The following is a 72,089-nucleotide window of genomic DNA, read 5'->3' as shown; positions in this document are numbered from 1 at the left end:
CATTATTATTAAGATTATTATTATTATTTATATAATTATTACTATCACTTGTATTATTATTATTAATATACTTATTTGTTTATTAACACTATATAAAATAAATGCAGATATGTATATATAGCAAGTATTCTGTTGCATATCACAATCAAAACTGTAGTTGATTCTTGTTTTATGTCTTTAAACTCGTACGAGTCACAGAGTTAATCAGAGATATAATCCAAATTCAGTTTCATGTAGCTATAGTAATTTCTGTCTCCAAATTGATTACATGCCTAAATCAAATCAACAATATAAACAAAATTTGTAGATATCAAAATCAAATATGGTACGAAATCTGTTAGCTTTCACTATATGTTTTGTTTTTTACTTCTTGATATCTTCTGCTAGGAATATTACATCGACACCTTCTTCAATATAAAACAATCAATTGTCCATTAATTCCTACGATAATTCATTTAGAAAACTAACATCATCATCGAACCCTCATCAACAAATGCTATTAGTTAATTATATTTGAAAACCAACACAACAACACAAACACGAACCTGCGACTTGTGACATCACCTATTGTTAATTACTTCTGTTAATCAGTTTCCACAAACCGCTTATAACTTTATATGTTTCATTCTTTTTGATCGAATCCCATCACCATAACATACTGTTTTCTTTTTCTATTTCTGATTCCTACAACTGTTCGCGAATTATATATATATTTTTTTCTTCTTCTTGCTGTTTTGATCCCTTCGTGCACCTCACAAAACCACCATAAACCCCATCAAACTATATCATCCATTGTTATTTCCTGCTCGATAAAACTCTTAAATGTTTCAGTTGACATTCGACGATATTGCTTCCTTTCTTTTTCCTTCTATTTCGAACATCACTGGTGGTCGTTACAGCTGATTCTCTCATATTATTTTCCTGTACAAACCCAATAAATCACCACAAAGATATATGATAAAGATGATAGATAAATCGTTAGGTTCGTAAGAGTACTGAGATGTACGTGATTAAGTATTTGAAGGGTCAAAGGATTTATATTGGAAAAAGTAGAAGTGAAAGTGGTATCAAGATTCATCACCCCAAAATACTATTAAAGCTCGGTTATATATTTTTTTTAATTTCCGAACAGCTAGTAAGGCACGAGAGAACAAAAATCAAACGCATATGAAGAGGTTATGCAAGTGGAGAGGTAATAAAATATTATGATCGACTTTTCTTTTCAATGATGTTGTATCCCACTTAAGCACTAGTGGGGGGAGATAATGATACACAAAGAAGAACGTGGGGTCATGTTTGGTACTATGAGTCCATGAAGGCTGTACGTGGAGTGGTGGATGGAAAATATAGGGACACAACTTGACTTCTCTTTTACTTTTGGATTGCAACATTTGGTTGGATTAAATTATTTTGGATCGTGTTGTTATCCATATTCTGGAACGAGACCCATTTCGTTTGGAATGTTAATGATGATGAAAAGATGATAAAGATAATGATGATATTAGGATTATGCATGAAGATGAAGTTATGTTAATGATGTTGATATAAAAAGAATAATGGTTATGATGATAATGATACATAATATGGTAGGTTAACCGAATGATGATGATAGTAGGAATGACATGGAAAATGATGGATTGTTATGGTTTTAATGTTGATGATACTGTGATGATATAAAATGACGAGATGATATGTGATTAATCATGATACACGATGATGATGATGATGATGGAGGAGGATAAACGGCGAAGTTTGTTGATGATGATAATGATCATGATGGGGGCTGTTAAATAGGATTGAGATGGAGATGTATGATGTATGATGATAAAGATGTTGAAGAGGAGGGACTGTTATAATAATGATAATGATGAACTGAAGTTAGATGAAGAAAGTGTCGATTAGTTTATAAGAAGAAGAATACAGAAATACGAGTTTTATAAATTTAGGCTTAGGATAAATCAGAAAAGACTGGTTGGAGGGATGGTTTGATGGGTGGTGTGTTGAGCGAGAGGTCCTGGGTTCGATTCTTGCTTGAGACATTTTTTTTTTCAGAAAGGATTTTATATGGGTATACTCTTTTATTTAATTTTTATTATTATTACTATTATTATTATTATTATTATTATTATTATTATTATTATTATTATTATTATTATTATTATTATTATTATTATTGTTGTTGTTAGTATTGTTAGTATTGTTAGATTATTTATTATTAACTAAATTATATCATAATTATTAGCATCATCATTAAAGTTATTAGTATTATCATTACAAACAATTTTTTTTATTAGTAATATCTTTATCATTAATATTAAAATTTTCATTATTATTATTATTATTGGAATTATCATAATTTTTACCATAATTAGTATTATTTTTATCAATATTATTCTTAGTACTATTAATATATCAAATGAAGACTTTCTATATAAAAATATATTTTTGACATAAAATCTAACCATATTAATACTTTTGTAATAAATGTTAATTATCTATATAAAGATAAATATATCTAATTAAGTTATAAATAAAATACATGATATAAAATAACAAATAAAATCACTAATAATATATATATTTGTTCGATTTCCATTACATGTATTAATATACATGATTGAATAATAGGTTCGTGAATCCGAGGCCAACCCTGCATTGTTCAGTTCTGTCGTATGAATATTTTTTACTACAAAATATAATAGGTATGAAAGAAACCTTCCGCTGTGCATTTACTCATTTTAAGGACATTACTTGGAGTCGATCATCGCTCTGGGATTAAAGGTTGATGACTTCGTCCGGATGGATTAGGACGGGTCTTCACAGTTGGTATCAGAGCGGTGGTCTTAGCGAACCAGGTCTTGCATTAGTGTGTCTAACTGATAGTTGTTAGGATGCATTAGTAAGTCTGGACTTCGACCGTGTCTGCATGTCAAAAGTTTTGCTTATCATTTCGTGTTGAAAATTTTCTGCTTATCATTCTTAGGGATTCACTTGCTTATCATTCTTAATCTAGACATATCTTACTGCCTGGATTGCATGAATAGTATATAGACAAAATTCATATCTTAGCGTATCTGCTAATTCATATCCTAGCATATCAATTACTGTAAACTTTCCTGACAGCTTTCGAAGATTCCTCAGTGACTTATGGGATTTTGGTATCGTATATACATATGTAAGTTATGTATTGAAGCATACCAAACTAAATCCTATAATCTATTTTCTATCGAAAATACTTTATCTGACCGTATAAGATGAAACTCGCAACTAGTTCAAATTCCTCGGATTCCGACAGCTATTCCGATATGGAAACACACTTGAGCTTCAAAAGCAATATAACTGGAATGGATCAACAAATCAGTCATCACCAATTCTGGATGGATTGGGAATGGTTCGTAGTTGACTTAATCAATGGAGACACAAAGAAGGCGATCCCTTCCACCAACCGAATTCACCTCTTGGTAAAGAACCTGAAGCACTTACCGGCGAACCTATCCGAAACACCATATTCACTCTCATTGCCAGGATATCTCACAACGATTCTATGATGTCCCAAATTCTGAACCTTATTCATCTGCTTGTTTCAACCGCCAATCATCTCGGAGTAATAGCAGAAGTCAACGAGTTTCGTGCCCGAGTTGTAGCCTTGGAAAATATGGTGCAAAACGTACCAGCTTCAGCAACATCACCAGCATCAACAGTACCACCAACATCCCAAGTTTCAACATCACATGCCTCAACATCACAACCTAGACCTCGAACCTAATCATCGTTCTACCTATCGTTCTACGTCATTTATCTTCGTTCTACCTGGCGATTATGTAATTTCTAATAGCTTGTAAATTATGTACTCTAGTTCTAAACGTAAATAAGATTAGTTTAATATCATATTAACTCATTTAATCCACGATTACATCTGAAGAAGATATATATATATAAGTATATTTTCATTAAGATTGTAATAAAAAAAATATTCTTTTGTACAAACTGTTAATGGTGAAAATATTTTAACAGCTAGGTAATACCCGAGGAATATTTAGATTTCACATTAGTGTGTTACACTGTACATTCTTCAAATCCAATTCAACAATCATTTACTATCCTACTTACAACCACAGATATACGTATCCGTTCACCAAAGAATAACCATTTTCATTCAAATTTAATCTCACATTCAGATTTTGACCGATCAAAATCAAAGTCAAGATTTAACATAAGACATCACTTTTTAAATTCCTACATCTTTCAAAGCCATACTTTGAATTCAAAACTGTTCTAGATCCAATGGCGTGTTATTACCGAAAATAACTTTACAATACCTTTCCAAAATTAGCCAATTTTGTCACAGCTCCAGGAGGTCAACTTCGACCTTTCGTTCAAAACAAACATATTATAACCTTGATATATATGCGTACTCTTTTATTGTTACCGGGGAACCTTTTATATTCCACCATACTACCATCAGCGTTTAATCATCTAAAAACACAATTCTCCTAGAAACACCTCGGATTGATAACCGACGATTCAAATATGGCCGCATTGAATGCAGATGAAACAGTAAAATTGTAGATGGCTAAATGTCCAAGAGTTTGATGAATAAGAATGGAGTGTTGGGAACGCTCGATAGAAAATTTGGTACTGAAAATGGATTGAGCTAACCATCAAGGAGACCAAGGGCAAATACAAGGATCAAACCCTATATTCAAAGAATACAGGTAATTCTGGATCCGATGAAATCCTTAAAGAATATCTTGTTCCGAAGTCATGTTAAAATCTTGCGAAAAATCTTTCTTCATCAACCTACGAACTTAGAAATTCCAAAATATCATCATAAATATCTTCGATATTTCTGAGAATATTTTCATAAATATTCTTGTCCGAAATTATCTACCTCTTCGTGTTTTCTGTATTCCATTATATTGGAAACTTCTGTAAAATCTAAGTATAAATTATGAATGAATTGTGGAGAAGTGTTGGGAATTGAAGCATGGATTAGTATAATATAATGACGCCCGGCCAACGTGATTATATTACAGTAAGTCATGCTGAATTTCTAATGGAACGTGATGATGGTTCACAGATTTCACCATCATCATGTGCCATGTTACATAACTCTTTCATTCTACTAAACCTCCAAACATAAATATATATATATATATATATATATATATATATATATATATATATATATATATATATATATATATATATATATATATATATATATATATATATTCTTGATAGTTCTATCTTCTGTAGTTCTGGTAATTTAACCAATCAAATCATGCTAATACATTTCTTTCTGCTTAGAATACTATAATCATTCGAAACTCCATACTTACGAATTCTGAACCATTACTCGCTTTACCAGAGATTGAGAAGAGGATAAAAAGGCAAAGAGATCCGAAACATAAAAGAAGATATAAAACTCAACAACAACACAGAAATCACAAACCGTGTACATTAATACAAATAGCAATATAATGGCACGGGAGTATGATAAACACAATAACCCCAAGAGCGAAGTAGAAGTAAACAGATTCCTCCAGTGGGAGTTGGAATAGAAGAATGATTGTTGCGATAGTCAGAATGAGGTTAAGAACTAGAGTTGGATTAAGCATTTTCACAATCATTGAAAGTATGGATCGAGGAAGAAAGTATTGGAGTGGTGAAAATAATAGAACGGAGGAGATAAATTTATAGTGGAAATATCAGGCAGAGCTATCAATCCAGATCATCGCATTTAATTAGAGAGATCCTAATTTCCTCATTTACCGAAGAATCATATCTTTTAGATTTCCAAGATTTTCTTTGAAATCCCTTGAATTCCGAAATTCAACAAAGACAACGTCAACAGTTTAGACGAAACTTTATTCATTCATTTCACTATTTGGTGATAGCTTCCTCCGTGCTTTTCGAATAATCAAATTGTTTTATCTATATTACTCAATAAGGATACAACTCTATTTATCAACTTATATTCGTCATGAAAACATTTTTATTGTTAGCCATGACCACCTCACTCAAATTTCGGGACGAAATTTCTTTAACGGGTAGGTACTGTGACGACCCGAAAATTTCCGACCAAATTTAAACTTGATCTTTATACAATTTCGACACGATAAGCCAAGTCTGTAATATTAAGTCTCAAAAATTTTGAATTGTTTTCTTGCATTCATATAACTTCGACCATATCCGACGATTAACGAACTATTAATTGTAAATAGATATATGCGTATATATATATGGTAATTAAATATATAATTTAAAATATTATATGATTTAATAAAATTTGATACATTTAATTACTAATGTTATTGTTATCATTATTAATATCATTATTATTATATATAGTAGTAAAAATGATGATTTTAGTTATTATTAAGATTATTATTATTATTATTATTATTATTATTTTTAATTTTAATATATACCATTATCATTATAATTATTATTAAGAAAATAAACATTATTATAAATAACACCATTTATCATTATTTAGTGATAAATTATTATTCTCATTATTATTAAGATTATTATTATTATTTATATAATTATTACTATCACTTGTATTATTATTATTAATATACTTATTTGTTTATTAACACTATATAAAATAAATGCAGATATGTATATATAGCAAGTATTCTGTTGCATATCACAATCAAAACTGTAGTTGATTCTTGTTTTATGTCTTTAAACTCGTACGAGTCACAGAGTTAATCAGAGATATAATCCAAATTCAGTTTCATGTAGCTATAGTAATTTCTGTCTCCAAATTGATTACATGCCTAAATCAAATCAACAATATAAACAAAATTTGTAGATATCAAAATCAAATATGGTACGAAATCTGTTAGCTTTCACTATATGTTTTGTTTTTTCCTTCTTGATATCTTCTGCTAGGAATATTACGTCGACACCTTCTTCAATATAAAACAATCAATTGTCCATTAATTCCTACGATAATTCATTTAGAAAACTAACATCATCATCGAACCCTCATCAACAAATGCTATTAGTTAATTATATTTGAAAACCAACACAACAACACAAACACGAACCTGCGACTTGTGACATCACCTATTGTTAATTACTTCTGTTAATCAGTTTCCACAAACCGCTTATAACTTTATATGTTTCATTCTTTTTGATCGAATCCCATCACCATAACATACTGTTTTCTTTTTCTATTTCTGATTCCTACAACTGTTCGCGAATTATATATATATTTTTTTCTTCTTCTTGCTGTTTTGATCCCTTCGTGCACCTCACAAAACCACCATAAACCCCATCAAACTATATCATCCATTATTATTTCCTGCTCGATAAAACTCTTGAACGTTTTAGTTGACATTCGACGATATTGCTTCCTTTCTTTTTCCTTCTATTTCGAACATCACTGGTGGTCGTTACATCTGATTCTCTCATATTATTTTCCTGTACAAACCCAATAAATCACCACAAAGATATATGATAAAGATGATAGATAAATCGTTAGGTTCGTAATAGTACTGAGATGTACGTGATTAAGTATTTGAAGGGTCAAAGGATTTATATTGGAAAAAGTAGAAGTGAAAGTGGTATCAAGATTCATCACCCCAAAATACTATTAAAGCTCGGTTATATATTTTTTTTAATTTCCGAACAGCTAGTAAGGCACGAGAGAACAAAAATCAAACACATATGAAGAGGTTATGCAAGTGGAGAGGTAATAAAATATTATGATCGACTTTTCTTTTCAATGATGTTGTATCCCACTTAAGCACTAGTGGGGGGAGATAATGATACACAAAGAAGAACGTGGGGTCATGTTTGGTACTATGAGTCCATGAAGGCTGTACGTGGAGTGGTGGATGGAAAATATAGGGACACAACTTGACTTCTCTTTTACTTTTGGATTGCAACATTTGGTTGGATTAAATTATTTTGGATCGTGTTGTTATCCATATTCTGGAACGAGACCCATTTCGTTTGGAATGTTAATGATGATGAAAAGATGATAAAGATAATGATGATATTAGGATTATGCATGAAGATGAAGTTATGTTAATGATGTTGATATAAAAAGAATAACGGTTATGATGATAATGATACATAATATGGTAGGTTAACCGAATGATGATGATAGTAGGAATGACATGGAAAATGATGGATTGTTATGGTTTTAATGTTGATGATACTGTGATGATATAAAATGACGAGATGATATGTGATTAATCATGATACACGATGATGATGATGGAGGAGGATAAACGGCGAAGTTTGTTGATGATGATAATGATCATGATGGGGGCTGTTAAATAGGATTGAGATGGAGATGTATGATGTATGATGATAAAGATGTTGAAGAGGAGGGACTGTTATAATAATGATAATGATGAACTGAAGTTAGATGAAGAAAGTGTCGATTAGTTTATAAGAAGAAGAATACAGAAATACGAGTTTTATAAATTTAGGATTAGGATAAATCAGAAAAGACTGGTTGGAGGGATGGTTTGATGGGTGGTGTGTTGAGCGAGAGGTCCTGGGTTCGATTCTTGCTTGAGACATTTTTTTTTCAGAAAGGCTTTTATATGGGTATACTCTTTTATTTAATTATTATTATTATTATTATTATTATTATTATTATTATTATTATTATTATTATTATTATTATTGTTAGTATTGTTAGTATTGTTAGATTATTTATTATTAACTAAATTATATCATAATTATTAGCATCATCATTAAAGTTATTAGTATTATCATTACAAACAATTTTTATTATTAGTAATATCTTTATCATTAATATTAAAATTTTCATTATTATTATTATTGGAATTATCATAATTTTTTACCATAATTAGTATTATTTTTATCAATATTATTCTTAGTACTATTAATATATCAAATGAAGACTTTCTATATAAAAATATATTTTTGACATAAAATCTAACCATATTAATACTTTTGTAATAAATGTTAATTATCTATATAAAGATAAATATATCTAATTAAGTTATAAATAAAATACATGATATAAAATAACAAATAAAATCACTAATAATATATATATTTGTTCGATTTCCAATACATGTATTAATATACATGATTGAATAATAGGTTCGTGAATCCGAGGCCAACCCTGCATTGTTCAGTTCTGTCGTATGAATATTTTTTACTACAAAATACAATAGGTATGAAAGAAACCTTCCGCTGTGCATTTACTCATTTTAAGGACATTACTTGGAGTCGATCATCGCTCTGGGATTAAAGGTTAATGACTTCGTCCGGATGGATTAGGACGGGTCTTCACAACATTGACTGGGTTACATCAGAACTCACCAACATGGCATTCACCATATCTTTCAAGGTTCTATTTATTTTCGTTCAGCAGTGCCATTTGATTGGGGTGAGTAAGTTGTAGTGAATTCATGTCTAATGCCATTTTGCGCAGCAAAAGTTGCTAAATATTCACCACCTCTATCACTGCGGACGACCTTGATTTTTTCGTTCAAGTTGTTTTCAACTACATTTTTTATAAGCAATAAACGTGTCTATTGCTTCATCTTTACTCTTCAACAAGTAATATAACAATACTTCATCTATCATCGATAAACGTAACAAAGTATTTGTTTTCCATTCCTCGTTGGAATGAATTTCATGTCACACAAATCCGTGTAGATCATATCAAGGAGTTCAGTTATTCTTTTAACTAATTTCAATCGGTTATTCTTTCAACCGATTTAAAGAATAGTCTCGTTTATTTCCTTTCAACCCACAATTCCTAGAATGTTGGTATGTGGTTCAGGGTCATCAAACCGCGAATTGAATTTTAAGTTAACAATGAGCATGTCTTTCATGCCACACATTTGAAGACACAATTACGTAATCATAATTAGAAACAACCTAATTCATGTCATTGTTAACAACCATTACACTTACTTTGAACATATCATTATGTTCTTGGTCAACATGACTGTATCAGATTCTATTCTGACACCAAATATGGTTAAGTTCTTGGTCAACATGACTGTATCAGATTCTATTCTGACACCAAATATGGTTAAGAACCATCTGGACACCAGATTCCTACGAATCTCATGAACATATAACACATTGTTCAATGTAAGCTCTTATTCGGAGTTTATTTAAGGATTACAATCACATCGCCATTGATATCATCAAAGGCAGAGTTCTCCATGAAGAGCTTTTCTCCATTTTACACATAAATGAAGAATAACCCCGGTATAAATCAGCCTTTTCTTGGTATTAGAACCAACCAAGTTAGCTTCAGAGATCATCTGAAATTTGAACTAAACTGTTTAACAAAACAGAAGGTTTTGATGGCTCAATTGTTGTTAACAAAAACAACAAGTATCACGGGAATTGAATTAATTTGGGTTTTCAACCCAAATAAAAGTTTCATTTTACCGTGAACAAACTGAGTTAAACCAAATATGTTTCAACTCAACTAGGTTAAACCAATCAGGTTTCAACCAAATAGGTAAACCGAGCAGGTTCATGTTAAACAAGTAAACCAAATAGGTTTGAACTCAAACGGGTAACCTAACAGGTATCACCTTAAAATTGTTTTAGTTCAACGGGTAACCAAACATGTATCATCTTAAACCGTTTCAACTCAAACGGGTAAACCAAACAAGTTTCAACCCTACAGTTAAACCAAGCAGGTTTAAACACAAACATGTAAACCAAACATGTTAAAACCAAAAGGTTTATACTAAACGATTAAACTAAACCGTTTCAACAAAACTGATTAAACCAAACATGTTTAAGCCCAATTGTTAAACAAACAAGTTTAAATCCGGTTTAATAACAGTCTAACACCGTCAGATATTGTCACGAAGACAGTCTATAACCAATGTCGAATACTGTCTGGAAACAGATAGAAAAACAGTTTGAAATATGTCTGAAGACTGTTTGAATACACGTTATAGAATGATCGACTTGCACACAAGTAATCTGAATGATTCCAAACCTGAACCGCGCTCACAATTTGAGCATCATGTTCCCCTTCAGCAACTTGGGAGCGGTTTCAGTTAAGAACCTCACAACTTATTGCCAATGTATAAGTTCACACATGTGAACTTCTTAGTAAAAGTATATCTTTACTTAACGATCGCAAGAGTATCATTAGCTCCAAAATGATTGCAACAACTATAACAAATAGCCCTTATATCATGCTAGTCCATCAATACAAGGTAGCAAATCAATAAAAAAAATTAATGGTGAGTGAAAACGGTTATGCTTACATTAATTTCAAATGACTCGCTATCTATTCTCATTTATATGGATCTTTGAAACTACAATGGTGCAAATTATAACAATAGTCTTGATCAAATTATTTTAAATAATATGTTTTACCACAATCAGTCTTCTATGTGAAACAATTCAACACATACCACAAAATACAGTCCTCGAATAATATAATAGTTTACAATAAAATAATATAGCAACCCGTTAATACAAAATAGTAGGTTTGTATACTCATATGCTATATAGACAAATTGTAAAAGCAATCTAATATTTTGATCAATCAGATCATCATAAAAATTGATATAATATTTCAGAATATGTCCACTATGCTTGTCCATATAAACAAAGTGGGTGTATTATTAATCAAATTAGATGTAAAAGTGACATGTATTATTGATGAAGTGTCGGCTATCATAATCTATATCCATAAAATAATCATAATCATCATCACTATAGAAATATTATATTATAATCATATATATGATAACCACAAACTGGTCAAGAGCCACTATTCTTCTCCAAATATTTTAGTGGTGCGCCACATAGTGGACATATATATTATTATACTATTTTAATAGTTATAAAACTATAAATCATAAAATTGTATGAACAATATATGCTTTATGGTGGGCAACAAGAGTTTACATACAAACAATATACATATAAGAATATATATATATATATATATATATATATATATATATATATATATATATATATATATATATATATATATATATATCATTACATCAGTCATGTACACGTTCTGGGTTTAGCATAAATAACAATTTAGTCATTACATATATATATATATATATATATATATATATATATATATATATATATATAAATCTGAAATATAACTCGATCTTATAAATTATATATATATTTTATTTATATAAAAATCCGTCGGCAAGAAAGGAGCCATAATGGAGTGAACTGGAATTTCAAACTCCGCGACTCGCGGAGTTTGAAGAGCAAAAATGCCGCGAGTTGCGGAGCAGTCAAATTCGAAAATTCCTATAAAACCCAACGAATTCTGATCATTTTTATAATCCATTAATCCATCCTCTCTATATCTATACGTAAATATTTATATTTATATTTTAATTTTAATTTTAATTTTAATTTTAATCCTAATAATAAGGGTATGTTAGCGAATGTTGTAAGGGTGTAAGTCGAAATTCTGTCCGTGTAACGCTACGCTATTTTTAATCATTGTAAGTTATGTTCAACCTTTTTAATTTAATGTCTCGTAGCTAAGTTATCATTATGCTTATTTAAAACGAAGTAATCATGATGTTGGGCTAATTACTAAAATTGGGTAATTGGGCTTTGTACCATAATTGGGGTTTGGACAAAAGAACGACACTTGTGGAAATTAGACTATGGGCTATTAATGGGCTTTATATTTGTTTAACTAAATGATAATTTGTTAATTTTAATATAAAGATTTACAATTGGACGTCCCTATAAATAACCATATACACTCAATCGGACACGATGGGCGGGGTATTTATATGTACGAATAATCGTTCATTTAACCGGACACGGGAATGGATTAATAGCCACTAGAATTATTAAAACAGGGGTGAAATTATGTACAAGGACACTTGGCATAATTGTTAACAAAGTATTAAAACCTTGGGTTACACTCAGTCGACATCCTGGTGTAATTATTAAACAAAGTATTAAAATCTTGTTACAGTTTAAGTCCCCAATTAGTTGGAATATTTGACTTCGGGTATAAGGATAATTTGACGAGGACACTCGCACTTTATATTTATGACTGATGGACTGTTATGGACAAAAACCAGACGGACATATTAAATAATCCAGGACAAAGGACAATTAACCCATGGGCATAAAACTAAAATCAACACGTCAAACATCATGATTACGGAAGTTTAAATAAGCATAATTCTTTTATTTCATATTTAATTTCCTTTATTTTATATTTAATTGCACTTCTAATTATCGCATTTTTATTTATTGTTATTGTATTTAATTGCACTTTTAATTATCGTACTTTTTAATTATCGCAAGTTTATTTTATCGCACTTTTATTATTCGCAATTTTATTATCGTTATTTACTTTACGCTTTAAATTAAGTCTTTTATTTATTTAATATTTTACATTTGGTTTTAACTGCGACTAAAGTTTTTAAAATCGACAAAACCGGTCATTAAACGGTAAAAACCCCCCTTTATAATAATAATATTACTTATATATATATTTGTATTTTTATAAATTTAAACTAATATAGCATTAACCTTTGTGAAAAAGATTCCATGTGGAATGAACCGGACTTACTTAAAACTACACTACTGTACGATTAGGTACACTGCCTATAAGTGTTGTAGCAAGGTTTAAGTATATCCATTCTATAAATAAATAATTATCTTGTGTAAAATTGTATCATATTTAATAGTATTTTATACCCCTTTGCTTTGACATCAAGTAATTTTGGCGCCGCTGCCGGGGAACTTAAACGCCGAAAGCACAACGCTAAATATTAAAAAAAAAAATTATTTTTAGTTTACTTTTATAAAAAGACGCTTTTGTAAAAATACATTTTAAATATTCGAAAACATAAAAAGAAAAAAAAAATATAATATTTTTAAGAGTTTGTTAAATATTTAAGTTTTATAAAGTTTTTTTATTTTTATTTTATAAAAATATAAGTTTTATTTAAATATTTTGTTTTTATTTAAAACATAAAATCAAAAACCGAAAAAATATTTATATATAAATCTAGTTTTAAGATTTTTATTTATAAAATTGTAACATATTTTTATTTCTATTCTAGTTTTTAAAATATAAGTTTTATTTAAATTATATAAATATTTTAATTAAATTAAAAACAAAAAAATAAAAAAATATATATAAATAAAATCACGTTGAACCTGTCAAACGAAGCAACCTGATCTGAAATTTAAAACCCCGCGACTCGCGGAGTTTTCCAGCCTCGGGCACCGCAAGTCGCGGAGCAGCCCTGACACGGGTACACAGGAACCCTAACAGCATTAATTACGGGATAATTATTATTATTATTAATTCTAAACCCTAATTAGGGTATTTTTATTATAATATTTAGTTTTAATTAGTTTATTTTGTTTTATTTAATTTTATTTAGTTTAATTAAATTATAAAATTAATAATTTTATAAAATAAATAATATAAAAATAATATTTCTATAAAAATTGTACTTTTTACAACTTTTAGTTTTTTTTTATATTTTGTCCCTTTTTAATTATTTTAGCGTAATATTTGTGTTTTTCGCTAGTTTTTAGTTTTAAACTTAATTTTTGCCATAGTTATTTTTATTTATAGATTTTTAGGCTTTGTCGTAAAATCCCTTAAGTGCTTTTTCTTTAGACTAAGATCTAGGTGCTTTAGAATTTTGCGACGCCTTTTTAAAATTTTAGTGTTTTTTTTTTTAAGTTATTGCCATTTGGGATATAGTTTTACTTGTAAGCTTTAATATTTTTAGACACCTTTTACCTATGTATCAATTATCATTCCAATTAGTAATCTCAATTTGCGATTATAATTTTAAGTTAGTGATAGTAATAAAGTTGGGTTAGTCGAGTGTTTTTAAGTTCTATAAGTCATTTCTTTTTATTTCTTATTTTCCGACGCCTTTTATTTTTCAACCCTTTTCTTTTTCTTTTTCGACGCACTCTTTTTCTTTCTTATTTCTCGCTATTCTAGTTTTTAGGACATAGATTTTTATTCTACTTCTTATCTAAATTTCTTAAAATTACGAAAATTTATTTTAAGTGGTTAAATTGATAGACATCAAAATTTTCTAGTTCGTAGTAATAGTTGGATTTGTACGTGGACCGGGTTATTGGAGCCAAACAGTCCTCAATTATATTGAGACCAAACGAATCCTGCCCCTCTGCTGCATCTTTTGGCTATTCGAAACGTGGGCAAAATCAGAAAAGTCTATTGATTGGATAACTTATATAATTTTTCTTTCCTTTTTAAAAACTAATAGGATATTCAGTGAATGCACCGAGCAAGACGTTCACCACCTTTTGTACGTTCACCACCTGTAACTAGATCAAGACATCTAGCTAATATTGTCACCGTTGATAATCCATTTTTTGAACCCGACCTCACAATTGAGAATCCGGAGAATATTCAGGGACAATTCATAGATCCTGAACCATTAAATTTTCCTCCGGAACCACCAATCATTCAAACAGAGATTGTTGAGGAACGAACCATTAAATCAGAATCCTCTAGTGATTCCGATTCAACAAATTCAATTATGGAGAATCTAGAACCTTTAAGTATGGAAGACCGAATGAGAGCTAAACGCACTGGCCAAGGTCACGCAATTACTCATCCAGACATTAATGCGCCAGATTATTAAATCAAAGGACAAATTCTACACATGGTGACTAATCAATGCCAATTTAGTGGTGCGCCGAAGGAAGATCCAAATGAACATCTTTGTACCTTTAATAGGATCTGCACTCTATTTAAAATAAGAGAAGTTGAGGATGAACAGATATATCTCATGTTATTTCCCTGGAGTTTAAAGGGAGAAGCCAAAGATTGGTTGGAATCGTTACCTGAAGGGGCGATTGATACATGGGACGTTTTAGTTGAAAAATTTCTTAAACAATTCTTTCCGGCATCTAAAGCCGTAAGACTTCAAGGAGAAATTGTTACGTTCACACAGAAACCGAATGAAACTCTATATGAGGCGTGGACAAGATTTGGAAAGTTATTAAGAGGATGTCCGCAACATGGTTTAGACACCTGTCAAATAGTACAAATATTCTACCAAGGATGCGACATCACTACAAGAAAAGACATCGATATAGCAGCTGGTGGTTCCATTATAAAGAAAACCGAAACTGATGCTTATAAAATTATTGATAACACTGCTTCCCACTCACATGAGTGGCACCAAGAAAAAGATATCGTTAGATCATCTAAAGCAGCTAGAGCCGATTCTAGTCATGACTTAGATTCCATTTCCGCAAAGATAGATGCTGTCGAGAGACGAATGGAAAAGATGACTAAAGATATCCACTCAATAAGAATTAGTTGTGAGCAGTGTGGAGGACCACATTTGACAAAAGATTGTCTCAGTATTGAATTAACAATGGAACAAAGAGAGAATATTTCATACATAAACCAAAGGCCTGGAAATAATTATCAGAATAATTATCAACCGCCAAGACCGATTTACAATCAAAATCAGAATTATAACCGAAATATTCCATACAACAACCAACAAGGTCCTAGCAATCAACAAGTATCTAACAATACTTACAACCAGCAAAGACCTAATTTTCAAAACAAACCACCTCAAATCGATGATAAAAAGCCGAATTTAGAAGATATGATGACGAAGCTAGTTGAAACTCAAACGCAGTTTTTCACATCTCAGAAACAAACTAATGAACAAAATGCTCAAGCATTTAGAAATCAACAAGCTTCTATTCAAAATCTGGAACAAGAAGTAAGTAACCTAGCAAGGTTAATAGGTGAAAGAAAACCGGGAAGTTTACCTAGTGATACAAATGCAAACTCCCGGAATGAAACAGCTAAAGCCATTACCACAAGAAGTGGTACAACACTTAAACCACCTGAAATACTTGTAACTTCTGATGAAGCTATTCCTACTCTACAAGAACCACAATCTGAACAAGATAAGGAAAAAGAACCGGTAGTTGAAAAGGTTAATGAAGATAACACAGTTAAGGCTAAACCTTATGTTAAACCATACCAACCACCACTTCCTTACCCGAGTAAAATGAAAAAAGAAAGACTTGAAGCCGAGCAATCCAAATTCTTGGATATGTTTAAACAGATAAATGTAAATCTTCCTTTCATTGATGTGATTTCAGGAATGCCTAGATATGCTAAATTCTTGAAAGATCTAATCACAAATAGAAAGAAAATGGAAGAACTCTTGGCCGTTACTATGAATGCTAATTGTTCAGCAGTGCTGTTGTATAAGATACCAGAAAAATTATCTGATCCAAGAAGTTTCACAATTCCATGTTTTCTGGGTAGTCTTAGTTCAATAGAAGCATTGGCAGACTTAGGTGCTAGTATAAATTTAATGCCGTATTCACTATACGCTAAACTAGACCTTGGAGAATTGAAACCAACAAGAATAAGCATACAACTAGCCGATCGATCAATAAAATATCCTAGAGGGATAATGGAGAACATGCTAGTTAAAGTTGGTACTTTAGTATTTCCAGTAGATTTTGTTGTTCTGGACATGGAAGAAGATTCTCAAGTTCCTCTCATATTAGGAAGACCATTCTTAAACACGGCTAAAGCAATGATAGACGTGTTTGGTAAGAAACTGACCCTAAGTATAGAGGATGAGAGTGTTACCTTTTCAGTTGATAGAGCAATGCAACAACCGCAATCTGCAGATGATACATGTTATTATATTCAAACTATAGATTCACATGCAGAATTGTTAGAAGAATTTCCAGAATTACAAGGAACAGGAGAATGTTCTTTAGGAGAAGGTAATGAACCAATTGATGAAGCTGAAATATTAGCTACACTAATGGCTAATGGATATGAACCAACAACAGAAGAAATTCAAATGCTAAAAGAAGAAGACAGATATCGATATAAATCATCGATAGAAGAACCACCGACATTAGAGTTAAAGCCACTTCCAAACCATTTGGAATACGCTTATTTACATGGTGAATCTGAATTACCTGTAATAATATCGTCTTCTCTTACTGAAAATGAGAAATCACAACTCATTTCTGTGTTGAAAGCTCATAAACCAGCTATTGCATGGAAGATTCATGATATAAAAGGAATAAGTCCTTCGTATTGCACACATAAAATCCTTATGGAAGAAGGTCATAAAACGTATGTGCAACGCCAACGAAGACTAAATCCGAATATGCAAGATGTAGTTAAAAAAGAAATTATTAAACTGCTAGATGCAGGTTTAATTTATCCAATTTCTGATAGCCCATGGGTAAGCCCAGTTCAATGCGTGCCTAAGAAGGGTGGCATGACTGTCATTACAGATGAAAAAAATGAGCTTATTCCTACTAGGACTGTAACAGGATGGCGTGTATGTATTGATTATAGAAAATTAAATGACGCCACCAGAAAAGATCACTTTCCCTTACCTTTTATTGATCAAATGTTGGAAAGATTAGCTGGAAATAGTTACTATTGTTTTCTTGATGGTTTTTCCGGATATTTTCAAATTCCAATAGCACCCGAAGATCAAGAGAAAACCACATTCACGTGCCCTTATGGTACTTTTGCTTACAAACGCATGCCATTTGGACTTTGCAACGCCCCTGCAACCTTTCAAAGGTGTATGATGGCGATTTTTCACGACATGATAGAAGAATGCATGGAAGTTTTCATGGATGACTTTTCAGTCTTCGGTGATACATTTGAATCATGTCTAGCTAATCTTGAACGAATGCTTATTAGATGCGAACAATCAAATCTATTACTTAATTGGGAGAAATGCCATTTCATGGTTAAAGAAGGCATCGTTCTTGGACATAAAATTTCAAAAGAAGGAATTGAAGTGGATAGAGCTAAAGTAGATGTAATTGCTAAACTTCCACATCCCACCAATGTTAGAGGAGTTAGGAGTTTTCTAGGGCATGCCGGTTTTTACCGACGTTTCATAAAAGATTTTTCTAAAATTGCCACTCCTATGAATAAACTCCTAGAAAAGGATGCTCCATTCATCTTTTCAGATGAATGTATCAAATCTTTTAATATTCTTAAAGAGAAACTTACTAATGCGCCGATCATGATAACACCAAATTGGAATCTACCGTTTGAATTAATGTGCGATGCAAGTGATTTTGCAATGGGAGCCGTTTTAGGACAAAAGATTGAAAAATGATTTCAACCTATATATTATGCTAGTAAGACGTTACAAGGAGCACAAACAAACTATACAACTACTGAAAAAGAACTCCTTGCTATTGTCTTTGCTTTTGACAAATTTCGTTCATATCTCGTTCTAGCAAAAACGGTGGTCTATACCGACCATTCTGCTCTTAGATACCTATTTTCGAAACAAGATGCCAAACCAAGATTAATCCGTTGGATATTACTCTTACAAGAATTCGATATTGAAATCCGAGATAAAAGAGGAGCAGAAAATCTCGCCGCTGATCATCTTTCTCGTCTTGAAAATCCCGAATTAGAAGTTCTAAATGAATCGGCTATACAAGATAACTTTCCTGATGAATATCTATTGAAGATAGATTATAATGAAATACCATGGTTTGCAGACTATGCAAACTACTTAGTATGTGGATTCCTTGAAAAAGGATTATCGTACCAAAAATGAAAGAAATTCTTCAGTGATATAAAACACTATTTTTGGGAAGATCCACATCTGTTTAAAAGTTGTCCCGATGGAATAATACGCCGATGTGTATTCGGAGATGAAGCTAGTAAAATTTTAAACCATTGTCACACAGGACCAACAGGAGGGCACTATGGACCTCAACTAACAGCAAGAAAAGTTTATGATGTTGGATTCTATTAGCCTACAATTTACAAAGACGCACACCTTCTTTGCAAATCCTGTGATGCTTGTCAAAGGGCCGGAAAAATAAGTCAACGTGATGAAATGCCACAAAATGTCATCCAAGTATGTGAAGTATTTGACATTTGGGGTATTGACTTTATGAGTCCATTTCCAAAATCTCATAATAATCTCTATATTCTCGTAGCCATTGATTATGTATCTAAATGGGCGGAAGCACAAGCTCTCCCAACTAACGATGCACGAGTTGTAGTCAACTTTTTAAAACGTCTTTTTGCAAGGTTTGGAACACCGAAAGCTTTAATAAGTGATCGGGGTACTCATTTCTGTAATAATCAACTTGAGAAAGTTCTCAAAAGATATGGAGTAACTCATAAAATCTCCATCGCATATCATCCACAAACAAGTGGACAAGTTGAAAATACCAACCGAGCTTTAAAACGTATTCTAGAAAAAACCGTAGGATCAAATCCGAAGGAATGATCCATTAAATTGGAGGATGCACTCTGGGCTTTTAGAACAGCCTACAAAACTCTAATTGGAACCACACCTTTTAGACTTGTTTATGGAAAAGTATGTCATCTTCCAGTAGAAATTGAACACAAAGCATTTTGGGCTTTGAAGACATGTAATCTTGATTTACATGAAGCCGGACGTCTATGATTAAGTCAACTAAACGAATTAGAAGAATTAAGACATGAAGCATACGAAAATTCGTTAATCTATAAGGAAAGAACGAAGAAATGGCATGATAAAAGAATCAGAAGTTTAAAAGAATTTAAAGAAGGAGACAGAGTTCTTCTTTTCAATTCACGATTCAAGCTATTTCCTGAAAAATTGAAATCAAGATGGTCTGGACCATTCATAGTCAAAAGAGTTTTCCCATACGGAACGATAGAATTAATAAATTCAAATGGGATTGAATTTAAGGTTAATGGTCACAGAGTTAAACAGTACATAGATAGTCCAATGGAAGTTGACAATGAAGTTAATCACAATTTCGATACCACAGCTAACTAAGTGTGGGGAGAATCAAGTCTTTAAAGGATAATATGTATTTCTGTTAGAGTTAGATTGTCTGTTTTCGTGTAGTTCTCGAAAATGGAACCCGAATGGTCTTTCCCTAGCAGACCCTAAAGAACTAGTCTTCTCCCCCCATTCTGAATTTTTATTTTTTTTTAGGTTTTTACGAAATGAAGACTTCCTGCGAACTAAACCATGGTCTAATGCTACACGCTTTGATCACTAAACATAATAATGACACACTTCCGAGTGAAATAGTATCAGTAATCAGAGAAAGATTGGACGGAGTAAGAAAAGAATCCAGATGCGAAGATAATAAGTTACAATTTGATAAAGGAAAATCAAAATCCGCAGCGAAAAGAAGAGCACGACACCTAGAAAGATGTCACAAATGCGGAAAATGGTCACATGGAGGTAAATGTTCAAATAATCAAACCTATTCAAACACCGAATTTGTTACTTTATGCAGAGACGGACCGTTCATATGTTTAGAAGAAAAAACACTGAATGCTCGAGGTTACGCCTATGTAGCCATGGAAAACCAATTAAACCGACTATCTTATGAATGGGATAGATCATAAAACTAAGAATACTATCTCACAGGTAAGTCTGTACAGTTTTTATTTTTTTTATTTTTATTTTTAACCTTTTGATAATAAACGTTAATTTGTTCGCTATAAAGTATTAAATTGGTATTGAATAAAATTAGGTTTGGCGACCGAAATTATTGATATCATTCAAAAATTTATTACATCACTGCGAAATTTAACGTTTATTCTTAAGGTATAAATATCTTTAATCAATCAACCCAAAATATTTCAAAAATTTGTCATGAGTTAAATTAGGTCATGGAACCGAAATTACTTTACCGAAAAGAGGGGCGTATATTTTTGATAATATTTGATTGATTAAAGTGGGATAAAAGCCAAAAAGATTTTTAATTTTACCATGTTTTAAAAAATTAATATATAAAAATTAAAATAATGTTGTAAACTTTTTAAAATTAATATATTTAAAATTGTAAATATTTGAAAAATTAATCTTTTTAATATAAGTTTGTATGTATAAAAATAAAATTTAATTTAAGTTTGGTGTGAATTTTTAATTTTAAATATGAATTTTGAATTTTATGCATTTTAAATTTAAGTTGTGTGAATTTAAAAACAAAAATTTACTTTATTTCGTTAAGTTAAAAATATGATTTTTAAAATTCGTCGTAAGTTGAAGAATAGGTCTTTCAACCGAAATTACTTTACCCGAGGGAGGGACGAGAACTTTATTTATCATTATTTTTAATCTTATTAAATTAAAGTATGCCAAAAACATTAAAAAAAACCCAAAAATCTTAGCTTTTAAAACAATCGCTACAAAAAGACAAATTTTAAAATTTTGTCGAAGGACGAACTAGGACATCGTTCCGAAACGACCTCGCCCTAAATAACAAGGGAAACAAAATTTTAAAATTAATTAATTAATTGTTTTATAAGATAAGGTTTTTACAAAAACAAAAACAAAAAAAACAAACACCGCGACTCGCGGAGTTTTTAAGGGTCAAACACCGCGACTCGCGGAGAGACCAAAATCCAGAAAAAAATAAAACTGCCAGAACAGATCAGTCAACACACCCAACCCAAAATTACTGCGAAAATACACACGAAAAACACACACAAAAACCTCCGAAATTCACAATTTTTCACCATTTTTCATCACATTTTTCACTAAAATCATGTTGAGAAGGATGCTATCAAGGAATTACTCAAGAAAAACGGTAAATTTCTACACCTAAACACCATTTAATCCGAAAATTAGTGTTCTTGAGCAATTTTTTCCCCAATTCGATTTTAATATTTTTTAGTGTAATTATGCTTAAATTGCTTGTGTATTATGCTTGTATAACCTAGATTGATGCTATTTAACATGATTAGAAGCCTTAAACTTCAAATTTTGGGTAATCTAGGGTTTGTGTTCTTGAGCAATTTGGGACTTTTTGATATAAACAGGTTATGGCCGATTTTTGTCATGAATTGTTGCTAAATTAAGTAGTGTAATATGTTTAGGTAGTTAAATGATCCAAACTTTGAGCCTAAGCATGATTTTGAGAATTAAAGTGGACTTTTTCAAGTCTAAAATTCATGAACTTGATTTTTGAGAGATAATGCCATTTGAAACTTGTTTAATTGCTAGTAATGATTATTTTGACATGTTATTTGAGTTGAATGCTTATGAACTTGGCGAACATTTTCGTATATGCTTATTTGAAAAAGAGTAGATTTGATAAAAATATGAAAATGAGCTTAAGTTTGATATAAATTGAACATGTCATTGTAATTATTTTGATTGATGATTTTGCTGACACTAATGCATATTTGGATGCACAAAAATTGTGTTTGATGTGTTTTGCAGACTGAAAGGGGTGAATCTTCATCCCAAGCTCGCAATGCTCCTCCTGAGAATGCGGAACAACAGGATGTTGATAGCTATTATAAACAAGATATACCTCATCCAGTCATGACATTTTCAGATATGCACTTGGAAGATTTGCACCCAAACTTGAGATTTGACAGACGTTGGATAGATTATCCAAAATACCAAAGGGGTTTGCATACTCTTCATTCTAAAGCTGTTGAAGTACCTAGGGTAATAGAATGGGCACCGTTAGAAGCTGTAGAATTAGCCGGGCCAATTAGGGAATTACTTACACAGATGTATGGTAATTCTACTTTTAACGATTGGGTACGTTTATTCAACATGCGTAGACCTGTATATAAAGTATGGTGTGAAGAATTATTGTGTAGTATAGAAATAAATAATTAGGTAGTTAGTTTAACCGATCGATCTTTTATTAGATTTTTGTTAGGAGGTTCGATGCGCCACATGTTTTTACTAGACATGGCTCAGGCTTTACGTATATATACGCCTGAGGAGTTAGCATCTGCCGATTGTAGAGGGTTGATACTAAATGGTAGAAAGATAGACGAAAATTTTGATACGCATGGTGTATGGAGTCAAATGACTAGCCATCACCGATTTAAAGGGGGAAATTACTCTTATTTGGATATAGATAGAGCAGAGTTAAGAGTAATTCATAGGTTTTTAGCCAATTCGATTACACAACGAGGTAAGAACAAGGAAAAGGTAAATGAACAGGATTTGTTTTACCACATGTGTATTCGAGACCCACAAAGCACTGTAAGTATACCTTATTGTGTGGGTTATTATTTATCAGCTATGGTTAGGGGGATGAGACCGCATAGCATAATAGGAGGTGGTATATTTATTACTTTGATTGCTGAATATCTCGGTGTGGATATAAGTTGGGGGGATTATTAGTCGAAGAACCAGAACCCCGCGATACAATAGGTTTAAATGTATACCATGGTGCGAAGGTTTTGAAGAGGCGAAATAACGCCGCAGTACAATACCATGGTAGACATCCACAGGTTGAGAGAAACCAATAGCCAGGTAATGTGGGAGGAGGAAATGAAATGACAGAAATGCAAAGGTTTATAGCTTCACAAGAGTATGAAAATGCTAGACATCGAGCATTTGAAGATTGGCAAGTTCATCAAAACCAAATCATAGCTCATTGCCAACATGTAGGTAGAAACTATATTCCTACTCCATCGCCCATATTTCCTCCCTGGTCTATAGAGATCCAACCACCGTATCCTACGTATAACCCAGCCGAAGCATTTTATAACACATATGGTTATGCATGGAACCCCTACTGGTATCAGTATCATCCCTAGTCTACTTAGTTTTATTTATTTTATAATTTGTAATGTTGATACATTTAATACTTATGTTGGAATTGTATTAGTTTTTATAATTTACAAATTTTTATTTTTAGATTTTAATAATGTTTGAATGTGGGGTAATATACCAAACTTCAAAAATATGTATATATGTTTGCAGTTTATCTTATGTACACAACAGGGTAAAACAACGCATTTTCAAAGACTGTCATTAAGTTCAGCAAAAGCAACTAATTTTGACGACAAGATGCAAAATAAATGTGATATAACAACAAGACGGAATGAACAAATGATATGCACCATTTATCATTCAGCAAACAAACGTCAATATGTTTGGAAACTTTGGTAAAATTTAATCATTTTCACACAAATCACTCTCAATAATTTAAATTGTTACTGATTTCTTGCAAATGAGGGCATTGCAAGATCTTAAGTGTGGGAAGGGATTAAATTCTTTCGGATTTTAAAATTTTTACTTTATACACTTGGTTACCGTTAGAAATACTAGTAAAGTAGTAGTTGTATTAGAATCTATTGCTCTCTGATAATAAAGAACAGCCCTAGTCTTATATACTGACTACCCAATTCTAGTAAAATTTTTCAAAATTTTCAATTAAATGAACTCAAAATCATGTTTATACATATTTATGAACGATAAAACTAGGTTTTAACACCGAAATTATTGTTACCTCGGAAAGGACATAAATTGAGAAACAAACCAAAATGTTAAAATTCATTTAAAATGGAATAGAGGACGATAAAAAGGAAAATAAAAGCCAAGTGTGGGAAAATTTACCAAGATATTTTAAACATATGTCACATATTTCTGTAACAAATAACTGAAAATACTTTTGCTTTGGACTAAACTAAACTGTTTTACCCGATGAAAGAAAAGAAGAGATGGATCTACACGATGAATCAATTCCATCATTAAAAGGAAGTAAAGTCTTCCGAAAAAGAAACGCGCTTCTTGATTTAGGTTAGGAAGTTGTCGTCCAGACTAGCTGTAGGTTGACGAAAAATCTAGAAAAGTCATCACTAAAATCAGCAGAAAATCCACGGACCTCAGCATAAAACAGGGTCGCCAAGTGGTCAGATTTATCCTAACCATGAGAAGGATTTATCTCGTAAAATGTGGGGGGCACCGTGCAAATTAGCTGGATAAGACTAATGAATCAGATCCCCAGAAAGGATAATCTCCTTAAAGATTAAAAATCAGCTTTTAAGACTGATATTACTCAATCCTTGAGATTGACCTTAAAGATTGAGAATTCAAACTCATGGAATTCAATAATATCTAAACTCGAGCTTGAACGAGAAAATATTTTGATCAAAAAGTTACAAACCGATTTGTTTTCTGAAAACCCATTTTCAATGCGTTCATTACCATTGAACGTAAAATCCTAGGAATTCACCTGGAATTCATTAGGTCACCTGAACTAAATCGGGTGTCAACCGTAAGAACGGTGGTTGCATAGCATGGTCGAAGACAGGACCTTGTGCCAGACCGGAAAATTATAAGGGTGAGCTTTACTATTGCTCCTACAAAGGATAGTAATTGCGTCCAACACGTTATATACCATAATTAAAAGCATGTCAGGGGACATTGCCTTAACAGTTACTTGTTCAACGCTTTCCTTTACAACCGGACGGTAGTTTATCGAAAGGTAATATTCGGAGCAAGTATACTGGACGTGTTGCTTTCCTAATACAAGGTTAGCAAGTGGGTGACACAAAACCGCAAGTTTTGAGCTAAAATTTTCAAATATGAAACCCACCAAACCCACAAAAACAATTTGCAAACACCGGTGAAGGATTATTCCAGAAAACTTATCTAGGGTAAAAGCTAGATTAAAATTTTCAAAAGATTAAATGTTTTCATAAAGATCCAATTTCCTTAAAGGATCTAAATTTTTATAGTCATGTGGGACTGTAAACCATATCGTTACTACCATTGTTTATACCGCCGTAAAGAAATCACTGATGTACAAAGTGTGAAGAATAAAGAAGTGATTCTAGTATTTCAAGACTATATTGCTTGAGGACAAGCAACGCTCAAGTGTGGGAATATTTGATAATGCTAAAAACGAACATATATTTCATAGCATTATTCCTCAAGAAAGACAAGCTTTTAGTTGCAATTGTCCTATTTACAAGTGATATTCGTTTAAATAATAAAAAGTGAAGACAAAAGACAGATTCGACGAATTGAAGACGCAAATGACCAAAAAGCTCAAAAGTACAAAATACAATCAAAGAGGTTCCAATTATTGATAAGAAAGGTCTCAAAATTACAAGAGTACAAGATTCAAATTGCAAAGTACAAGATATTAAATTGTACGCAAGGACGTTCGAAAATCCGGAACCGGAACCAGAGTCAACTCTCAACGCTCGACGCAATGGACTAAAAATTACAAGTTAACTATGTATATAAATATAATATAATATATAATTAATTATATAAATTATATATATATTTTATTTATATAAAAATCCGTCGGCAAGAAAGGAGCCAAAATGGAGTGAGCTGGAATTTCAAACTCCGCGACTCGAGGAGTTTGAAGAGCAAAAATGCCGCGATTTGCGGAGCAGTCAAATTCGAAAATCCCTATAAAACCCAACGAATTCTCATCATTTTTATAATCCATTAATCCATCCTCTCTATATCTATACGTAAATATTTATATTTATATTTTAATTTTAATTTTAATTTTAATTTTAATCCTAATAATAAGGGTATGTTAGCGAATGTTGTAAGGGTGTAAGTCGAAATTCTGTCCGTGTAACGCTACGCTATTTTTAATCATTGTAAGTTATGTTCAACCTTTTTAATTTAATGTCTCGTAGCTAAGTTATCATTATGCTTATTTAAAACGAAGTAATCATGATGTTGGGCTAATTACTAAAATTGGGTAATTGGGCTTTGTACCATAATTGGGGTTTGGACAAAAGAACGACACTTGTGGAAATTAGACTATGGGCTATTAATGGGCTTTATATTTGTTTAACTAAATGATAATTTGTTAATTTTAATATAAAAATTTACAATTGGACGTCCCTATAAATAACCATATACACTCAATCGGACACGATGGGCTGGGTATTTATATGTACGAATAATCGTTCATTTAACCGGACACGGGAATGGATTAATAGCCACTAGAATTATTAAAACAGGGGTGAAATTATGTACAAGGACACTTGGCATAATTGTTAACAAAGTATTAAAACCTTGGGTTACACTCAGTCGACATCCTGGTGTAATTATTAAACAAAGTATTAAAATCTTGTTACAGTTTAAGTCCCCAATTAGTTGGAATATTTGACTTCGGGTATAAGGATAATTTGACGAGGACACTCGCACTTTATATTTATGACTGATGGACTGTTATGGACAAAAACCAGACGGACATATTAAATAATCCAGGACAAAGGACAATTAACCCATGGGCATAAAACTAAAATCAACACGTCAAACATCATGATTACGGAAGTTTAAATAAGCATAATTCTTTTATTTCATATTTAATTTCCTTTATTTTATATTTAATTGCACTTCTAATTATCGCATTTTTATTTATTGTAATTGTATTTAATTGCACTTTTAATTATCGTACTTTTTAATTATCGCAAGTTTATTTTATCGCACTTTTATTATTCGCAATTTCATTATCGTTATTTACTTTACGCTTTAAATTAAGTCTTTTATTTATTTAATATTTTACATTTGGTTTTAACTGCGACTAAAGTTTTAAAATCGACAAACCGGTCATTAAACGGTAAAAACCCCCCTTTATAATAATAATATTACTTATATATATATTTGTATTTTTATAAATTTAAACTAATATAGCGTTAAGCTTTGTGAAAAAGATTCCCTGTGGAACGAACCGGACTTACTAAAAACTACACTACTGTACGATTAGGTACACTGCCTATAAGTGTTGTAGCAAGGTTTAAGTATATCCATTTTATAAATAAATAATTATCTTGTGTAAAATTGTATCATATATAATAGTATTTTATACCCCTTAGCTTTGACATCATATATATTCCAGCATATTATATATTTAATCAGTAGATCAACTAATAACTAAAGCATCATACATAGATCAGAAACATATTTCTAAACCAAAATTGCAACCATACATGAACGGAGCAGAATAGATAATGATAACATGTGATCGACACCAGACTAACAACAGTTTATTACCAACATATAATTCTGTTTAGCAGAATGCAACATCAAATTAAACGAAAAGTAGCATGCAATCAGCTTATAAACGTGTTTATATAAGTATATAATCTGATTATCAAAACATCTCAGTTTCGTATAAAAATCTGTTTAAGTTTGTAGGATTATAGTTACGAAACTGAAACAATTATACATATTATCACAAACGTAATAATAAGAACAAAAGAATAGAACGATCTAACCGAATTGAAGGTTGAACCGGGCTTGTGTTTGACACAATTCCCTTAAACAGATTCGACGTCTGTTCCAGGGTACACCGGTTCGAAGCAGCGTACTGCCGGACTTGACACTTGCCTGAAGTATAATCGTACTGGGAGACCGTTGATGTTGAAGCCGAGAGAAGAAAATAGGGTGAGTATTTCTTGCTGGGCAATTTTTGGTGTGTTTTACAAATGAGCAAGATGATCTCTATTTATAGCCAAAAATCATCACCCTACTCCATGATTTGTTACCAAAAACAAAGGCATAAAATATGGAGTGGTAGCTAGTGTAGTGGGTAACCTATCCCACATCAATTGATGCTCATAATACGTGTAAATGACACAATACAGATTTCTTAAAAGAAAACACAGCTGGTGGGTCATGGGTTAGGTGCAAAACTGACCCAAAACCTCATTTTTCTCTCAATTTCCAGCAGCAAATACCTCACTTTGAACCACGATATCTCATTCACCACTACGCAACTTTGGACACAATATATATCGTTGCAAAGCCCTTATTTAGTGCTACGTAACCATATAAAATATCGCTAACAAATATGTGATATACATATAGATATTTATGTCCAAAGTTCGGAAAAAATGCACCAACATTGATATTTTTTCAACATTTTTTATCTTTTCATATATAAAAAAGATAGAAGTGGAACTCTAGTACTGTAATTTTTAGTGTTTATTTCAGGTTAAGGAACTTTTAGAGATCCATGTATGTCATACATGTTTTTTTTTTTTTTTCATTTTACTTTTTCACCCTTTTTGTATTTAACTTCACTTCATTAAACAAATTATTGTATTTGAGAACTGAGAATAATTCTGAATAATTGGACGTTTAATCATCAAGTAAAAGTAATCATATTTTTGTCTCCAAAACGTTCATTTATCCGTCAATCGGTACTCAATATAAATAAACAAATAAAATTAAATGAAATTACTCCGTAATTGTAATATTATACTCCGTAGAAGCTTACCAAACAACCCTCGTCATATGAGCACTACTATACGTGTCCTGAACGTAAATTGCAAATTCCCAATCTAACGCACATTGAGCTTTTACAATCTTATGAAACTTGAATATGCTATGTTAAAATAGGTATCCTTTTGTAATAAAACCATAACCATGGCGCATTTAATTATCTCAAGTCGCTTGCTACTTGCAGTTATTGTATTACCGATTACGTTTTGACTAGTTAACATATGTCGTTTGTTATTTGTTCTTACCGATTTCCCCTTTTCACGTTTAATTTTTATCGATTGATTAGCAATATATAAGTGAGAACGCGACTACTTGAAGATTTTGTCGATAACAATTTTGTATTGTCAAAAAAGTAGTTTAATGCATACATATATGAAGCAATTTAAATCAGTTCCTAAACTTAAAGGTAACATAAGATTTTTGAAGCGTTTGTATGTAAGTAATTTAATTTGTTAAACTCAATTGGGGCAGATTTTTAGTAAGTCAAAAATATGAGGGACCAAGGTGTAAATTCGTGTTAAAATCAAGTGAAATCTGGAAATTTTAGTTTATTTCCGCCAACGCTTTTTTTTTTTTTAAGGCAAACTCACACACACCATTAACACGAATATTTACGATCAATATGTCTCAACTTGAACCCTCAACCTCTTGGTTGGAGGGCACTAGAGAGGGACGGTTTAGGGAGAACAAGAAGAAGAGGTTTCAGGTTTATCAAATCAAGCCTTGAATCTTGAATATATGAAAGCCTTCAAGCTTAATCATAACCCAAAAGGTATAATTTATGCATATAATTTCGTATTCTGATAGTTAAACTGTATATAAACCCTAGTTGATAAATTTTGGGGAAAAGGGGTTAAATGGGTATTGTAAAGTCGCATGTACTTATTTATGAGTATGAAACAAAATTTAATCAATAGATTGTGTAGAAGTAGAGATTTGAGGATGATGATGGCTAGAAATCAGTTTTAATATGTGTATTAAGTTGAGTTTATGTTAAACAAGTATTAGAAATGGTTTGAATGAGCTTGATGGTGTATTGGTGTGAAATAAAAAGCTGGAAAACAACATTTTCATTAAATGTGCCGGATTAAATGGGTCATAACTCTGTAATCGTAGCTCCGTAGGAGACGTGCAAGTTATCGTTGTAAAGGTCTTTGAGTTTACTTTCAAACAAATCAGATCTCAAATCCTGAAACAAATCTTGACTGGGTCAAATGAACTGAATTCTTCAGGCTGTTCAAAATTCTGTTTATGGTAAAATGGAAGTATATAGTGTTAAGCTAGCCAAAACCAAATATATAAGTTGTTATGTTGAAAATGGATGTATAAATGATAATGTAATAACTATTCGATAGGTTTTTATTGGTGAACACATATGATGTGCTTGGCAAGTTTCGTTAGCAGGCTTGGTAAACAAGGTGAGTACAACTACATGTGTTCCCTTGTGTATATAATCGTATATAATTTGTTTGATTTGATAGCAAGGGTACTTATAATGTAAACTTGCCTCATATTGAAGCTTAATACGTGGGTAAGCATATAAGGAATGTTACGAGCTACACTTGAGCCATGTTTTTTTTATAATTGATGATTTGATAAGAAGTTAGTGTGTAATGTGTGATGATTATGTATGTGCATGTTTAGAAGAGAGTACAAATAGATTAGTATCTTGTTGTAAAGGTTATCAAGGAGCCATAATGATTGAGCCATATGTGTATTAACTTCATGTAATGAACTTGACATGTTTAAGGTATGTGTAGTTGATAATTTGTGAAAGTGTTGTGCATGTAAGTTAAGAATTATTACTTATATGATTATAATAATAGTTATGGTGTAAGATATAAGGATACGAGTTGTAGTATGAGTATTCCGGCTCGTATCCTAAGTTATGAAAAGTAAAGGTGTGTAAGTTGTTGCGTGAGTTTTCCGGCCCATGTACATAAAGTATTTATATGTATGTCTATGTTGTTGATTGAGAAGTTTTAGTATTGATATTATATTAAATGTATGATTAGGTTGTATGTTAGTTGTATTCACTAAGCGTTTCACTTACTTTTTAGTTGTTTCGTCTTTTTATAGGGAAGGTGGCACTTACTAGTAAGGTCTAAAATGAGAATTAGTACGGCCCAAGAAATTTAATAGCAGTGACTTTTTATTAGCGTTTCACTTACTTTTTAGTTGTTTCTCCTTTTTATATTGTAGCTTATTTTATGACGAAGTCCAGTAAGCAAAAAGATATTAAACACTGTGTTTATTTGGGTCAGACAGCCCTTACCGAGCTTATGATGTCACGTTCGTTATAATTGTATAAAATTGGCCAAATTTTTGTTTTTAGTCTTAAAGTTTTATGTTTGTGTAATATAAATGATGTAGTGTATAAATTTGTTGTCATTTGGTTGTGAATTTGTTGCCAGGAAATCAAGCTTTGAGTAATTGTTTTTAAATAGGTCGCTAGTCGTTTTCCAGGTCGTTACATGTACAAGTTATAAATTAATTTAGAACTTAGTATTTTGAGTATGAAATTTGTAAGTTCACACTTATTTTTATGATGTGGCTGATCCATTTATCAACACATTTGATGGCTACATCTGTAATTATAGAAGTTTCCTGATAACGAGGAAGTTATACAATAACCATATATTTACTTGTACCATTTGTAGTTAGTTAGTTAGTATGTCCTATGTTCTGAATATTGATTGCAATCGTTTTGCTTTTGTAGCTTTTGGAACCAAAAGATAATGCGGTTTAGCGTTAAGGACTTGGGAACAAACCAAAAGCAAAACAGTCAGGCGAATTCTTAAATTTTAATCAGAAACACAGTAATGGATTCAAGGTGGGGGCATGGTGAAGTCTTTATGCACGTAGAAGAAGATGATAGAATAAGCAGCTTGCCTGATGATCTTATCCACAAAATCCTATCTTTTATTAGCCTTAAACGTGCTGTACAAACAAGTGTTCTGTCATCTAGATGGAAATATATATGGACTTCATTGCCCTATCTTAATTTCTCAAGTGAGGATTTCTCTACGTTGCCCAAGTTTTCAAAATTTGTTGAACATTTTATCTCTGGGCGCAATAATCTATTACAAGTGTCTTCTGTCCAACTCAATTACTGTGGACTGTTTACCAATGAGGTTGTCAGAACAATAATGAACTACACATTTACCCACAATGCCCAACAGCTGAGCATAGATTGTCATGACAACGATTTGCCTGTTTCCCTCTTTAGTTCTCAATCTCTCAAAAGTCTGACTCTGTATCAATTGGAGCCTTCGCCAACTTGGGATCTCCCCTGTCTAACAACGTTGTATCTTGATTATGTTGATTTTGATGTTGATAAGGGCATTGGTCATATCTCCAAATGTGCAAACTTGAAGAATCTCACCTTAAGTTGTTGTAGTGTGCAATCAGACGACGACGATGTCACTGTTGGTTGTTTTGATATCCATCTTCCCAAACTATGTAATCTTACACTTGAAGATGGAAGATCTTTTGAAATGAGGTTAAATGTGTTTGCATCACAACTAGAGAATCTCACTGTTATAAAGTGGGATTATGAAGCATTGCATCTACAATCTATACCCAAGCTTGTCTCCTTGGTCTTTCAAGGTCGCTATAGTGGTTTGTTGCAGATTTCTTCTTCATTCGATCTATGTTTTTTGGAAAGGGTGGATCTTAGTATTTATGTGCCTTTTTATGAGGAGATAAAAGACTTGAAAGATGATCATAACCTTGTTGCTCTACTTCGTCAAATACATAATGCCACATATATTACGCTTGACTTGGATACAGTTCAGGTATGTCCCTATGTCAGTATTATACTTCGCAAACGGGTCAGGTTGGGTCGGGATGGGTAATGGGTAGAAACAGGTCATGGGTCAAATGGGTAAAGCGGGTCATATACTTTTACATTTGATTTTTTACATCTATTATATTCTTTTAGTTATTATTATTTATATTTATTATTTGTTATATATTTAAGAACACATAAAAATAATGCATGATATAACCATGAATGCTTTCAAAAATATTGAAGGATGAAACTTGTTACGGTCGACCCATCTGACCCATTCATTAGACATGTTTCTTTTCTTTATATTTTGTATAGGACCTAATAGGTTGGACGGAAACCCATTGAAATTTTTTTAAGTTTTGGGTTACATTGCCGGGCCCAATTTTTCTTAAGACCCAATTGACCCGAAAGCTTGACCCAATTTTTGCATTGACAGACCTAATTTTTGCAAGACTACATTAACAGTTACTTTATTTTATAATGTAAACTTTTTGCAGCTTATTTCTTTTTTCGGGGAACTAATGTTACATCAGCCTTCTCCATTTGCTAATTTAAAGCATCTAAAGGTTTATCCATTTGATCCATATTCCGCGGTGCAACAAACTATGCCTACTGAAGTGAAAAACTATTTTCTAGATGCTTCTCCTGGTGCAACCTTCACAATGGTCTCGTCTCGTATGAGGTATTTACACTATGACCATATATTCTTATTTATTATACGTTGTAGTATTTGGTGTTTGAAGTTTTAACTAAAATTATGGCAAGCAATAATTGCTTAATACTTGAGACCCTCTTGTTACATATCAACATGAAAGAACTTGATTGTTAGCGAGTGTGTAACTGAATACAATACTTTATCTCTTGATGGGTTGCTAACTTGCTACACGAAGAATACGGGACAGATTTATGGTTGGTTTGCGAGATGATATTCTTTATGCTCCAGTTTGTTTTCAACAAGATTATAGAAATCAATAGTTGCTCTTTCATTCTGACTATTTCGAGTTCTTGCCAGTTTTACTTTTTTATGTATTAAGTTCTGTTTCCATATGCCTCTGTTTCTGTTTGGGAAGGAAGGGGTGTCTGATTTATGTTTGCTACAAACAGACCAATCTTCAGATTAAGTGACAGAGTAAGTGACAAAGAAACATCAATTTTACTTATTGAATTAAGAGTTGTGCAGAAACATATCATTTAAGTGGAAAGTAAACAGGCCTTACTCATGGTAGATTAGTTTAGGCATTTTTGCATCTATGTGTTGTAGCATGTGCTTTAAAATTGTGATTTTGTTGGTGCTTTCGTATGTTCTCTAGTGTTTACCCCCCACCCCTTGTAGGGTAGTGAATGGCTATCTAATTTGGTACTTTATGATGATAAATGGAGCTAATATAATGTTTATTATAAATAAATATAAATAAATAAATATGAATTCTAAATATAAATTATAAATTGTATGATACCATGCAGGAGATGAAAGCATGGAGTTATATGGATGACTTGCAGGAACTGTTAGAGCAGGAGAAAAGTAATTGTTTGACCAATAGAGGAGCAGCTCATCATGTAGATCGAAGTAAATCACCAATGGAGGATAGGATGTCACAAAGTTGGAAAGATTTGTCTTGGCAGATTAAACAAGGGGAAGATAAGATTAATAGTATTCTTTCAGATTTGGCTAAGAGCGAATCCTCAATGAAAGAGCTTCCAGCATCAAAGAAAGATGATAGAATCCACGCACGTTTCTCTAGTTTACGTGCAGAGGCCTACAGTGTTATGAATCTAATAATGGATTGTATGAAGATTAATTGTGATGAGAAGCAAAGTTGCATAAGTGTCTACCTTCATCAACTTGAACTTGCTACATCATCACAACCTTTGTCATAGCAATTTGTAAGTTTTTTTATTTCCATATGCATGCTCTAAGTTGATAATTGTCATAAAAATGGTGTCATTTATGTTTGTCTTGTTTTCAGGTTCCAATGCAACAGTCAGAAGTTGTATGTTTGAAAGGGAATGCTAAAAGCTTTATGTTTCGTGTACTTACGGATTCAGATGACAAATCGTACGTTGTTGTTTTTTTTTCTTTGCTGCTATGCTACACAACTTAAATGGGTAGGGTATTCGGGTTTTATATGTGTATTAGGTCAAAGTATGATCCTTAGATCAACGGAAGTCGTAATCATATATGTATGCGCTACTATTCTTGTTCATGCCGTTAGAAAGTTTGTTTGATGATAAACGTCTAATACCAAGGTTGAAGAACTCATGAACTTGGGAGTACTCGGCAACTCGGGCCTGGAGTACTCAGATGTTGACCAAGTTCAACATTGACCGCTTTGACTGATTTTTAGAGTAATCCCGAGTATTGGCAATACTATTAATCCCGATTTTTGACCGGGTAATTGAGCAGAGTACTCGGACATATCTTAAAACCGAGAGCTCGCCGAGTTTTATCTAATTGTCTACTATCATTTTTGTCTACATTGCAACTACGGCATATATCTAAATTGTTTTTAAATCCTGTGGAGTATTTATTATATGCTCATCTCAAAAGAACTTTTCTAAGCACAACTGAATTTTTTTTTTTTTTTTTTTTTTTTTTTTAATGTCCAATTCAAATGATTGTTCCTTCGGCCAATTAATAGAATATGGAGTAATAGGAAATTGACTACATTAAGACAAATCATGATTAAAATAAATAAAATAAACTATTTGAAGTCGTTTTATATTAATTTTTAAGTTTGTCAAGTCATTTAAGATAAGGGTTAAGGCTATCAAATAACTTTATATATTATTTTTGTCTAATGTAGACTATATACTCAAAAAATATACCAGTGTAGGTCATATACTTTCAAAACGTGTTATAATGTAGGCTATTGGTGACCGGTTACTTGCATGTGTAGTCCCTGATGTTAACGGGCATTCACAAAGTTGAGATTTAGGCGTTTTTAGGATACGATTTCTTCATGAAAGTTGTTCTAATTCTATCACCTAACACTCGTGAACTAAAATCAAGACCTGAAAATTCGGAAAATTATCCAATTTTGTTGAGCAAAATCTCATAAACTTTGACTTTTCGATCTGCTGTTTAGAGATGAATTTTAACACGATCTGATGCAACACGAAGCTTGAAGGAGAAATCAGAAGTCTGAAACTCTAAACAATTCGATCTATGAATGCTTCTTGTTAACGTCCGTTAGCCCCTGGAACTGCACGCGCATGTATCCGGTCACCAATAGTCCACATTAGAACACTTTTTGAAAGTATGTGACGTACACTAGTATTTTTTCGAGTATATAGCCTACATTGAAAAATAAATAAATTATGAAGCTATTTAGTAGCGTTAACCCTTAAGATAAATAAACTAAACTATTTTAGGTCGGTTTATATTATATTTTTAGATTGTCATGTCACCCGTAATCAGTCCCTAAAATGCATTGTTTGACAACCCTCTCATGACTAAACACGTAAAAAAATCTAAGCACAACCGAAAATTGTATTTTTTAATAATGTCCATCTAAAATGATTGTTGCTTCGGCCAATTAATAGAATAGGGAGTAATATGAAATTGACTACATTAACACAAATCATGATCAAGATAAATAAAATAAATTATTTTAAATTGTTTTATGTTATTTTTTCAGTTTGTTATGTCATCCGTAGTCAGTCCCTAAAATGCATGATTTGACAACCCTCTTAGGACTAAACACGTAAAAAAATGTTCAAGTACTAACAAGTGAGCATGGAAAAACATCTCGATAAAGAATCTTTCCATTCCCAGTGGCATAGGAATGAAGTTGGGGTAAGCACAATCCATACTCCTTCAAAACAACGTCCAGAAAATTTGCAGGGAATCTCAAATTTTCAACTAGGAAATAACATGAAAATAGAGAGTAGCTTTCCCTGAAGGAAGATGCTCAGCTTTTTGACCGACAATAGGCCGAACACGATGATAATATTCAAAATTAGGTATCAATTTTCGAAGAACTTTCTTAACAACCCTACTTTTTCCTTTAACTTTTCTTTAAATATTTAACGGTCATTACTCGAGTTCTACTTGGTATATATAGTTATATATAATAATACATATTCATACGTGATCCTTTGTGGACTTACTTGATTAATATGTGTTACATATTCTTTGATTACATGATTCGGTGTTTAGAAGTACTTAGAAAACTCAAGAAGACGTACGGTTAGTGAAAACCGGAAAAAACTTCTTTTAAGACAACGAATCGTATATTTGTTAAATGAATTACTTATTTTACGTATTTTATAAGTTTTAGGATTCTTTTATTTAATTGTGAGTTTCCATATTTAAAACCTGGGTAATTAGTATAAACGTTCGGTTAACGTGCCGGTTTTTGGTTTTGATTAACGACACTTAATGGGGTTACATAGAATTTAGCTCGCAATTTTTGGAAGCCCATAGACTCCCCTCTTTGACCAAATCGGCAGCCCACACTCACCCCTAGGTCCGTTTTCTTGTTTTGGCCCAAAACTTGTATAACCCATACTTGTGTATCCCTAATCGTCATTAAACAAATAAAATATACGCATCTTATTCCTCTCTCCCAAAATTTTGACCAGCCGATCCTCCCCATCATCATCACCATCGGAAACTAACTTAAAGAGGTAACTTTTATGACTCAAATGTCAAGTTGACTGACTTTCCAAATTTAGTTAAAAACTTACGCAACGATTTCTAAAAATGGAAATTATTCTAATTACATTTCATTTAAATATGAAATGGATTGACTGTTGGTCAAACTTGAGCACTTAGGATTATATGCATAACATGACATAACTTAGTATGCATAGACATAATTATTGACCAGCACATAGTTCTCTAGGTTGAGTACTAAGGTCAAGGTTTTCAGCTTACTTATCATTTGTTGATACTTAGCTGTGCAAACGAATGTAAGCTCACAAGACCACTTCTTAAACTTTACTAGTTTATACATAGGGATGAGATTAGATGTTGTTTTGAAACTATTTACATTTTATACACGATTATTTAAACTGCGTATTGCATGATTTAGAGACCGATTAGCCCCTAGCTCGAATATGTTAAGTTACTTATGTAAGCACGAATCATAGGGACAGATCTGTTGGGTTTGACAGCCCCACCCTACGTATTCCGAGGCTATTATTACTTAGTAAATGGTACACTTGGTCTTTTTTTTTTTTGGGTAACGGTGGAACCCCAACTACGAAGCAGGCACATTGGCCCCAACGCAGCGGGTAAACCCCCGGGTAAACCGCAAGCCGACCCTCACGGTTACCAGGTAAAGCATCCTCAGGTGAGCTCCCTTTTTGAACGAGATGGTAGTGCCAAGAATCGAACCCGGGTGGCTCCCTTCACTGGAAGTGTCGGTGGTCATCCAGGCTATGCCTGGATGGTTATTATGTATTGCATAGTTTGTTATGTATTGGTTAAGCTTCATAATTCGAGTGCTTAGGAATGCATACACTTTTGAACTGTGTTGGCTTAAATATCGTGGTCTATGAAACTACTTATGTTTACTACAAACCTGTAAATTCATCAACTAATGATGCGCATAACTGCACATCCATCGCGCAACATTCTAATGGCGTGCGTCACACCACAATAATCTCGCGAGTCCCTATTAATGCGCTTGTTCGCACGCCAGTTATATAAGTTATAATAATATGCCCTTGACGTCGGTCGCGCAGTTTAAACATGGCGTCACCCAAATTGTACATACAAGGCCAGAGGTGTCCGATGGAGACAATAAAACAGAAAGGACACTGTGGCACAGGTTGGTACGATCCTGACACTGCATAACGGCTGAGAAAGGACAAAAGGGTATAAGGGGCAGCACTAAGATAATGGCAGTACTTTTTACAGCTTTACAGAATAAAAGGACAAGGATAAAGCAACGTGGCACTAACATGTCTGTTTGTCCCCTTACGTGGCACTAATGGACAAAACCTCACACATATAAATTGATGTAACTTGAGCTGAAAACATCAAGCTGGAACCATCTCCATTTCATCAAAAATCACTCCCAAACGTACTATTCTCTTAGCACACTATTCTACAACAGCTAACCCGAATAGCCGGAATAGCTACTCAACATCCCTTGCGGTTTTAAATAACGTTGCTATAACATAAATCCTAACACCGCCCTTGAGCCATCAGCTCCGGCTAACCCGAATAATGGTGGGTCATGTTTAACCACCTTTTTTTAGATCATCATCTCGTATGAGGGTTACTCACGGTACTCCGGACCAGAGAGTTAAACTCAAGGAACCCTTAAATCCCCCTAATTTGTTGATCTTGTATGAACCGAACCCCTCAGACTATTTTATGCTTGATCACCAATCTTATGTTGACTTTTAGCATGTTTATTCTCAGGTACTTATATGTTGCTTCCGCTGTTGACTAATTGCATGGCTGGAGTTCAGCTTTGATTTCAAACATTTGTCATTTGCATTTAAATTTTCATACTTTGATTTTAACAAGTGTATTTCGTATACTTTTGAATTACTTAATATTTACGAAAGCTTTCCATTTATGAAATTTTTTGATTAGTATATGCGAATCTTTTGAAAACGTCTCAAGTAGAGGGTATCGAGTGTTTTCGAAGCTGTAACATCCCAACCCGTTATCCAACCAAATACGCAGCAATAATTTTTTTTTTTACACACAGTGTAGTGCGCCGAGCGCACCCCACCCAGTGCGCGGCGCATACAGTGGCCTGGGACAGGTCTGATCAAATTATTCATTTTACGCGAAAAGATCTACCACTTCCGAACACTTTTAGACTAAATGCTTTTAACAACATAATACCATAAGTAAAACTAACACGTTTTGATAATAAACAAGTTTTACGACACCGGGCTCACATCGGCCCGTTTTACGAATTAAGTACGAAATACAATTTTCGACCACATGTTTCTAACACAAAATAAAAGCCGAGCATGGCGATTGGGGATACGCTACCCAATCCTAATCAAATCCAAAAGCAAGTCCACTAATCCCCGCGCTCACCCGAGCCACCGCCTCCAATGCAAATCTATAAAAAAGTAAACAACGAGAGGGTAAGCTAACGCTTAGTGAATGCAATAATTATACATATACATATATAATATACCTACTTGCAAACACTCACACAAATACCTCATACTCGCTAGCAAATTTACATAGCATACCTTCGCAAGTATAACTCTAAATTCTTCAAGACCACAAGCTAGCACAACATCAACATATATATAACTCGAATAATATAATATGCTACACTACAACATACAACCATGGTTAACCATTCGTACAAGGGAATGGTACTTCGAATTTTCCATCGGTGTTTCCAACAACCGTTAGCGTACAACGAATTATATCACTAACCCCTGGGTGGTATCGAACGCCCGAACTTTAAACTCACCCGTCACGTGTAATGTGGTATCGAACGCCCGAACTTTAAACCCACACTACACGCCCACACACACATATATAACATGGTATCGAACGCCCGAACTTTAAACCCATGTCATATATTGACCCGATGTGGTATCGAACGCCCGAACTTAAACCCACATTGAACCTCGTACAAGTAAATACATTATATACACACATGTATAATCATTCCACTCACCTTGTCGCCTTGATGAAATGCTACCGAATAATCCGCAACTCGCCGATGAAATGTACCTATTCCATCATCACAAATACAACACACTTAGAGTGGATTTACAAACCAACTCAATTCGACCCTTAGTGCAAATTCGACCAATTGCACTTACAAACCCAAAACGCGCCCAAACTAACCAATAATCACTAACACAAGTGAAAATGGTCTTATTATGCCAATTGAACCCAATCTTAAGTGTTAAACACTTATCATTCTCAAAATCAACCAAAACCCCAATTTTGACTCATTTCCAAAATTAGTCTTTCATATACACAAAATGGGTTCTAACACTTCCATAATCACTAATCCTAGTGATTAAACCCAAATACAAGTCCTAATCATGGCCAATTTGTTCACCAACTCAAAATTCACCAACAACAACCAATAACCCGATTACTAGCATCAATAAACTCACTTCAAGAGTTTAAATGGGTTTCCTAATAATTTAAGTTCAAACCCTAACTTGAATATCAAAATCAAACAATGAAATTCGGAGTTTGAACTTACCAAAACTACCACAACGTAGCCGTGAACGAGATGAACAACTTTAAAACCCGAGCTTTGGTGAGAATCCAACTCCTACTTCTCCAAATGAAGCTTCCTCTCTCTAAAACCTCTTCTCTCTCTAAGGTTGAAGATGAGAGTGTTTGTGGTGTAGAAATGAGGATAAGATGATCAATGGATCAACTTTGAAGGCTCCAAACCGGCCCCAAGTGAAATGACCAAAATGCCCATCATTTAATTCAAAAAGAAAAAGACAGAAAACTGTCGTCAGGTGAGTGCGCTGAGCGCACTCTTAGAGGTGCGCGGCGCGCACTAAGCTCAGATCAGACGGTCAGCTTTTAAATTTAAACTACGCTTTACCCACTATACGTACATCATTATAACTCTTTGTACCATAAATATTTGGGTGTTACAGAAGCGCGATTTCGACAAGCGATTTTGACGCGCGTTTTTCTATGTGCATTTTCGACCTGCGGTTTCCACCTGTTCTGGACGCATTTTCGCGGCGCGTTTTCGACCAATATTTAATACCCATGTTTTTCGGCGAGCGTTTTCGGAAGAAATACATCAAATAATACAAACAAGAACAAGTTTAATAGCTCGACCCAAACGACCTGGGTCTTGACCCAACCAGACTCGGGTCTCGACATAACTCGTTCGACCCATTTTTATTCTTACTCATGCCCATTTGATCCTTGATCAAACTTGACCCATGACACGTTTTCTAGGTATACGTATCGAGTACTAAACGCGAAAATACCGTTACTCTATCGAAAGTACCGCATCCAAAATATTTAATATATAAGCACCGAATAACGCAATGACTGTAGCAATAAGGTACCGATTCGGTACGAATACGATGTCGGGTTCTGTACTAATGTTTAACCCTACACTCCATAATAAATAATAGCACTCCGTAATAATTTTGCACTTGAAAATCAAAAATAAAAATAAGTAAAAGTAAGATGTAGCGCACCCAAATTAGGTAGGCGATCGTATCGGGTGCTCTCCTACTGCGCCCTAAAACATACAGTACTTTTTGTATACAAATTAAACACAAATATTATCAATTAAAATCCCCCTTTTCAGTCCAAAGTTAAATAATTAGGGTTTTGATTGATATGGATCCAGTGGCTCTTGACAAGATAATCGAACGATTAACTGAAGTTCGATCCACAACTAATAAATCAAGCAAGTTAGTTCAACTCACAGAACCTGAAATCAAACAGCTCTGTTTATTATCTCGTGATATCTTCATCAAACAACCTAATCTTCTTGAACTCGAAGCCCCGATCAAAATTTGCGGTAATTCATTAATCCCTGTTTTAATGTTATAATCAATCATCAATTTTGTATCGTATAAGTGTTTAGTGAATATATCTATATATATGTGTATGTATCGTCCAGTTGTGTTGTACTGAATTTGAAGAACTTATAATGTGATTAATAGGTTAATAATGTTACTTTGACTTATGATGTTTTAGGTGATATCCATGGACAATTTAGTGATCTTTTAAGGCTTTTCGAATACGGAGGTTTTCCTCCTCAATCAAATTACTTGTTTCTGGGCGATTACGTCGATCGAGGCAAGCAAAGTTTGGAAACAATATGTCTTTTGCTTGCTTATAAAATCAAGTATCCAGAGAATTTTTTCCTTCTTAGAGGAAACCATGAATGTGCTTCAATAAACAGGATATACGGGTTTTATGATGAATGTAAACGTCGGTATAACGTGAAACTATGGAAAGTGTTTACAGAATGTTTTAATTGTTTGCCCGTTGCTGCACTTGTTGATGACAAGATATTGTGTATGCATGGTGGACTGTCCCCTGATCTAACTAATTTGGATCAGATTAGAAACTTGCCCCGCCCGACTGCTATACCGGATACGGGTTTACTTTGTGATTTGTTGTGGTCGGATCCTAGTAAAGATGTTAAAGGTTGGGGGATGAATGATCGAGGCGTTTCGTTTACTTTTGGTGCTGATAAAGTTTCTGAGTTTTTAACAAAACATGATCTTGACCTTGTTTGTCGTGCTCATCAGGTTAATAATTTATTATTATTGTATGTTTTATACATGTATATATGAAGGTTGTTTATGTATCTTATTGTGGTAATTGGTTGGTTTGTAGGTAGTGGAAGATGGTTATGAGTTTTTTGCTGACAGACAACTTGTAACTATATTTTCGGCTCCTAATTACTGTGGGGAATTTGATAATGCTGGTGCAATGATGAGTGTGAATGAGAATTTAATGTGTTCGTTTCAAATCTTGAAACCAGTTGAGAAGAAAAATAAGTTCTTGGTGTCGAGTAAAGTGTAATTGGGTTGTAATTTGACTCTATTGCGTCTCAAGGTCAGGTCAGTTGGACTAACCTATTAACTAAATAATGAGATGATAATATGTGTGCATGTACAGTACAAACAGTTTCACAATTTTCACATGTAGAGTTACATGTAAGCATCGTGCATTACGCATACAAAAGTCATATAATTTGTGTTTAAACGAAGCTGCACATATAGGCACACAATGAAAAGTTTCAACCCCTTAAATACAGGGTCTTAAATGAGACCCACTAAGTTATTGGTCACTCTAGCAATCTGATAAGTTCACAATTACATTGTAAACTATTAGTGACAAATCATTATTTTTTTACGAATTTATGATTGAAACTCGTACTTATGAAAGAAATGGATGATGTAAGTACACTAACATTCTTCTTGTTCTTATATTCCAGGTAAGAAAAGTTAGGTCATGGAACCCGGGGATGTTTTGTTTTTTTTTTGTACTGCATATTTAACGACTTTAGCAGCCGAAGAATATAGACTTGTAAGAAAATTTCCCCTTGTTGCCTATTTCTATAGGCTATTGAAATGAATCTGTATATACAACTGGTAAATCTTGTAGTAAAAGCACCCAAATCTATATTTCTGTTTCATGACATTTATGCGTTCGACATACTATATAAATTCGGATAATCATTGGGTCATGATTCTGTTAATATTACGCACTATCCAGGTGCGCTATTCCTCACATATGAACCAATTCACACATACTAATAATAGTATGTGTGAAATGCGAGTGTTATATGTTACCTCCTCCTTGTATTGGGGGTCTGAGTCCCTATTTATAGCCGAGATGGATTGTTTTTCAACAACATATTGGGACAAAAGGTACATCATTCTCTTGATCTTGTACAATCGTACCTGAAAGTAAAAAAGCAAGAGTGGTCCCTGGTACGACTTGCCAACTGCACCACTACCTGTTTCAGGGATCGCGGCGACCGCCGAGAATGGTACCTGATACATCCCGACGGTTGCCATGCACCTTTATCTGTCGCAGGAATTGTGGCAGGGATCTGCAGTGTCCACACACTCGGTGTGCCTTGTGAGCTTGCTTAGTGCGCGCGATCATGGTTTGGCGCGCCATATCGTGTATACAGGTCGACACATCGCGCGTGCATGGTACGTGTGATGCGCATACATAAGGTTATCGTTTATGCGCATCATTAGATAGATTTTGAAGGACCGGGACATCACCACTTCTAATTCATCGATACACTAGGTAACAGTATGTTAGTGGTGTTTTGTTTATATGTTAACGGTTAGTAATGAGTAATGACACTATCTAACAAAAACTTATTATTAGCTTTGATATGTTTTAGATGTTCATATGTATATAATATACTGTACATGGCAATTGGGTCGGGTCGAACTGGGTTTCGGTCCAAACGGGTCAGATTTTTAACGGGTCAACATGTTGGGACGGGTTGAAATATATTTTCCGGGTCAGGTCGGGTCGAGACCATTTTCTAAACAGTTTTTTTTTTTTTTTTAAATAAAGATTCGTCTAAATTGGTTGACCCACTGGCTGACTCACTGGTTGACCATTTAGGGATAATAATAAAGATTTTTCAACAATCTGTGAAAATAGGGATAAAAATAATATAACCCAGACAAACAATGGAATGTTGAAAGGACTGTAATTGCCATTTTTGTCACATAACACTGCAATTTACATCCAATCCCGATAGGATGGAAAAGGAACAGACACACATTGTAAGTGGCAATTTTGATATTCTTCTGCCTTTTTCGATTCACCTTGTTGTTTTTACACTTTAGCACCGTTAAACAAGACTTACAATATGTAAGCTGCTTTAAGCGTTTCATTTGTTAGGTTAGCTTCACTTGTCAATTCTTCAAACTCAGTAAAAATTTGTGTACCTTAACTTTACAACTATAACCACAGGATATTCATCTAACTCGTTTACAAGGATATTAACACATGATTCGTTTTGGAATCAACATTTCTCAAAAAAAAAAAAAAAAAAAAAAAACTTTCTTTTTTTGTCAGATCCCATTAATTTTTAAAAATGTACAATCAGCACATAGAATTATTTTTATAATCAAGTATCCGACTCAATTGATAATAAATTGTGATAAATGGTGTCAACTATGATTGATTGGTTAACTAATAATTGATTGGTTAACTAATAGTAACTCTTTTTTTTTTCTTTTTTTTTTCAAAACATGATTTGCCCAACACCCCCAAACCACTAGCCCCAATACCATCCGGATCCCCTGACCCGCTCCACCAACCCGAGCCGTATAACCGCTACTATAGCTGCTATCGTAGCTACAGTACCTTTTTTTTCCTTCCCGAAATCAACCCGCAGCAAAAGCGCGGGCCAAAAAAGTAGTTGATATGCATATGTGGGTTATACGCAGGCACGAGTATTTTTATGATCAAGGACCCGACTCAATTGATATACATACATCTTACATATAGAATTATTTGCAATAAACAAATTGATATACATACATCTTGAATATAGAATTACAAGTACTCAAATATACGAGTAACAATTTAGAAACTAAAACCCATTCGTTCACGTCTCGTGTGATAAACAAACTTTTATTTTATCACAAACGCCATATAAAAATAGAAATCAATAAAAATAATTAAATAATTAGCGTTGAACCCATCTCGCATATCTAATCGTATGCCGTCTGAGCCACAATTGATAAACAATCATATTAAACGCATCCCACGCCTGTGGTTCCGCATTCCACACTAAATGCTGTGCCGCCACCACACCAGATTTCACCATCGTCTCATACCTACTTTTCTCAATTCCGTTCAACACCCGTTTTAAACCTTCCACATCACCACTGGACCCCACAAACACCGCCACCTCATCCCACTTAATAACATCCATCATCGGCAGATCTTGAATCGGACGGTCAGTAATCACCACTGGCACACACTCTGACGTCATCGCTTCCACCATCCACGTCATCTCGTAACCGTAAACAGATATACAAAACTTACCGTTTTTAATAAACTTGATCACCTTTTCGTTGTTAATCAGTTCAACCTTAAACTCATTATCATTCTCAATTTCTTTAACTAAACGTAACGGAATTCGTTTTGACACGGTCTTGGTCAACGCTGACGTGGCGTTGAACGGAGGCGGAGGAAGTGTTATGTCTTTATGTGGGATGAAAAGACCGGAAGTTGTTGGAAAATTTGAAATCTGGATGGAGTTTTTCTTTAATTCAACGATGTTACGGTCAGAGGAAGAGTCAACGCCGGCTGCTGAAAGGTAAAAGTGATCGGCGCCGAGTGTGCGGTTCCAGAAGGGGAAAGCGAGACGGATGGTTTTGATGAAACGCGCGAGGGAGCGCGTGGTGGTGGAGGAAGGAAAAGGGATGAAGAAAAGGTGGGCCTGGTTTGGGTCTTGGGTGATGAATGGGCTTGTGAGGAGTGATTTGTAGAACTGGGATTGTTGCGGGGTGGTGAAGAGATTGGTGGTGGTGGTGGTTAAGGATGGTGGGTAGATGAAGATTTTGAAAGAGTTGAGCATGTTGTTGTAGTTGGAGAAGAAGGTGGTGGGTGGTGAGAGGTAGAGGGTGGTGGTGGTGGGGTGGTCGGAGAGGACATCTCCGGCGAAAGTGAGTAAAGAAATGAGGAAGATAATGGAAGAAAAGAAAGCCATGAGGGTTGGGTGACTAGGTGGTATCAATGTGTGAATAAAGTAGGTTTGGAAGTGGAGTGTTCTTATATTATGCATTCTTAAATTTTCCCCTCTTTCTCTTTTTTTATTTTTTTTTATTTTATCTATTAAATTTATTAATTTTGTTATAATAATAATAATAATATAGATATGGATAGTCAATTTTGGTGTATACATATAGTCAATTTTGGTACACAAAGTATGTATTTTTATATTGAGATTTTAGGCTATAAATACTCATGAATGCAAGCATTAAACTTGCACCATTTCTCACACTTACAAAGTGTTTCTTTCTTTCTCTCCATTATCATCTTTGTTCTTACACTTCATTATTAGTATTCTAAATCAAGAATCAAATCACTAAAGGTAGTTATAAGCCTACTGAATTATAACATCAAGAATCAAACCACTAAAGGTAGTTATAAGCCTACTGAATTATAACACGTTATCAGCACGATAATCTTAATACTAAATATGGTTGGCTCTGCCACCAAAATGATATATGGTCGGTTATACCACCAAAATGATATATGGTCGGTTATACCACCAGAATGATATAGGTCGGTTATACCACCTGAAAAAATATATGGTCGACACTGTCGCCAAATTTTCATTTATGTTTACTAATATTTATATTTTTGTTATATAACATTTATTTATGATTGCTTACACATGGTCGACACTGTCACCTACTTATCATTTATGTTATATTAAATTTATGTTTAATGTTTATATACTTATGAATATAAATTGACTCTAATTTATCATGATGTTTGTTTTAATTTTTGATAATAGAAAATGTCGAATCTGGAAAAGCTTAAATTTACTCCTTTAGAATCAACTGGAAACAACTACATGCCATGGGTTATAAAAGTAAAAATGCATCTTAAATCAATGGGCATTCTTGAAACCATAAATGAAAACAACACTTGTTCTGAAAAAGAACAAGCTACGGCATGTTGCTTTATTCATCAACATATTGATGAATGCTTACAAAATAATTATGTGACTGTAGAAGATCCCCATGTTTTATGGGAAGGTCTCAAAAGCAGATTCAATAATCAAAGAGAAATTTTACTTCCAGCTGCAATGGAACAATGGAGAACATTAAGGTTCCAAGACTTTAAGAAAGTAAATGAATACAGCTCAGCTCTGTATAATACATGTTCACAACTTAAATTCTGTGGACATGAAATTAGTGATGCAGACATGATGGAGAAAACTTTCTCCACAATGAATGCTGCAAACATCACAGTGCAAAGAAATTTGAGAATGCTAAAGTTCAAAACATATCCTGAACTTAATTCATATCTCTTAGTTGCAGAGCAAAATGATGAGCTATTAATGAAAAATCAGCAATCCCGTCCTACTGGTACACTTGCAATCCCTGAAGCAAATACTGCAAATAATTATAAACAGGGACAAGGACGCGGGCAAGGTCGTGGTTATAATAACCATCACCATCATCATGCCAAAAGCCATAACTATGGTAGAAACCATCCTTATGGTAATGGTAATGGGCGTGGACGTGGTCGTGGTCGTGGCCGTGGTGGTCAAAGAAATAGTAATCCACGAAAATATAAATATCAACCACAAAACAAGCCCATTAAACAAGATGTTGAAGAAAATTCTTCTAAAAATTCTGAAGAATCTTGCTACAGATGTGGTAGAATGGGCCACTGGGCTAATACTTGCCGAACATCTAAACATCTTGTTAAGATGTATCAGGATTCGCTGAAAGGTAAAGAAAAGGAAGTAAATTTTGTGGATAATATTGATCCAACAGTCACTGAGAAACCATCTGATTTATATGAAGATTTCTTGAATGTTTAAGTTGTGTGTCTTTTGAAAAATAAACGATTTAATATCGTCTGTCTTTGACATTATGTTTGCTAAATGTTTCAGTACTATCTATTTGCGTTTAAAATATTGTGTAATATTAATGTACTCACTATTTATTTCTTATATATAAAGTTCAATATGAATTTTGCTGGAATACAACATCAATCAAGTGGTGGAGATCTCTGTATAGCAGACAGTGGAACTACACACACTATACTTAAATCCGAGAAATATTTTATTGATCTAAAACCAACGGAAGGAACTATACATACAATATCAGGACCTGCTAACTTGATAAAAGGGATAGGAAAGGCAAATTTCATACTACCAAATGGTACAAAATTTTTAATAAATGATGCCTTATTTTCTCCCAAGTCAAGCAGAAATTTATTGAGTTTCTCCGACATATACCTTAACGGGTATGATTATCAGTCAGTGACAACAGAAAATGAGAAATATTTAAGTATCACTGACAAGAGTCATGTGGTTGAAAAACTGCCAAGACTTAGTTCTGGATTACATTATACACATATAAATGTACCAGAAATACATATGGTAGTGCCATTGGGGCTTTGCCTCAGTGGTCTAACGCCTTTGGGTGTTAGGTGAGTAGAGACCCGGGTTCGAGTCTTGCTTGCGCCAAGGGGGTTTTCCCCGCCTTAACCTGTGAGACCTCGGTCTCTCTACCCTCTGGTTACGGTCCGGTTTCCTCCTCTGACTGCGTGTGTGCTAACCACTAACCTGCGAAGCTTGGTAGTTAACGAAAAATATATTGATCCTGGTGTATTCAGTTTATGGCATAACAGATTAGGCCATCCTGGATCAACAATGATGAAAAGGATTATTGAATGTACTCATGGACATCCACTAAAGGATAGAAAAATCCATCATGATACAATGGTTCCATGTACATCTTGCTCTCTTGGAAAATTGATAACTAGACCCTCACCACTTAAGGTTGAGAAAGAATCACCAATGTTTCTTGAAAGAATTCAAGGTGATATATGTGGACCAATTCATCCACCATGTGGACCATTTAGATATTTCATGGTTCTAATAGACGCATCTAGCAGATGGTCTCATGTTTGTCTGTTATCAAGCCGTAATGTGGCATTTGCAAAATTTCTTGCCCAAATTATTAAATTGAGAGCTCATTTTCCTGATTACACCATTAAAAGGGTGAGACTTGATAATGCTGGTGAATTTACATCTCAAGCATTTAATGACTATTGCATGTCTATAGGAATTGTTGTTGAACATTCTGTTGCTCATGTGCATACACAAAATGGTTTAGCCGAGTCATTGATTAAACGTTTACAGTTAATCGCTAGACCATTGATAATGAGAACAAAACTCCCTGTATCTATATGGGGTCATGCAATTTTACATGCTGCTGCATTGATTCGCATCAGACCAAGTGCAAGTCATAAATATTCCCCCCTACAACTTGCTTTTGGTCAAGAGCCAAATATTTCCCATCTTAGAACATTTGGTTGTGCAGTGTATGTTCCAATTGCGACACCACAACGTACAAAAATGGGTCCTCAAAGGAGGTTGGGAATATATGTTGGATATGAAACATCTTCAATATTAAGGTATATTGAACCTATGACAGGTGACGTTTTTACAGCACGTTTTGCTGATTGTCATTTTAATGAAACATTGTTCCCTAGATTAGGGGGAGAAATGAAAAATAAAGAAAATAATGTTTCATGGTGTGAACCTCAATTAAAGTATCTTGATCCTCGCACAAAAGAATGCGAGACAGAAGTTCAAAAGATAATGCATATACAAGAACTTGCAAATCAATTGCCTGATGCATTTACAGATACAAAAACGGTGACAAAATCATATATACCAGCAGTAAATACTCCAGCTCGAATTGAAATTCCAAAAGCTGGCAATAACGTCACTCATGAATCTTTGCCACGTCAGAAACGTGGAAGACCAATCGGTTCAAAGGATAAAAATCCTCGAAAAAGAAAATCAGCTGATAATGAAGTAAAAGAAAGTGTTCAAGAAGAACCACAAATCAGTACTCCTACTGCAGAGGAGATTGATGATGTCAATACAGAAATTGCAATCAATTATGCATATTCAAAAATATTATGGAACCGAAATGAAATGAAAAATCTTGATGAGAAATTTTCATTTAATGTTGCATATGACATCATGAATAATGATGATGATCCAGAACCAACATCTATGGTTGAATGTCAAAATAGACATGATTGGGCTCAATGGAAAGAAGCAATACGAGCTGAATTAGAATCACTCAATAAAAGAAAAGTTTTCGGATCCATCATTCTCACTCCTAAAGATGTGAAACCTGTAGGATACAGATGGATTTTTGTCCGAAAAAGAAATGAGAAAAATGAAGTTACAAGGTATAAAGCTAGACTTGTAGCTCAAGGTTTTTCTCAAAGACCGGGAATTGATTATGAAGAAACTTATTCTCCTGTTATGGATGCAATTACTTTTAGGTACTTAATCAGTCTGGCAGTTTCTAAAAATTTAGAAATGCATCTCATGGATGTTGTGACTGCTTATCTATATGGATCACTTGATAGTGATATATATATGAAGATACCTGAAGGATTTAAGGTACCAGAAGCATCAAATGCAAAACCCAAAGAAATGTATTCGATTAAATTACAAAGATCTTTATATGGGTTAAAACAATCGGGACGTATGTGGTATAACCGATTAAGTGATTACTTGATAAGCAAAGGGTATACAAATAATCTTACTTGCCCTTGTGTTTTCATTAAGAAAACAACATCCGGATATGTGATCATAGCTGTTTATGTTGATGATCTTAACATCATAGGTACAAATAAAGAGATCCATGAAGCCATTCAACTTCTAAAGAAAGAATTTGAAATGAAAGATCTCGGAAAAACCAAGTATTGCCTTGGTTTACAAATTGAGCATATGCCTAATGGTTTACTTGTACATCAAACAACATATACTGAAAAGATTTTGAAACGTTTCAATATGGACAAGGCAAAACCATTAAGTACTCCTATGGTTGTTAGATCACTCAATGTTGAAGCTGATCCATTTCGTCCATGTGAAGATCAAGAAGACATTCTTGGACCAGAAGTACCATATCTTAGTGCAATTGGAGCTCTTATGTATCTTACAAATTGTACAAGACCTGACATTTCTTTTGCAGTTAATTTGTTGGCAAGGTTCAGCTCTGCTCCTACCAAAAGACACTTGAATGGGATCAAACACATATTTCGATACCTTCGAGGAACTACTGATTTAGGATTATTTTATTCTAACGAATCAAAACAAGATTTGGTTGGTTATGCAGATGCAGGTTATTTATCTGATCCACATAAAGCTAAATCTCAAACTGGATATGTATTCCTAAATGGAGGTACTGCAATATCATGGCGTTCTCAAAAACAAACACTTGTTGCTACATCGTCAAATCATGCCGAAGTGATTGCATTACATGAAGCTACTCGAGAATGTTTTTGGTTGAGATCAATGACACAACTCATTACTGATTCTTGTGGACTAGAACGCGATAAAAGTCCAACAACTATCTATGAAGATAATGCAGCTTGCATAGCACAGATGAAAGAAGGGTATATCAAAAGTGACCGAACAAAACACATACCACCTAGATTCTTCTCATACACTCAAAATCTCATTAAGGACAACCAGATTGAAATGAGATATGTGCAATCTAGCAAAAACTCTGCTGATCTTTTCACGAAAGCACTTCCAACTGCTATTTTCAGAACACACGTTCATAACATTGGCATGAGACATGTTCAAAAGATGTAACAGCTGAAGCGATGTCTACTTGAGGGGGAGTCAACTCCATGCTGCACTCTTTTTCCCTTAGCTAAAGTTTTTTCCCACTGGGTTTTCTTTAGCAAGGTTTTTAACGAGGCAGTAATTTATAGTTGATCTTCAACAAAATAAAATTGCTATCCAAGGGGGAGTGTTATAATAATAATAATAATATAGATATGGATAGTCAATTTTGGTGTATACATATAGTCAATTTTGGTACACAAAGTATGTATTTTTATATTGAGATTTTAGGCTATAAATACTCATGAATGCAAGCATTAAACTTGCACCATTTCTCACACTTACAAAGTGTTTCTTTCTTTCTCTCCATTATCATCTTTGTTCTTACACTTCATTATTAGTATTCTAAATCAAGAATCAAATCACTAAAGGTAGTTATAAGCCTACTGAATTATAACATCAAGAATCAAACCACTAAAGGTAGTTATAAGCCTACTGAATTATAACAAATTTGTTATTATTAGGAGTAGAAGATATTTCAATACTCGTAACCTTTTCAATTGCATATGGAATAATCGATTCCGAATTATCGATTTGCTTTGTTTCTAACGGGTGGGTCAGCCACTCATTGCCACGATCACTCCAATTCTATTTTTAAGAAAATTTTATATCCGTATCTAAATATATCTACTTCTAATAAAAAAAAATTTAAAGTTAATAAACTTAACATAACTTAAAAATACAATGATTCATTTACCATCGGCCTTTTAGCTGAGTGTTATCGAGCTTTAGTATAACGGGTCCGCGATTAGTTACTAAGCAATCAGAATTCGATTCCAAGGAGGAGAAGGTTTTCTTCAGGATTTTCGCGATTAGTTGCCAAGCAACTCGAGACCCGCGATTAGTTGCTAAGTAATACGGGTTCAATCCTTGGAGTTTCCTAACTAGCGTGCTTAAGTGCAAATGAGAGCACTCGATGCCTCTCAAGCTGTTCATAAAAAAAATAAGACAATGATTCATTTTCTAGTTTAATTATATAGGTTAGATTTAGCACATCATAGGGGTTAAATATTACGGAGTATAAATGTATGTTTGTTTACCTCTTAATGGAATGGTTTAACGCTGAATCCCGAACTATTCAACTTATAACGCGTTTGTTTCTTACTTCTGAATGACACATGATGTTGAATGGTTCAAATATTCAGTGTTGAACTATTTAAAGCTGAAATACTCTCTTAACCATTAAGTATATAAATTTTATGTAATATTCTCTTTAAATTATTTCAAAAATATTGTTAAACAAATATAGTCTAGTTTATATTAATGTAAAGGTTAATAAGTTAATTTTACATTATTAGCATTGCTTATTCAAATTGATTATTAAACAGTTTACTGTCATTCAGAACCAAAATCATTTAGAACCTTTGAATTATTCAGATTATAGATTATGAACTATTCAACACTTATCCATTCAGTTTTATCTAAAATATATTATTATGAACTATGCATCACTTAGGTCATGTTTGATTAGGAATTAATGGACTTAATAATATATGAAACTTAATATGAAAAGTCATTAACAAGTGTTTGTTTTTAATTTATTAAATAAATCGCATTATAATGATAAAAATTTCAAATAAGCGTGAATTTGCATTTAGGTCTTCATTTCTTAGTAACTGCTATTCCTCGCAACGCCTTATTTAAAACTAAGAATTGGCCGTTGGCCCACTTCGTTGGGCCAGAAAATTTGAACCTACTAAACGAAGTTTGTTAAAAAAAAAGGGAAAAAAGTACTGTAGCAAGCGGGTACTGTTCATTCGTGATGGCTGTTATATATATTGTAAATGTAAATGTAAATGTAAATAGGCAATAGACAACATAACTTAATAAGAAAAAAAAAAATAAACGAGGCCTAAGTTTATTAAACGGAGCCTAAGTTTTATTAAACGGAGCTTAAATTATTGTGTTTGTTCAACACTCTACTTTTATTCCGTACATGGTAAGGTAAACGTTCTTAAAGATTAAAGATACAAATAACCAAGTACAATAAACAAAGTACGGAGTAATTGCAAGTGATTTCAGCAAAAACCCATCTCCCAAATTCCGAGCCCTAATTGCATTTTTCTCGTCAAACAAACCCTCGATTGTTTTCATTTTCTCTTCGTAATCATCGTCTCTGCTTACATTCTTCACCGGCGTTAACAGATCCCTTGACGATTTTTGTTACAAATCAAATTTTACTTTTTTTTTTTAACAAAGTGAGTTCAACTTCTTTTACTTTAATAATTGTACTCATTTTTCTTGTTTGATATATAGTTTATACTAATACTTTGTTACATTTCATGCGACTAGTTTCAATGACGGTTGTTAACACTACTGGAAGTGCTTTGAAGGTATTATTATTATTATTATTATTATTATTATTATTATTATTATTATTATTATTATTATTATTATTATTATTATTATTATTATTATTATCAGCAATTCAAGTTTTCAGTCTAAAACCATGTTGTTTTTTTTTTTTTGTTTTTTTTTGTTTTTTGTATATGAACTTTTTATTTTCTTTGTTATATACGTGGATTTAATATGTATAGTGTGCTCTGAGGTTAAACGTTGTTCTATGTTTTCTTGCAGCTTAATTGTCTCTTTGAGTTGTCTATTTGTTGATAAGCTCGTTGTTAAATTTTTTATGATACTGCTATACAGGGTCTTTTAAACAGAGTTGTATTACATTTTTTTTTATATAAAAATTAGGTTTTAAAATCTTTTAGTGGTCTTTATACGCATGTCATTAGTTTTTCGTTAATAAACTAGTATGATTTAGTGACATATACACTGTTTAGTTTTTTTTTTTTCGAATGATCTGTTAACATATACCAACATATTAATAATTGTTATTGCTAGCATTATTGAACTATTTACCTTTTTTTTTTGGTTAGTTTGACAAGCGGGATTTGAGTATTCGAGGTGTCCAAGGGTTGCCACGTGCTATAAAGGAAAGGTTATCCGCGAAGGGAAAGGAACTATTTAAAGCCACCGTGTTCGGACGCTGGCTAGACTTCGAGTATGACCCTCCAGAATCGGGATTAGTTGACATTGTGCTACAACAGCGGGTCAAAGAAGACCTGCCTCATCAACTTATCTTTAAGGTGGGGAATCAAGAATCATATTTCCGCCGACAAGAGTTTTTAATAATGACGGGTTTCAGATTCAGCACAGAACAATCATTAGATGAGACGGATGCGGGAGCCGGTAATAGTCGTATTAGGGAAATTTTCAAAGATACTGTGGGTTCACTTAAGATATCGGACTTGGAAAAACGTTTTTATGATGATAAGTTTATTAAAAAAATGACGATTTCGATGCCGTAAGTATTTCTCTGTTGCTGCTTTTGTTGTTGTTTTTTGAGGGTAGACGCAAGGAGGCGGTCGTTCCGGACAATTATATAAAGTTAGTGGAGGACCGGTTGGCTTTAAACTCGTTTCCATGGGGTTCACACTTGTGGGATAAAACTTTCCCAGATCTTGATAGCGCGTCCAAGGATATTAAGGTTCCGTCGTCTATCAGCTTGGACGGATTTGCCCTTGCGTTTCAAGTAAGTTTCATATACACGTTGCTTTTTTTGGTTGATTTATATACACTTTGTGTTTTTTGGTTGATTGAATATCCGATTAGTATATTTATTTTTAAACAGATGGCTAATTTGATAAGGTTGTAATAAAATTTACTCCATATTTTATTATATTGGATACGTTAAGGAATGGTTCAAACACATAAATCAATACTTTAGTAGAGTTTAGTAGTAATCTTAACCTAATGTTAATGATGTATTATGATGCTCACTTTTTTGTAATAAAATTGTAGATGTGGATATTCGAGGTCTGTCCTGTTGCAAGCAAATTTGCTCATAAAAAGGGTTCTGAAGGTGTAATTCCAAGAGCCATAAAATGGAAGAAGACGGAAAATAGTGGTAAAAGAAACTGGCCAAAATTCTTCGAAAAAGAGTTTAAAACAGTTAAGAATGTATGTAAATCTTGTAATCAACTTATTTGTTTCATTTACTACTGTAATTATATTGATTATAGTTTTTTTGACTTGTATTTGTTTAATCTAATGCTAGGTGGAAAACTTGACACCAACGGATGCTGAGGCCAGTTGTGACTGGTGGACAGATAGTTTGGAATTTTTTAATGACATCGAAGACGATAGCGTATCAAACGCTGTTCGAAAGTCTGAGGACATGGTTTTTGAGAGAGATGCTCAGAGAGATGCTGAGAAAGATGCTCAGAGAGATGCTGAGAAAGATGCTCGGATAGCATTCTTGGAGGCGTCTTTAGCATCCTCGCAGGCGTCGGTAGCATCCTTGGAGGCGTCTTTAGCATCCTCGCAGGCGTCGGTAGCATCTTTGCAGGCGTCTTTAGCATCCTCGGAGGCGTCTCTAGCATCCTCAGAGGTGTCGTTAGCAACCTTGCAAGTATACAATTTTGCATTGGTGGAGACAGTTCGATCATTTGTTACAGTCGAGGAACCACCACGAACAGAGGAGACGGTTCGATCATTTGTTACAGTCGAGGAACCACCACCGTTCCCCTTTGATGTCTCAGATGAAGAGTCCCCTCAAACTGCAATTTCATGGCCAACTGACGGTACACTTACACTAGATTGGGTTATGAAATTGATGTTCAAATTAGATTGGGCATCAAAGAACCTACAACCGGTTGAGCTTCCGACGGTGTTACCAATGGAAGTCCTTCTAAAGATTGTGACATCAGCGTCAAGACTTTTTCATAAAGAAGCTAATTGTGTGCTAGTCAGACCTCCTCCGCCTGTCACCGGATCAACTGTTGTGGTGGTTGGTGATCTTCATGGTCAATTACATGACTTGTTGAAGCTGTTGAGTGAGAAAGAGGCAGGCTTGCCCCGCGATGAAAAGTTTTTTGTCTTTAACGGCGACTATGTGGATAGAGGGCATGGGGCGTAGAGACTTTTTCTATTTTATTAGCTTGGAAAGTAAGTATTTTAATTTAGAATTTAATTATCTTACGTTGATGCTAATTTAATTAGATGTTTATTTATTTATTATTATTTTTTTTTTTTTTGTGTTTATCGAAGACTATTCACTGTTATGAGAAAATATATGTTTAATTTTTAGTGTTTCTTATACTGACATTGTATATTGTATATTGTATATGGTGATTGTATTTTAGGTTCTTTTCCCGCAAAGAGTTTTTCTCTTACGTGGAAATCATGAAACTACGTATTGTGCGCTTAAATATGGTTTCAAATCAGAAGTTTTAAAAAAGTACGGGACCAAGAGTGAGGGAAAATGTATCAGCAACGGACAAAAAGCTTATAATACGTTTAAAGAGTGTTTCAAAACGCTTCCGGTCGCGTCTGTCATAGCTGACAGAGTTTTCACATGTCACGGTGGCTTGTTCCGTAAATATAAAGATTATAGTTTGAATCCGGAATCTATTGGATCCTTGGAGGATATAAGAAAGGTCAGCCGACGCGCGTACGATCCACATAAAACCTTGGTTGCTGATTTACTTTGGTCCGACCCGAAGAAGGAGGACGGCCTAGCTTTTAACGAGGGAAGACAGATGGGTCTTTTGTGGGGTCCAGATTACACCGAACGGTTCTTACAGACATGTCATCTTAAGGTAATGTTTTCATTTTTTTTTTAATTATTATTATTATTTTTTTTTTATAATGGTGAATGAGTATTCTAACCCAGTTTATTTATATTTGCAGTTGATAATTAGATCACACGAAGGTCCCGATGCGCGTGATGGACGAGATGATTTTGAAGGTATGGGAGAAGGGTACACAATTGATCATGAAGTACCATCGGGGAAATTAGTTACTTTATTTAGCGCACCAGACTATCCACAGTTTATTAAGGTGTGTTATTCTACTTATGATATGTATTATTGATCTATCAGTAGGCATATATAGTTAGGTGTGTCATATGAACTAATATTATTGTTTTTCGCTACTTTCTTCTTTTTCCAGGAAACAATGGAAAGGTTTAATAATAAAGGAGCATATATTTTCTTGAAACCTCCCTATTTTGATCAGTGCGAGTTTCACAATTTTTACGCGGTCACTCCAAGACCAGCGGTATGAGCCCACCTTAACTTTCATCTCTTTCAATACCTTTGTATAATAAGTTTTTCGAATTTTGAATGATATATGTGAGATTAATTTAGTTTTTTTTTACTACGCAGGCTGAAGCTTATTATGAACTAGATACGCCTGATTCTGATGCAGAGATTGATGAAGACGAGTTAAATCAAGAATCTGGTTCAGAATCTCAAGCATCTGGTTCAGAAGATTCTGATGTAGAACCCATATGAGTTGGATAATAAGATGAAGTCGCTAAAGTTATCTTGAAGATCTTCTTATCATTCTTGTTCATGGAGAAGCTAATGAATGAAAGCGTGTTTCATATTTTTGTTTAATGCAACACCAAAAAGTTGTCAATATGTGGAGATGCCGTTTAATGTTAGAGAAGATGGATGAAAACGGAATATGTATGTATGTTAGTGAAGAAAGGGTTCGTTCTTTTCTCAATATTCAACTGCTGCTAATCTTAACCTCATGATAAGTATACCATATTCTGGTGCATTCGGTGTAAATAATAATAAAACATAGGAGGCTCAAACAGATTATCTATGAGTGTTGAATCATATCAAACACACGAGTAAAGTAATTCGGGGTTCCAACTTTGAATCATATTTCTTTTGGATTTATGAGGAGCAGACTAATTGTTGCAAGTGTAAGTTTTTCTCATGTTTTTGTGTAATCAATCAATCAATCAATCAATCAATCAATCTCTCTCTTTTCTTTTGCAATTTTAGTATCCATTTGATGATTGTTTTTTTTCCTTTCAATTTTCAGATACTGAAAAGGCCTAAAATTGACAGGAATGGGAACTCAGCCAGCCTCAGAAATTGACTGACTTGAATACACAAAGTTACTGCCCACTTTAGTTATGGTTTGAAGGTGAAGCTTTCTTGGCCCACTTTACGTTCTCGTCCTCATTCAGAACGTGAAAATGGGCACGTGTGGTTGGGTGATTTGGTTGCTTATAGCGGAAATAAAAGGTGATTTCATATGGTCAAACATTAAGAATCTGCAGAAGAGAGTTAAACTCGCGTCGGTTGAAGATTACTCATCTGATTTTGTTAATTACTTAACAAAATCATACAAATATAGTATGTAGCTCTGAAGATGGAGTTTTGAGAAACAACAACAGTGTTATGGTTTGAAGGTGAAGAAGCTTGCTTGGCCCACTTTACATTCTCTTCTTCATTCCTTCAGAAAGATCTGCTATTTGTCGAAATGGGTATGTTTGGTTGGGTGATTTGATTATAGCGGAAATAAACAATGATGATGATGGTGATTCGATATGGTCAGTCAAACATTAAGAATCTGCACATGAGAATTAAACTTGCTTCCGTTAAAGATTACTCACCTGAGTTAGAATTAAACTGTCTTCTGAAGTTCAATTTTGTTGTTTAGGGTCTACAAAGGTGGTAAAGTTTCATGCTTTTCTGAAACAAATGTCATGAAACATTAGTTGATGCATGTCTGGCTACGTCTTGATAAAGGTAAAACTAGAAAACACTTTTTCTTATATGAAACTGAAATGTATATACCTCTATGCACATGTTAATGTTTCGAGAAATGATTAGTCTATCGAAAGTTGTTAACTGGTCTTTTTTTGTGCTTTTAATACTACTTTTTTAAATTGTTATTTTCTGTTCTGTTTCAGAGATATAAGCTGCTCCTCACACGGGTATTTGGCTTGGCGAGTATTTAAAAGGGCATTCGAGATTCTTCATGAGTTAATAACACAATTAATTAATAGGCACTGAATCACAACTTTCAAACAACAGGTATGTATTGACCCACTCCACTGGTCGGTTAATTATATGTATTTAAGTTATCAAATGTGTAGAATTGTGAAGTTTGAAATAGTAGCAGAATGTATATATATATAGTTAGCTATTGAATTTTACATAAATTACTTTTACATGATGACAGATCTTATATATAGTTAGCTATTGGATTTATTGTTACCAAAGACTTTATTGAGGTGTGTTTTCTTTTTCTTGCCTTGTTACATTATGAGGATCGCGTGGAGGACAGTTTTGTAAAAGCAACTAAACAAGTAAAGCTTACACACACACAAACAACACACATGACCAGAGAAAAAAGTTGAAGACTTACTACTAATCTTGAAGGTGGAAAAAGTTGGGGGTTATTATTGATAGACCTCGTCCGTTCCTACTAATTTGCCTGGATCAGAAGGTACAATCAAGTGTTAGAGAGAATGAACACAATTAAATCAAGCAATTGCACTTGCTTTGAGTGAAGGTTTAAGGAAACCAAATGGTAAGTTGTCATTTATTGATTTTCCCCCCCCTTGTTTGTTGTTGTTAAATGATTGCAGATAAACATTATTGATTTATTGTTACCTAAATTTTTATCAGGATACGGGTGGAGAGCTAGTAATGATGAAGATATAGCAAAAGCAGTTCTGGACGATCTTCATTTTCAGTACGATCTAATAAGTGAATATCAGGCTATGGGATGTATATAGGTACTTGTGATTTCTGTTTCTTTCACATTTTTTATGCACTTTTTTTAATTTTTTATTGATCAAAATTGTTGGCTCAGCTTAAAGCCAATGAAAATCATTCATTTGATTATGAACTATAAACTATTCCAAATTTTGACTGAAAATGTCCACAACTGTAGCTTATTCGTCTCATCATTCATTCATAGAAATTATAAATCATGAAATTTTGTTCTCCTTGTTAATTACTCTAATTCATTGATTAATTTATGTAGGTCTCAGGTTGATTCTGTTTTGACATTCGCTGGTGCCATGCCTGCCTATACATACGTCTCCAAAACCCCGCCAATTATGTCTTCTTTCAGCCCTGTATGTATGGTAATTCTTTATGGGTTTTATGAATAGCACCCGGGGTACGGGCCTGTTTCTTTATGCCTTAATGAACTTAATTGCCTACAAAAATTATTCGGTAATCTATCTATGTGTTTACTTGGGCCTTTTTCATTCACTACATCTATATGGAGGAATTTCTGGGAAAGGTGAAAATGTGATGTGTTCCCCGTATAGACGATTATTTTACATTCTCTTTCCTAAATTACCCCATTCCTTTTTTCACATATTTGTACTTATCATCTTCCCCAAAAACTATTATACCCCCAATTTCATTTTATAATCGCCATCTGTACATGCCCTATTGAACCAAATCTATGTGACTTCCATCTAGTTTACATTACATAGATAGTCATTTACTTCAGAATTATCAACTTCTCTAAAATTGAGAGGTGGGTTTGTGTTTTTCTGAGTTTACTTTGTGAACATTATTATGGTTAAAGTTTAGAATTTTGTAAGTGTGAGAAGATGATTCTTTTTATGGTCAAGTGTGCAAAGATGAATATTTTTTTTTAATGGTCAAGTGTTCAAGATGATGGTGTAAAGGTGTCCGCGAGACTTGGTGATAATAATAACATGGTCTCCAGCTATTAAGGGTAAAATAGTCTTTACATTTATTCAGTTTTTTAATTAAGAACATTCATTATTCACTTCTTACTACATACTTTCATCATTATCCATTGTGCCATCTATATCCATACATTACTTAATATAAAAAAAAGGTAAACAGACTGTTTGATGAGTTGTCTTAATGAGTCTTAACTACAAACTGTTTGATGACATGTCTTAATGAGTCTTTAACTGCGAATTTACATAATGACTATATCTTTGAATACCTCGTTGTTACCTTTATTTTCTTTCACATTTGTCAAGTAAAAGTTTGTTATCTTTTTTTAAAATATGTAATGTAATGAATTATACACCCCTTTTCTTAATTAATCTAAGCTCAAGTTATCTTGATGTTTAAAATTGATTATAAAAAAATGCTCATACACGATTCTTAATTTTCTTTAAGATTCCTACAAATGCAGCTTGATTGATCGAATGTCTATTGATGCCATCCATCCTTTATGTTTTCCAGAAATAAATACAGCATGATGCTGTAGTTGTGAACGATTAAAGGTTTGATTGAATCCTTTCTGAAACTTTTTAAATGTCATAAATCTGATTAAGCAATGAATCAGACTAATTGGTGGCAATATGTGCAGTGGGAAGGGGTACAAATGGGAGATTGAAAAGAAGGGTATTTTTACTGTAGCAATTGATTGATGGCAGATGCTTTTTGTGTCCACTGTAGAAAGGTATATTTTGTATAATAGCACTAAAAAACTCACTTTTTTGTTTTGTGTAATTAATTTATGACTTTTGATGTTTAACTTTTTAATCATGTTGATTCGTATTCCTAGTTACTAATTAGCAAAAAAATGCTTATTAATAGCTCTCAAATTTTATTAGGACAATCACTCAAGAACTGATAGAGAGAAGGAAGAATGATATCGAGCTGCTGCATTTTCTTTCGCTGAAGGCATAAAATTTTGTTGTTTATGGTCTTCTACAAAGGGTAAAGTTTCATGCTTTTCTCTTTTACATAAAAATTACATCTTTCTCTATCCCTTTATTGGGGCTTTAAATGAGACTATCATTTGAATACCTGTGTGTTTCCATGTTGGTTTATAGTTTCCATTATTTTTTCTTCACATTTGTCAAGTAAAGTTTTATCTAATATAAAAAATATTATTCTTTAAATTAGGTTTAACCTTTGTTTCCTTACACATAGGGAAGAAATCATGGTTTATGAGATGGCTGAGTAAGCTTGCTTTTGAAAGGTGGTTATAATCGTGGGCTGATTGGTGGTACAAATCGTTCTCCACAGTTTATTGAAGACGAAAGCATGATTTTGATAGCTCCTGTTAGATCCTTGGTAAATAAAAAGTCGTATTTATTTTCATTGCGATCATATAGTAATAATAATAATATGTAATATGTTGATATATTGATGAAAATAAACATCAAAAATAAACTTTGTGTGAACTTTAATGTCAATTGGTAGACAAAAAGTGGAACGCCATAACAACTGTTACCAATTCTGCTTCTGCTCGTGCTCACTTGAGAGCCATAACAGCTTTTAAACTCTCCAAATAAGGCCCTAATCAGATTTGGTATGTTGAAACTTGCTTATACTACTGCATGATGCTTAATTAATTGTCATCAATCAATATTATTAACACTATTATCGTAAATGTAAATGTAAATGTAAATAGTGCTATAATAATCATTCTTGCTTTGCAGGGAAGATTCTCCTATGACAACCTTTTGTCCCGTTCACGACCACTTTTTCAATATCGACACTACATGTACGTCATTATCTGAGTATTCAGTTGTTCATTGACTTCACTAGTTTTTTTTTTTTTTTTTTTTTACTAATGATATGAACTTAATTTTTCTATACGTGTTTACTCCCATGAGGAATGTATGTTTTTTTTTTTTTTTTTTCATTTCTTCATGAAGTTTTTTATATGCTGTTGAAAGTAATAAACTTTATATTATGTAGGTATGTGTTTGACTCTGAGGTGGCTGCCTCACTCTTGCTGTCTATGTTTAAGGTTCTGTTTCCATTTCCATTTCCAGTACATGTTCTTTTGGTATTTTATTTAATAATATTCGCCATCTAATTACCTTTTAAATTTTAAACTTTAAGGAAATGCTTAGTTCTTCACAGCTGACCTCAAAAGTTGGTGCTTTTGACTTAAAATTCTGAACCTTTGGGGGGGTTTATGGTCATTTATTGTGCATTTTATATGTTCTTCTCCTTCTTGTGCAGGTAACACATTACAAATCTTTAGTATATTATGTTATCTTAAATTTAAGGAGCTCTTGTAACAAGGTGGAAACCCTCGGTTTAAATGGACTATATTTCAAGAAATGTTTTCACTTGCATTCTTTTCTTAGCTGTTTAATGTATTTCATTTGTAGAGGCAAAATTCTGATTAAAGGGGTCTTTTGACATAAGAAGAGTGAGTTGTTTTGTCCCTATTTCAGTCTTACATTCTTTTCTTACATATAAACTTGAATCAAAACATATTCTTTACTACACGAATATAAAGAGTTACATTCTCTGAGACTCTCAATAATTGGTACAGATATGATATATGACATCCTTATACACCATATTAACTTCTAATATATTTTATTATTATTATTATTATTATTATTATTATTATTATTATTATTATTATTATTATTATTATTATTATTATTATTATTATTATTATTATTATTATTATATATTTTTTGAGTAAGTTGTCAGTGACTTTTGAAATGGTACTGTCTGGAAGTACTTTGCTATGTATATCTGTGTATATTCATATAGTATAGTATATACTTAAAAAAACGACTTGGCTTACTCTTTTTCGCATACCAAATTTTATATCCTTGGTGTGTGTGTGTGATAAATGATTGTATTCGCAGTTTATAAAAGTCAATATACGGATTAGCAGAAGAAACTCCTAGGCATAGCCGGTTGATTTGATTAGAAGAATTGAGTTTGTGTGTTCATTGAGGTACGTACTCTAATAATGCAAATAAAAATTGGAAATATTGGACTATTGTATCTATCTAATCCTATTTATTCTTCCGGTATGGTCAAAATACTGAAACTTACATTTACTTTTTTCTTATGCAGTTAGTGATTTCGAACTCTAGAGAAGGCAGGAGAAATCTGTCTATATTTGGTGCTTTTTGATCATGAGAAATAAATGAGAGTTGTATTGTTAAAAAATTTTCAACCAATAGCATCATTGCACAGTCTTGCAAATAGAAGGCGTCGGTGAAATTTTAAGGAGGTCGGTATCCGCCTCATTACCCAGATACTTCAACAGTGAAAGACCCAATACGTTAGTCACAAAACCTATGTTATTTTGATCCATTTTGCTTTTTATTAGAGGTGGAGAAATGGGACGTCAGGGGGGTTATGTGTCAGATATGTTTGGTTATCTAATCCATTAGCTTTTTCCTCTTCCTATAAATTCAAATAATTAATAATTATTAATAGTAATTTGGGACAGACATGGAAGCTAAAACAAAAGTTGAATTTTGGAGAAATCAAGATAAGGCTTACCATGATCTACTGCTACTATACAGCCTTCATTACTCACAACTGTTACCAATTCTGCCTCTGCTCGGGCCCACTTGAAAGCCATAACAGCTTCTAAACGCTCCAAAATTGGCCCTAATCAGATTTGGTATGCTTGTATATTGAGACTTGCTTGTACTTCTGCATGATGCTTTTAATTTAATTGTCATCAATATTATCTACTTCATTGTAAATAATTAGTGTTGTAATTATTCTTGTTTTGCAGGGAAGATTCTCCAGTGACAACACCTTCCGTCCTCATTCACGACCCCTTTTTCAATATCAACACTGCAGGTACATTTCTGGGTATTATATGAACTTAGGTTTTCAATATCAATTGCTAATGTGATGACGGTCTCATGTAAAATTAGTAGCATCAGTGGAAAACCATCAATGGATGTGGCTGTTAGCGTTCTAATCAAACTTGTAATAGACATGTACGTCATTATCTCACTATTCACTTGTTCCTTGACTTCACTAGTTTACTTTTTATAATATGAACTTAATTTTTAATACGTGTACGCATTTTTTTCTTCACGAAGTTTGTTTATGTTGCGGAAAGTAATAAGCTTTTTTATTATGTAGGTATGTGTTGGACTCTGGGGTGGCTGCCCCACTCTTGCTATCTATGCTTGAGGTTCTGTTTCTGTTTCCATTACACGTTCTTTTGGTATTTTATTTTTAAATGTTCAATTTAATTACCTTTTTCACGTTACACTTTCAGGAAATGCTTAGTTCTTCACAGTTGACCTCAAAAGTTCGTGCTTTTGACTTAATTTTGGAACCACTTTTAGCTGATGATGCTTCCACCATTGAGGAAGAATACTCTCAAGAACCTTACCTTGACAAAAGTCTGTCAATCCAGGGTACAAGACAGCCAGATTATCTCAAGGCCCAAAGTTTATCGTCAATAAATAACTTCGAATCATGGATATTGTGCATTTTGTATGAAGTTCTTCTCCTCCTTGTGCAGGTAACAAATTTTTAGTATATTATATGTTCTCTTAAATTTAAGGAGTTCTTATAAAAAGCTTGAAAATGTGTGGTCCATATGGATTATGGAGTATATTTCAAGAAGATGTTTTCACTTGCAGGCAGAGGAAAAAGAAGAATCGGTCTGGGCTTCTGCCCTCAGCTGTTTACTGTATTTTGTTTGTGATAGAGGCAAAATTCGGAGAAGCAGATTAAAAGGTCTTGACATAAGAGTGAGTGAGTTTGTTCCATAACAGTGAAAGACTCAATATGGTACTAACAAAAACCTTTTATTTTGATCCGTTAAATATTGTCATGACAATAATATCTTAGTTTGCTTGGTTGAATTAATTTAGGAGGTTGAAAACATTTAGACAATGCCTTTTGGTTACTTTTGATCTATTAAACCCCCTTTATTTTTGCCAAGTCTCTAACATCTAATCATTTGACCCAATTGAGTGAATATAACCCGAATCAACTCGTTGGAGTTACAAATAATCATAACTTGACCCATTTTCAAGAAAATGGACATAATTTGCCACCTTTAGTGATTTTTTTTGGGAAACATACCAACTCTATGTCTTTATGTTTTTTTTTTTTTGTGTTTACGTTTGATGTGGTAGCGTGGGGTACGTGATAGTACTATATTTTACTACGAAATACGTTACAAATTACACAAGTTTTAATTATTTATTTACAAATGGTATATACCTAAATCTTGCTACAAGACTATAGGCAGTGTACCTAATCGTACAGTAGTGTAGTTTTTAGTAAGTCCGGTTCGTTTCACAGGGAGCGGGCTTATTGCACACTATATTTTTAAACAATTATATTTGTACAAAATATATTATATTAATAATATATAAAAGGGGGTTTTTACCGTTTAATGACCGGTTTGTCGATTTTAAAACTTAATTTAAAACGTAAAATAAATAACGATAATGAAATTTCGATAAATAAAAGTGCGATAATTAAAAAGTACGATAATTAAAAGTGCAATTAAATACAATAACAATAAATAAAAGTGCAATAATTAGAAGTGCAATTAAATATGAAAATAAAGGAATTATGCTTATTTAAACTTCCATAATCATGATGTTTGACGTGTTGATTTTAGTTTTATGCCCATGGGTTAATTGTCCTTTGTCATGGATTATTTAATATGTCCATACGGATTTGTCCATAATAGTCCATCAGTCATAAATATAAAGAGCGATATAAAGAGCGAAAGCCTTCGTCAAATTATTCTTATTCCCGAAGTCAAATATTCCAACTAATTGGGGATTCGAATTGTAACAAGGTTTTAATACTTTGTTTAATGAATACACCAGGTTATCGACTGCGTGTAAACCAAGGTTTTACTACTTTGTTAACAATTACACCAATTACCCTTGAATGTAATTCACCCCTGTTTCAACAAGTCTATTAACTATTAATCCAGTTCCGTGTCCGGTAAAATGAATAATTATTGGTATTTATAGATATCCCGTCCACCGTACCCAGTCAAGCGTATGTGGTTATATATAAATACGTCAAATTATAAGTTTGTATATTAAATTAACAAGGTATTGTTTAGTTAATATAAAACCCATTAATAGCCCATAGTCTAATTTCTACAAGTGTCGTTCTTTTATCCAAACTCCAATTATGGTACAAAGACCAATTACCCAATTTTAATATTTTTAGCCCAACATCATGATTACTTCGGTATTAAATAAGCATAATAATAACTTAAGTACGAGACATTAATTTAAAAAGGAGAACATAACTTACATTGAGTATTTATCGCGTAGTGTTACACGGACAGAATTTCGACTTCAAAAACCCGTAAAATAACCTTTACATAACCCGAACTAATCTAATATAAAACTACCATATATATATATATATATATATATATATATATATATATATATATATATATATATATATATATATATATATATTTATTATTTATTACAAAGTATTATTATTATTTTTTTTTACTCGGCAGAATGCATGGCCTTTTATAGGCGTTTTGATTTCTGACAGCTCCGCGAGTCGTGGAGTTTTAAGCCTGCAAACTCCGCGAGTCGTGGAGTTTTAAGCCTGCAAACTCCGCGAGTCGTGGAGTTTGAAAATCCAGCTCACATAATTTTGGAACCTTGCTTGTCGACATAATTTATATATAAATATAAAATATAAATAATTAATATAATTATTTATATATTATATTATATTCTTGTGCATAGTAGACTTGTAATTTTTAGTCTGTTGCGTCGGGCGTTGATAGTTGACTCATGTCCCGATTCCGGATTTTCGAACGTCCTTGCGTACTATTTTATATCGTGTACTTTGCGTTTTGTAACTTGTACTCTTGTCATTTTTAGACGTTTCTCATCAATAAATTGAACCTTTTGAATTGTATCTTGTACATTTGAGCTTTTTGGACGTTTGTGTCTTCAAATCTTCGTTTTCGCCTTTTGTCTTCGCACTTATTTAATATAAACGATTACAACTTACAATAGGAAAATTACAACTAAATAATTTACATATTGGGAGGATATTGCTACTAAATATATGTTCATTTTGAGCACTATCAAATATCCCCACACTTGAACGTTGCTTGTCCTCAAGCAATACAGAACTTGAAATTAAATCACACGAATCACTTCTTTATTCTTCACACTTTATACATCAGTGATTTTGATACGGCGGTATAAACAATGATAGTAACGATGTGGTTTACAGTCCCACATGACTATGAAAATGTAGATCCTTAAGGAAACATTTGATCTTTTTGAAAATTTAATCTAGCTTTTACCCTAGATAAGTTTTCCGGAATAACCCTTCACCGGTGTTGCAAAATATTTTTGTGGGTTTTGTGGGTTTCAGATTTGAAAATTTTAGCTCAAAACTTATGGTTTTGTGTCATCCACTTGCTAACCTTGTATTAGGAAAGCAACACGTCCAGTTTACTTATCCCGTATATTACCTTTCGGTAAACTACCGTCCGGTTGTAAAGGAAAACGATGAACAAGCAACTGTTAAGGCAATGTCCCGTGACTTGCTTTTGATTATGGTCTATAACGTGTCGGACGCAATTACTATCCTTTGTAGGAGCAATAGTAAAGCTCACCCTTATAATTTTCCGGTCTGGCACAAGGTCCTGTCTTTGACCATGCTATGCAACAACCGTTCTTACGGTTGACACCCGATTTGGTTCAGGTGACCTAATGAATTCCAGGTGAATTCCTAGGATTTTACGTTCAATGGTAACGAACGCATTGAAAATAGGTTTTCAGAAAACAAATCGGTTTGTAATTTTGATCAAAATATTTTCTCGTTCAAGCTCGAGTTTAGATATCATTGAATTCCATGAGTTTGTAATTCTCAATCTTTAAGGTCAATCTCAAGGATTAAGTAATATCAGGCTTAAAAGCTGATTTTTGATCTTTAAGGAGATTATCCTTTCTGGGGATCTGATTCATTAGTCTTATCAAGCTAATTTGCACCGCGTCCTCCCCATTTTACAAGACAGATCCTCTCATGGTTAGGATAAGTCTGACCACCTGGCGACCCTGTTTGATGCTGAGGTCCGTGGATTTCCTGCTGATTTTAGAGATGACTTTTCTAGATTTTTCGTCAACCTACAGCTGGTCTGGACGACAACTTCTTGACCTAAATCAAGAAGCGCGTGTCTTTTTCGGAAGACTTTACTTCCTTTTAATGATGGAATTGATTCATCGTGTAGATCCATCTCTCTTTACAGTAAATCGGGTAAGACAATTAATTTAGTCCAAAAAGCACCTGCAATAACTTTACAGAAACATGTGATAGATAGTTTTTAATTGAATAACTTGGTACATTCTCCCCACATTTGGCTTTTTTCATGCGTCTTTTTATATCTTAAATAAATAAATTCAAGCGTTTTAGTTGTTTCACAATTTATGTCCTTTTCGAGGTAACGATAATTTCGGTATTAACACCTAATTTTCACCGTTCATAAATATATATAAACATGATTTTAAATTCATTTAGTTGAAAATTTTTCAAATTTTCATAAAATTTGGCGTATAAACCCGAGAGAATTTATAACCCTTCCCCACACTTGAGATCATGCAATGCCCTCATTTGCATGAAATCAGACTCTAATTATAAATTCATGAGGGTGATTAGTGTAGAAAAGTGATTGAAAATACCCAGTTTGTAATTACAAAGCTCGTCAAATGATAGATGGCGCGCCTCATCGTTCATTCCTTCTTGTTTTATCACACATATTTTTCTTCAAAAACGGTTGCTTTTCTGAACTGTTTGCTAATCTTTGAATATACGTATTTTACCCTAAATTATCATGCATTTTTATTAACGAGTTATGCACTAACCCGAACCCCGAATTTAACGTTAAGTGGGGTTAGAC

The 72,089-nt window shown here is 33.2% G+C and overlaps 5 protein-coding genes and 1 pseudogene across 25 annotated transcripts; 5 read left to right on the top strand and 1 right to left on the bottom strand.

The window, feature by feature from the left end:
• Nucleotides 1-30,690: 30,690 nt before the first annotated feature.
• On the top strand, nucleotides 30,691-34,493 carry LOC139863281 (F-box/FBD/LRR-repeat protein At1g16930-like; the record flags this gene model as incomplete). The annotated part of the gene is made up of 3 exons (XM_071851916.1): nucleotides 30,691-30,798; nucleotides 32,746-33,823; nucleotides 34,317-34,493. Coding segments are annotated over exons 2-3 (1,152 nt in total), but the record flags the coding sequence as incomplete, so codon positions are not given.
• Nucleotides 34,494-34,495: 2 nt separating this feature from the next.
• Nucleotides 34,496-36,023, top strand: LOC139862544 (uncharacterized). The gene is made up of 3 exons (XM_071851159.1): nucleotides 34,496-34,501; nucleotides 35,284-35,703; nucleotides 35,787-36,023. Exon 2 carries the CDS (start codon nucleotides 35,287-35,289, stop codon nucleotides 35,695-35,697), a length of 411 nt encoding a protein of 136 aa, XP_071707260.1. The 5' UTR covers nucleotides 34,496-34,501; nucleotides 35,284-35,286; the 3' UTR covers nucleotides 35,698-35,703; nucleotides 35,787-36,023.
• A 6,896-nt stretch (nucleotides 36,024-42,919) lies between these two features.
• Nucleotides 42,920-44,914, top strand: LOC139865013 (serine/threonine-protein phosphatase PP1 isozyme 3-like). 2 transcript variants are annotated; one of them, XM_071853567.1, is made up of 4 exons: nucleotides 42,920-43,277; nucleotides 43,457-44,016; nucleotides 44,105-44,326; nucleotides 44,709-44,914. In XM_071853567.1, the coding sequence occupies exons 1-3, from the start codon at nucleotides 43,094-43,096 to the stop codon at nucleotides 44,291-44,293; spliced, it is 933 nt and encodes a 310-aa protein (XP_071709668.1). In that variant the 5' UTR covers nucleotides 42,920-43,093; the 3' UTR covers nucleotides 44,294-44,326; nucleotides 44,709-44,914. The 2 variants fall into 2 exon arrangements, with proteins under 2 accessions (XP_071709668.1, XP_071709667.1); XM_071853566.1 differs by having other exon boundaries at nucleotides 44,105-44,331.
• A 1,847-nt stretch (nucleotides 44,915-46,761) lies between these two features.
• Nucleotides 46,762-47,994, bottom strand: LOC139862543 (probable glycosyltransferase At5g20260). Its single transcript, XM_071851158.1, has one exon. It carries the CDS (start codon nucleotides 47,967-47,969, stop codon nucleotides 46,941-46,943), a length of 1,029 nt encoding a protein of 342 aa, XP_071707259.1. The 5' UTR covers nucleotides 47,970-47,994; the 3' UTR covers nucleotides 46,762-46,940.
• Nucleotides 47,995-55,964: 7,970 nt separating this feature from the next.
• Nucleotides 55,965-61,513, top strand: LOC139862312 (serine/threonine-protein phosphatase 7-like; annotated as a pseudogene).
• Nucleotides 61,514-61,747: 234 nt separating this feature from the next.
• LOC139862313 (uncharacterized) lies at nucleotides 61,748-68,096 on the top strand. Of its 20 annotated transcripts, none has more exons than XM_071850897.1 (18): nucleotides 61,748-62,012; nucleotides 62,111-62,220; nucleotides 62,472-62,565; nucleotides 63,111-63,182; nucleotides 63,668-63,708; nucleotides 63,795-63,887; nucleotides 64,042-64,111; nucleotides 64,364-64,507; nucleotides 64,637-64,745; nucleotides 64,876-64,940; nucleotides 65,138-65,600; nucleotides 66,055-66,146; nucleotides 66,269-66,479; nucleotides 66,651-66,827; nucleotides 67,013-67,155; nucleotides 67,304-67,355; nucleotides 67,443-67,691; nucleotides 67,813-68,096. In XM_071850897.1, exons 15-18 carry the CDS (start codon nucleotides 67,067-67,069, stop codon nucleotides 67,942-67,944), a joined length of 522 nt encoding a protein of 173 aa, XP_071706998.1. In that variant the 5' UTR covers nucleotides 61,748-62,012; nucleotides 62,111-62,220; nucleotides 62,472-62,565; nucleotides 63,111-63,182; nucleotides 63,668-63,708; nucleotides 63,795-63,887; nucleotides 64,042-64,111; nucleotides 64,364-64,507; nucleotides 64,637-64,745; nucleotides 64,876-64,940; nucleotides 65,138-65,600; nucleotides 66,055-66,146; nucleotides 66,269-66,479; nucleotides 66,651-66,827; nucleotides 67,013-67,066; the 3' UTR covers nucleotides 67,945-68,096. The 20 variants fall into 20 exon arrangements, with proteins under 20 accessions (XP_071706998.1, XP_071707010.1, XP_071706994.1 ...); XM_071850909.1 differs by adding an exon at nucleotides 66,945-67,012 and having other exon boundaries at nucleotides 62,472-63,182; nucleotides 63,602-63,708; nucleotides 67,093-67,155; XM_071850893.1 differs by lacking the exon at nucleotides 63,111-63,182.
• Nucleotides 68,097-72,089: the final 3,993 nt, after the last annotated feature.

This window comes from Rutidosis leptorrhynchoides, chromosome 8 (genome assembly GCF_046630445.1).
Source record: "Rutidosis leptorrhynchoides isolate AG116_Rl617_1_P2 chromosome 8, CSIRO_AGI_Rlap_v1, whole genome shotgun sequence".
NCBI lineage: Eukaryota > Viridiplantae > Streptophyta > Magnoliopsida > Asterales > Asteraceae > Rutidosis > Rutidosis leptorrhynchoides.
Note: the sequence above shows the minus strand (reverse complement) of the source record. Positions and strands in the feature narration are given on the sequence as shown.

Excerpts from the sequence above, each read along its gene's own strand:
- LOC139862544 (XM_071851159.1), top strand. The coding sequence starts at position 35,287 with ATGAAAGCATGGAGTTATATGGATGACTTGCAGGAACTGTTAGAGCAG.
- LOC139865013 (XM_071853567.1), top strand. The coding sequence starts at position 43,094 with ATGGATCCAGTGGCTCTTGACAAGATAATCGAACGATTAACTGAAGTT. Across the intron at positions 43,278-43,456 it reads AGCCCCGATCAAAATTTGCG|GTGATATCCATGGACAATTT; the intron begins GTAATTCATTAA and ends ATGATGTTTTAG. Across the intron at positions 44,017-44,104 it reads TTGTTTGTCGTGCTCATCAG|GTAGTGGAAGATGGTTATGA; the intron begins GTTAATAATTTA and ends GTTGGTTTGTAG.
- LOC139862543 (XM_071851158.1), bottom strand. The coding sequence starts at position 47,969 with ATGGCTTTCTTTTCTTCCATTATCTTCCTCATTTCTTTACTCACTTTC.
- LOC139862313 (XM_071850893.1), top strand. The coding sequence starts at position 67,067 with ATGACGGTCTCATGTAAAATTAGTAGCATCAGTGGAAAACCATCAATG. Across the intron at positions 67,356-67,442 it reads TCTTGCTATCTATGCTTGAG|GAAATGCTTAGTTCTTCACA; the intron begins GTTCTGTTTCTG and ends TTACACTTTCAG. Across the intron at positions 67,692-67,812 it reads TTCTTCTCCTCCTTGTGCAG|GCAGAGGAAAAAGAAGAATC; the intron begins GTAACAAATTTT and ends TTTCACTTGCAG.